Source organism: Dipteris shenzhenensis, chromosome 10, assembly GCF_047967505.1.
Source record: "Dipteris shenzhenensis isolate YYH24624 ecotype China chromosome 10, Dip_SZ_1.0, whole genome shotgun sequence".
Lineage (NCBI taxonomy): Eukaryota > Viridiplantae > Streptophyta > Polypodiopsida > Gleicheniales > Dipteridaceae > Dipteris > Dipteris shenzhenensis.
In genome coordinates this window covers 44,297,261-44,369,349 of record NC_141605.1, presented here as the reverse complement: position 1 = coordinate 44,369,349, position 72,089 = coordinate 44,297,261, and the positions used below count along the sequence as shown (strand labels likewise).

General features: G+C 41.9%; 1 protein-coding gene across 1 annotated transcript; it reads right to left on the bottom strand.

Annotated features, from left to right (window-relative positions):
• Nucleotides 1-25,731: 25,731 nt before the first annotated feature.
• Nucleotides 25,732-57,875, bottom strand: LOC147897878 (uncharacterized). Its single transcript, XM_087380139.1, has 3 exons — nucleotides 55,092-57,875; nucleotides 30,891-30,961; nucleotides 25,732-28,609 (listed from the first exon to the last, which is right to left on the bottom strand). The coding sequence occupies exons 1-3, from the start codon at nucleotides 57,789-57,791 to the stop codon at nucleotides 25,912-25,914; spliced, it is 5,469 nt and encodes a 1,822-aa protein (XP_087236265.1). The 5' UTR covers nucleotides 57,792-57,875; the 3' UTR covers nucleotides 25,732-25,911.
• Between the last annotated feature and the right edge of the window lie 14,214 nt (nucleotides 57,876-72,089).

Here is a 72,089-nt window from a genome sequence, read left to right as displayed (position 1 = left end):
ACTAAACAAAAACCCGGATGCGACTTTTGGAGTGGTCCCATCTAACTCCTGTGCCTTGTAAGCATAGGGGCAAAGGACTACTCCAAGCCAATATAATTTTTAAAAAAAATCATAAAGAAGGATGGAAATGAAAAATGAAAAGCGTTAAGAGAAAGTACATTATTACTATTACTCTATAGTCTAATTTATAATTAGAAAAATGCACTTTTGAAATTCAAAATTCAAAATTCAAAAGCTAACACAAAATCTAATAAAGTGCGAGAAACTTTACACTTTCAAATTTCAAAATTTAAAAGGTAGCAAGCTTAACATTGTTTCACATTCTTCTAAATATTATTTCCATTCTTCTAAACACTTAACATTGTTTCACATTGTTCTAACATTATTTCTATTCTTCTAAACACTCCCATCACTTTCCTCTTCTTCCCTCCCTCCCTTGTTATTCCATTTAGCTTACTCTCCTCTCCTTTTCTCCACTCCCTCAAAGTTTTCTTCGCTTCGTAAGTTTCCCTTCTCTCCATCCCTCTCTTTCCTTTTGTAAACTTTTTTCTCAATCCTCTTTGACTCTCTCTTTCTTCTGTTCTAATCTTTTGTCCTTTCTTTTGTTTTCTTTCCTTCCATTCTTTCTTGTTGTTGTTTCTTTCACTCCCTTATTTTGTAATATCCCCTTGCATTCTTTCCCTTTCTTCCTCTTTGAGTTTTTCTCTTCTCTCTTCATAAAAAAAATTAAAAAAAAGAAAAGGTGACTCCCCTCCTCCTCTCATTGTCTCCCCTCCCATCCCTCTCCATAAAAAAAGCAATTTAAAAAAAGAGGACGTAACTCCCTCTTCTCATTTCCTCCCCTCTCCACTCAAAAGCAGGAGTGGGTAGCCCCCCCTCAATCGTGTGGCCGTGACTGCCCAATGGATGGAGGGCTGCCCTCCTCTTGTGAGGAGGGCTCCCCCCCCTCCTCCATGGCATAGCTGCAGCCACGGCGGCTGCACCATGGAAGAAGAGGGGGAGTCCTTGTTTGAGGAGGGCTGCCCCGTTCCTCTTATGAGAAGGGCTCCCCTTGCCACGCCATGGAGGAGGGGAGTTCCCATTTTCTAAGGAGGGCTCTCCTCCCTCCTTCCTACATCTCTGCTTTCCCTTCCCTCGCCCTTTCTTGAATGCCTCCCTCCCTTCTTTCTCCTTCCCCCTTTTGCATGCATCCCCTCTTCTGTTTTACCCTTCCTTTCCTTTCCTTGAATCTCCCTCTTCACAATGAAAGTAAAAGAGAAGGTAAAAAATGGAAGAATTTGGAAATTTTCTTACCTGTAATTGTGGAAGCTATGACAAAATATGAAGAGGGGAGAGGAGAAGAGGAGATGAGGAGAGAGGGCACAACTAGAGAGCACACCACAAATGACTAACTGTACTGACTAACTGTACACTAGAATTAGTTGAAAAAATAGAATATATACAAACCCTTTTAGGGTTACGGTTAGGGGATCTAACCCTTTCCTTTATAGCACTCTATAAGGTTAGTGCTATGCACATATGATCACGTGATGGTGCTATGCACACATGATCACATGATGTTGAGCGTGAACTCTCAACACCTTCCCTCAAGATCAACATCATGAAGTAGGCCTTCCCTCAAGATGATGATTCTGGGGAATCGAAGAAGGACTGAGCATTACATTCCATCACACCCCTTTAATGGGAATGTCCTTCCTCTGCATCAAACCAAGAGCTAGTCGGTGTTTCTCGAATAGCTCTTTACCGAGTGGTTTGGTAAAGATGTCTGCAACATTTTCTTTGCTATCACAATGCTGCAGTGTGATGTCACCAAGTAACACTCTTTCTCTGATGAAGTGCTCTCTGACATCAATGTGCTTTGTTCTGGAGTGATATACTGGATTTTTGGCCAATGCTTGAGCCGATTGATTATCACAGTATATTGTTGTTGGCTTTGTCTCATCAAAGTAATCTGTTTCTGACAATAGTCTTATGAGCCATATAGCTTCACATGCACCTGTAGTGAGTGCCCTATATTCTGCTTCAGTCGAAGACAAAGAAACAGTTGGCTATTTGTTTGACAACCATGATATAGCACCTTGACCAAGGAAAAATGCATATCCCTGTGTCGATCTCCTGGTCTCATGATCTCCGGCATAGTCACTATCACAGTATCCATGCAACCGTGGATGACTTCCTCTGTATTCTATCCCAAATTGTCTTGTACCTCTGATGTATCTCAAGACTCTTTTGGCTGCATTCCAGTGAGACTGTTTTGGATTTGCCATAAATTGTGCTAGTGAGCTTACTGCATAACAAATATCTGGCCGTGTGATTGTCAGATATATAAGAGATCCAATGAGTTGCCTGTAGTATCTGTCATTGACTGTAGGCTTTTCTGAATCTTTAGTAAGTTTCAAACTCTGTTCCATGGGAGTGGCTGCAAGCTTGCAATCTGCCATATGAAACTTCTTCAGGAGACTGTCAACATACTTGAGCTGACTCATGAATGTGCTATCTGAATCTCTCCAGAACTCAATTCCAAGACAATAGTGCATAAGTCCAAGATCTTTCATGTCGAACTCTGCAGATAAGTCTTGTTTTAATTTTCTGATGAAGCTATCCTTGCTTCCTGTCACAATGAGATCATCTACGTACAAAAGTGAAATAGTAATATCTTCCCCTTGAACTTTGTAGTAGAGAGTATGATCTGCATTGGACTTCATGTATCCCAGATCAGCAAAATACTTGTCAATTCTGCTGTACCAACTTCTGGGTGCTTGCTTTAAGCCATAGAGACTTTTCTTGAGATGGCAAACCTTGTTCTCTTTTCCTGGTTCAACATAACCGGCTGGTTGTTGCATGTAGACTTCCTCGTCTAGATAACCATTGAGAAATGCATTCTTGACATCGAGCTGATACACATTCCATTTACTGAGTGTCGCTAGTGATATCAAGAAACGTATGGAATCCATCTTTGCTACTTGAGCATAAGTCTCATCATAATCTTGGCCATATTGTTGTGCAAATCCTTTTGCAACTAATCTGGCTTTGTATCTCTGAATACTGCCATCTGGATTGTACTTCACTTTGTATACCCATTTGTTGGCTATGGCCTTCTTTCCTGGTGGAAGGTCGCATAATTCCCAAGTGTTATTTTTATACAAAGCATCCATTTCTTCATTCATAGCAGTTTGCCATTCTGGCTTATCTACTGCGTCTTCGAAGTACACTGGCTCTTCTGTAGCCATGATGGTAGTCATAAGAGCATAGTTGGTGGTTTCCACCTGAATTGCTTTGCCTTTCTGAGCATATGTCAATCTGGCTGGTGGTCTGCTTTCCCTAGTAGACCGTCTGAGCTGCTGTGGCGCTGATTGGGGTGTTGCTGGCAATTCTTGCTCTTCTTCATCAACCTGTTCTGTAGGTGACTGTGAAGTTGATGCTTCTATCTCCTGTGTAGGTGAGGTTTTCCATTCTGATTCCTCATCGAAGATTACATCTCTGGAGATAATGACTTTGCGGTTGATGGGATCATACAATTTGTATGCTTTGCTTTCTTCACTGTAGCCAACCATGATGCATTTGCGTGACTTCGCATCCAATTTCCTGCGATGATCATCATGTATGTGGGCATATGCTATGCAACCAAATATGCGGAGATGCCCAATGCGTGGCTTGTGTCCAGTGAATGCTTCATAAGGAGTCATACCTTGTATTGGTTCGGTAGGAAGCCGATTAAGCAAGTAGTTAGCTATAGCTATTGCTTCTGCCCAATACTGATTCGAAAGATGCTTTTCACTAAGCATTGCTCTAGCACTGTCTGCTAAAGTCCCATTCTTCCTTTCAGCTCGTGCATTCTGCTGAAGAGTATCTGCACATGTGAATTGTCTTCGAATGCCGTGAGTTTTGCAAAAGTTCATGAATGCTGAAGACATGTATTCACCTCCTCTGTCTGATCTCATGACCTTGATCTTTCTGCCTGTTTGGTTTTCTACCATGGCTTTGAATTCTTGAAATCTGGCAAACACTTCAGATTTCTCTTTCAGAAAGTAGACCCAACAATATCTGCTGTAGTCGTCGATGAAGGTCAAGTAATAAAGTGAACCATTGATGCTGCGGGTCTGGGCATAACCCCATACATCTGTATGAATCAAATCAAGAATACCTCCTGCACGAGAGGTACTTCTGACAAAGTTGGTTCACTTTTGTTTGCTGAAGCAGCATGCTTCACAAACTTTTCCAAGAAATTGTAGCTTCGGAATCCCAATTGCCATATTTTGATTCCTTAGATCTAACAAGTACTTGAAGTTGACATGACCATATCTCTTGTGCCATTTTGCAGATAGTGGCATCTGTTGCATTTGAGCTGACATGGCATGCTTATCTGGTACTGTAGCTAGCATCCTGTATAAGCATCCTTCCTTGACACCTTTTGCTACTAGCTGACCTCTTTTGGATTTGTCTCTGATAGTGCATTCATCACCGTCGAAGATGACTTTGTAGTTGTGTTCCGTCATTTGACCTACTGACAAAAGGTTCTTGCTGAGCTTCGGAACATAGAGCACATCTTTGACTAATCCTTTTGTACCAGTGAAATTGTTCATAGGGATAACCCCTGTCCCTTGAACCGGATTCGGTGTATTGTTTGCTGTGTAGATGACATTCTTTTGACCTTCTAATGGCTTCATTTCTGTGAACCATTCCTGATGATTTGTCATATGAGATGATGCACCGCTGTCGATGTACCAAGGATCCTGTTCCACTTGGTCGACTTGATAACTGAAATCCTCTTTGGGATTGAAATCAGTGTCTAGGTGCATTGTATCAGTCTGATGTAATTCCTCACTTGCAAGAAACATATTTCCATGTTCATTTGCAAAATGACTGTGACTAGAATGTCCACCACGATGATTTCCTCTTCCTCGGGAATTCCCTCGATTACTGCTGGTGGATTGACCGCCTTGGTCATACTGCTTCTTGCGGCAATCTCTTTCATAGTGTCCAAACTTGTGACAGTAGTTGCATTGTATGTTTGACACATTGATGGATGCATTCCCTCATCCTTGAAATCTTCCTCGGTTGGAATGATTTCCTCTTTGCTAATTCTGATGTTGCTGAGGATGATGCTGATGCTGATGCTGATTCTGACTTTGATTTTGTTGATGATGACCACTTTTCTGATATGATTTACCTCTGTTTCTACCTTTGCCTCTGCTTCTATCTGAAGCTGTGAATGCTTGATCATTAGAATGACCTTTACGTGTTTGAATGGCCTGAGTCCTGAGTTCTTCACCAAGTAGAACTGACTAAAGTTCTTCCAGTGTTGGAATTTGCCGTTGGATGGCAATACTCTGGACTAGATTCTCATATCCTTCTCCTAGTCCATTCAGGGTTACTTGAACCATTTCTGCGGGATTCATAGTCTCTCCTGCTGCTGCAAGTTGATTGTTGTAGTCTTTGATGCGGAGTACATAAGCATGACCGGTTTCACTGCTGTTGCGGAAACTCTGGTTGATCTGGTTTCTCAGGGTGAGAATCTTGGATGTGTTTTTGGACTCGTAGAGAGCTGCGAACATATCCCATGCTTCTTTTGATGTCTTGACTGTGTTGAGCTGTCCTAGCATGACATCTTGCACATTCTGCTTGATCAGGTGATAGGCATACTTGTCTTTCTTATCCCATTCTGCTTGAGCTCGGGCAATGGCAGGATCTGCTACTGGTGCGGAAACTGTTTGTGTAGATGTAGATCCCGATGTAGATCCCGTTGCTGGTGCTGTGACAACAGATGGAGTAGAGCTACTGGTGGTTGGATCGGCCAATGGTCTAGGTGTAGACCCATCGACATACTCCCATTTGTCCTGAAGCACAAGAATGGTCTCCATTCAGTATTTCCATGTACCGTAATTGGAGTTGTCTAACTTAGCAGATGCCTCCAGATTGAGGTTGCTAGTCGACATGGTGCAAACAATGTACTCAAAAATGTCCTGAAAAAACTCTGTATGAATCAACTGCAAATCACTGAAGATGCCAAGTGAAATCTCTGTACCGTCGGTGAAGATAGAACTGCAGTATATAAGATCTGATCTGTGTTACAAGGCTTGTGGCAATGATGCCGGGAATAGCCAAGAGGCTTTACAAGGCTGAAAATGATGTGTACGATGCCGTGAGATAGCCAAATAGGCTTTACAATGGTGGCATGTGTGTGTGAAATCAAGTGCTATCTGCCCACTGAACCAATCTGCAATGCCTCTGTACTCTGAAGTCTGCTCACTGAACTGATGAAGGTAAGGTTTCAGGTAATGTAATGATGTGAAATCGGATGTGAGCGTATGGACTCGAGTAGGTACTAGTCGGGAATTTCGGGCATGGCTTAGATTGGCAACTTGGGGAATTCAAAGCGTTCCCTCTATGGCGATCTAGTCTACTCTGATCTAGATCTAAACCAACCGTCGATCGATGAAAGAGCAGCAAATAATTCCTTTTCTTTTTGTTCTTTTTAAGTGCTGGGTCAGATGCGTCGATGTAGAGGCAAATGTGCGTGAAGGAAGTGGTTTTGTCGGCGAGGCTCAAATGTGAGTGTAACTTGCACCGAAATGTGCGCGTGATGTAACGAGCACGTAGAGCACGAAAAATCGAGCGACTTTCCTTTTTGGAGCACCCTCAAATTCTTCCTGGATCAAGAGATATGACTTGATCTAGGTGGAGGGCAAAAGGAGTGCAAATGGTGCTCAATGATGATGTGTCACTGTGAGTCACATGCAGTGATGATGTGGCACTGTGCTTAGCAAGAGGTGTGCCAGTGAAGCTCTGTGCTGAGGTGGTAGGAGTGTGCACATGCAGTGTGTGCACAGTGTGCCTGGCAAGGGACTGTGCCTGCAGAGGTCAGTGCTGATTGGACTGCTGAGGTGGCAGTGCTGAGGTGGCACAGTGATGTCAGCAGGGTGACATGGCACTGATGACGTGGCCTGATGACATGGCAGGTGATGTGGCTGATGACATGGCACAGGTGACGTGGCAAGTGACATGGCAGTGCTGACGTGGCACTGTGGATAAGGGTGCCACGTGGCTGATCCTTGACCACACCTGTGTGTGTGGTGACCCTGGGTGGATAAGGTTGGTGATAAGGCCACGTGTCTCAAGGAGGGAGACCAGAATCTTTGAAAGATTCTGATGGAATCTTGGAGATTCCGTCTCCCTGCGGATTTTCGTCGATGGGCTGGAGGCGTTGAAGCAGTCGGTTGGCTTGTTGGAGGCGCGCTTGGATCGCAACAAGACTTTGCAGAAGAGAGCTGCTAGAGCCGGACGTTGCTTGGCGGCTGGCTTGTCCGTGGAGCAGTTGTCGATAGGAAGCTTGCTTGTCGCTTTGTCGCTATGGCTCTGGAGCGCGTTTCTTGCTTTGCTGCTGCTCAATGGAAGGCTGCCCGTGAGTTGGGAGGAGCTTTTTGGAGCGGGTCTACTACCAAGGTGCGGCTGGCGGGCTTGCAGGCCATTTGGAGCTATCGCAACCTCTTGGAGACTGTAGTTTTTTTTTTTTTTTGTTGCGCAGCCACAAAGCCGGGCTTGCACTGCTGTTCTACAGAGGAGGACCAGGAGGCCGTCATTGTACGTGGTTGTTGGAGTCGACTGGTGAGCCTTGAAGTCAAAGCGGGTTAAAGGTCACGACGGGCAGCAACAGCAGCCAAGCACTCGTGTTGGAGAAGGAGTTGGTTGAAGAGAGCCACTGTTGGGCTACAACCGCTTGAGCTAAGAGTTTGGAGACGAGGGCGCTGTAGTAGAAGATGGCATCACGGCCGTTGCAGGCTTTGTAGAAGGCTATGGCTTTAGCCTTAGTTGGAGCTATGGATGGCGGCCGTGGAGAGCTCTTGAGCTCGTTGAATAGGACGTTGGAGGCTAGGTCATTTTGGAAGAAGCCGTCGTGTGTTGCAGTAGTTTGCAAGAGAAGCTTTGCTTGTTGGAGAAGCTATGCCATAGAAGAATGTGAACTTCTCACAAAGAACCACATAACTCCGAGAACAAACTTACACAGACCTTACAAACTCTTGAAATGTCTCTCTTTCATACAACCTCACAACGGAAGAGATGTATCTCAGATCTCTCTTTCTCTCGATGAACTAAGAATTCCTTCAATAGAATGAACAGAAATCTCTCAATCTCTCATGAAGAAATCACACATAGAATGGACGGAAATATCTCATCAAATGGACGGAATTTTCTCTCAATGGAAGTGAAGGGAAGGATCTCACAATCACTCAAGAGAACTCTCAATCTCACAATCTCTCTCACACTCTCTCAAGAATCACAATGTCTCAGCGGAAGACAAGGGAGCTCTGATACCATGATAAAATATGAAGAGGGGAGAGGAGAAGAGTGGAGATGAGGAGAGAGGGCACAGCTAGAGAGCACACCACAAATGACTAACTGTACACTAGAATTAGTTGAAAAAATAGAATATATACAAACCCTTTTAGGGTTAGGGTTAGGGGATCTAACCCTTTCCTTTATAGCACTCTATAAGGTTAGTGCTATGCACATATGATCACGTGATGGTGCTATGCACACATGATCACATGATGTTGAGCGTGAACTCTCAACAAGCTATTGCACGATCTTCCTCTTCTTCTTGGATTTCACCTCCAAAAAAATCTCATTCCTCTTGGATCTTCTAATTAAGAAAGGTGCCTCCTAAATATATAGTCATAGTTTTAACTAACATAAACTATCATCGTCCTTAAACCCCTCTTTAAATATAAATACTCCTTTTACACTCTCTTCTTTCACTCAAACATGTAGATATGGTTACCACAAAGCAATGGGGTTGAGGGAAATGAGTATGCTCGGGGGCTCGAGGGGGTTGGGATTGACATGGGAGCTTGGGAGATGCCGACATTGATAGGGCCGAGAGCGACACAAGGGCGCATTGGATCCATTCATCTCTACTTCATAGTAGCCATGCCACCTTTCCTGCCCCATACCCCTCTATAAATATAAACATTCCTTTTACACTCTCATCTTTGGGTGTATGCATGTTTAGTTGGTACACTTTTTGTGCTTAAAAGTGTGTGCTAAATAATCACTCTCTTAGTACATTTTCAAGAGTGCTTGGAGGTAGGATTTACATAATGTTATGGATTGGACACCTTGCATGCTTCAAATGTCTAGTTGGACTGACACTTTCAAAACATGATGAAACCAGTCTTTCAGTTGTAACTGTCGACTCACTTTTCATTGGAACGTCACAACTCTTGTCTCTCACACCTCTAGGATCTCTTGTCTATCATACCTCTCATCTCTCACAACTCTAGCCTCTCTCACAGCTCTAGTTGGTCTTGTCCCTTAGAGCTCTAGCAAGCTCAAGGTCTTTTCTCTTACAGATTCATGCCACAGAAAAGGATAGGGATGGAGAGAAGAAGCTAAAGGTCTCACCTCTCACAGCTCTTGTAGGTTTCATCTCCCAAAGTCATGGAGTCATCTATGGGGGTTTTACCTAGGAGGTTTTGTCATACTCCTCAAGACTTTCATGAGGTTTATGGCCTCAACATTACTGGTAAAAACCCATGAAGGCTAACAGATGTGGACCTTCCTGAATGAGAGTGGGTCACTATGTTCAATGAGCCAAGAAAGGCTTCTAGAATAAAGTCCAAAACTATTCATGACCTCGACCTTCTATAAGAAGCTAATGATTTGTATTTTGGGTATACCTACAGGTTCTCCCCAATAATGAATTTGAGTTTTTCCCTTGAGCATTGCAGGGCTGCAAGGAATGCCCCCAAGAAGGATGCTTACATTGTCAATTGGGCTAGATTTGCAGAAAGTGTGGTCTACACTATTGAGCAGCAAGGCAAGCTTTAGCGTAAAATCAATCGATTTCAAAAAAAATACGAGTCTTTCTAATGACCCCTCCGAAGCCACAACAGTGGTTGAATATATGCGGCGTACTCCCAAGATCGGGAAGTTTCCATCATCGACCCAGTTCTCAAGTGCCCGTGGCACACCATCTGTAATGTACACAATGGCCGAGGTGGAAAACTCTTGTAATATGTTGCATGTTGTAAAGTTGAGACTCAACAAGGAAAGTCTGGATGTTGACATGGCCATCAATGTACTAGACAAGGCTAAGAAGGACAAGTTGTTCTAGGAAAACATGCGAGCAGCAGTTGTTGAGACATTGCAGAGAAACCTGCAAGTATCCCAGACCAAATTGTCCCTTGTGGATTCGGTAGCTGACTCGGAGCTCTATAGAAAGCTACATGCAGATATTGTGACATTCACCTCTACCCTTGAAATCTTAAATTCAGTCCCGAAGCTCCAAGTTTTGACGACAACATACCTAAACTAGAGGTGAGCATGGTTGGATCAAAATACAGGCCTTAAGGTTGCAAACATTAGAAACCTTAAAATAGTATTTTTTTAATTTTAAAAAAAAGTTTGATATGCTATTTTCACTTCCTCTTGATCCTTCAAGTTATATCTGTTAACCTTTTGCACTGTTATCACTTGCAGGCAGAGCTACGTCAAAAGTCTACTATATTCATGAGGATGCAACAACAATATGCTTTTCTGAATAGGATGCTAGAAAGAGTCCAGTCCAATCAGCTGTTGTGCATTTTCCTAGACCCACCTAAACTTTTGACTACAGATGACGAAGAATCCACTAGTCTAATTATTGTGCAAGGTTGTACTGCCTGTGGCCTTGGTATTGACATGGAAGAATTCGTTGCTGTGTGTATGCTTGCAAGCGTGTCGACATCCATACCACCAGTTCTATTTTGCAAACTTGTGTTTAGAAGAATCACACTGCAAATCAGCTGGTTGCTTGGAAAAAATCCTCGCTGTAGTAAAATATATGGTATTGGGGTCATCAATTGGTATGTATGCCTCACTCCTTGTTTTACTCTGTTGTTAAGAATTATGCAACAAGATTTCATCACAGCTAACTTTGCATGTCTTCTTTGGGATTGCATTTGTCACTGCATGACCACTATATGATCAATGGCTGCTTTGACTCCACATGAGTCTACTATAGCATTGCTTTCTACCTACTTTGTGACATGCCATTGCATTGTGCCTGCTTTGTAGGTGCACCATGACTCCCTAGTGTGTGGAATGTGGATACTTTGTCAATGCTTTAGCACCGCTTTTATTTGTGACTGCTTTGTTTGTACATTGCATGTGCTTTGGCACTACTTTATCAATGCTTTGTCAATGCAATCATGGATGCTTTGACTCTGCATGACATTGCTATAGCATTGCTTTCTACCTGCTTTGTGAGATGCCACTACATTGTGCTTGCTTTGTATGTGCTGTGTGATTCCCTAGTGTGTGGAATGTGACTGCTTTGTCAATGCTTTGTTTGTGCTTTGGCACTGCTTTTTCAATGCTTTGATACTGATTTTCTGTTTATGATTGCTTTGTTTGTTCTTTGCATGTGCTTTGGCACTTTTTGTGAATGCTTTGGCACTGCTTTCCTTTTGTGACTGCTTTGCTTGTGCTTTGCATGTGCTTTGGCACTGTTTTGTTAAATCTTTGTCAACACTTTGGCACTACTTTGCCAATGCTTTGGTACTACATTCACAATGCTTTGGCACTACTTTGTCAATGCTTTGGCACTACATGCACAATGCTGCATTCACATTGCTTTTGACACTATTTGTGTTTGCTTTATTTGTGCTTTGCATGTGCTTTAAAAGTCCTGTAGATGTGCTTTCTAACTGCTTTGGGAGTGTTTTGCATGTGTTTTGGCAATGCTTTGTTACTACATTGTTACTGCATGGCTCTACATTTGACTGCTTTATCACTTCTTTCTAATTGCTTTGTGGCATGCCACTGCATTGGGATTTCTTTGTCTGCTTTGTATGTGCTTTGTGACTCATTTGCATGTGCTTTGTGTTTGGTCTCTCATACTTTGTGTTTTGGCACTGCTTTATTTGTTTTTTGTAGATTCTTAAATCTCCATTTGAAAATTTACATGTCTCTTTGGATGTAGTCTTTGTCGATAATTCGCAGGCTGGGTCATCTGACAAGCTTGGAAGACGCGAACCTGTGCACACGTTTATTGTTGAACCTTCACCTCCACCTAGCACTAAACATCCACTAAACACAAGAAGAATGATGAACTAAGCCCATGGTGTGGGCTTCTTGGATCAGATGAAATCTTCCACGATAATTTGCAGGCGGGAGCTTGGAAGATATGCACTTGCACATACGTTTACTGATGAACCTACAACTGTGTTGGATAGCACACAACAAGGTAAGACCATCAAGCTAAGCCCAAGTCTTACGCTCCAACCTACAAAATTCACGTGGAAGATGAAGGAGAGATGGTTGAGGCATGGGTAGTGGTTAGTGACCCATATTTTGAAGCTGTTATAGATGTTCGGACTCACTCTTGTAGTAGATGCTACAACCACCAAGGAGAATAGTCTAGAGGGGTAGACTGTTGGACATGGGTTAAAGGAACGGTCAAAGAACTATCATACACAAAACGTCGAAGAGGAGGCGAGTCCATCAAGTGCACATCTGCCTAACACTAGGGGGAAACGGCTTAGAATCCCGAGTGATGTTGAAAAGGTTGTGATCCCTATAACAAAGCAAAAATCAAGTACAACATCTACCCACAGGCCACGAGCCTGCAAAAGATTATAACATGTACATTAGAAGTGTGGCTTGTACCCTTATGTAATGAGTCAAATATTAATAAAGTTTGGGTTATACCCTCATGTAAGAAGTTGTGACAGCTAACCCATTGTATTTTGGAATCTCTAATTGTAGTCAAAGGTTTTGTTCCATGTATGTTCTCCATGTTTTGTCTGAACTTATTGAGAGAGTACCTTGTACTGGCATACATTTCAAAATATTTGATAGTCATAGGCTTGTATCTTTGAAAATTTTATGTTGTATCTTTTAAAAAGATAGGTTGCTATCTTTTTAAAAACATTGATTTTCATAGGCTTGTGTCTTTTTAAAATATTGTATCATCAAAGGAACTTTTGGGTGAAACACAAGCTTGTATCTTTGAATGTTTTATGGGAGAGCAAGAGACAGAGTGGTCGCTTTATGAACAAGAACATAATCATGTCATGGTTTGTTTAGGTGACAACAAATTTGCACTAATCACATATGTAAAAGGTCCTTTTAAACTCTGGTGCAAGATGAGTGCCGCACAAGCCTTTTGTTCTTCTCTAGAGCAACAAAGGAGAGCGCACAAGGTCTATGAAGCCAAGCTCCAGCAGATTCATCATAGTGGCGATATTGCCATATCACTCTTGAATTGTGAGAGTAGTTATGCACTGCCTCCCCCTCCACTTGACTACTACTACATCCCTAAGAGCAAGAATGTGGAATACTGCAGTATTATTCTTGACATGAACGGTGTGTTGGTTGATCCACACAACCATAAAAAAGAGCTGTACTGGTTGTGATGGCATGTTTACACGAGGTAGGTACGAGACTTCACCATAAGAACTGGTCTCGATGGCACATTTCTTGTTCTAGAGGATACAGAGCAACTCAATGGTTTGATGTGTATATATGGAGCTCACAGCATATGCACAACCTAAGAAGGTGTTTCAAACTATGCTTTCTAGGCTTGGAGTCTCTTATCTCAGGGTGGATGGATCAGGCATATTGTGAATCGATGCATTTCACCCTTTTGGATGGGAAGCTTGTGTTTTTCAAGAACCTATGGTATTTCTGGGAGAAATACCCTTTTTACAATGAGTTGTGCACCATGCTTATTGATGATAGATTTTACAAGTGTACAGGAAATCTCTCTGGGACATTCAACATACTTCCAAATATCACAATAGTCCATGCACACATGCACTGTAGTTTTCTGATTAGAAACTTGGCACCATAGTTATGGCAGTGTCATAGGATCGACTGCAGTTTTCTTCTGTAGACCATTTTGGGGCTTGGTCAGACCAAGAAATCCTGCAAGTCACAGAAATTTTTGATGTACATCTAGGATGGGTGCCAACTGAGAGGCCCCAGAAATATGTCAGACCCTGAAACCCTAGTAGGGTGTAGTACCTTGGCACTAAATGTATTTTCATGTATGAATTGTAACTAAATGATGTTATCTATGTACTTATTGAATCGATCTAGGTTCATTTCAGTTTTTGGAAGGCCTACAAAATGTATTGTAACCACATTAAGTAATATTATCATCGACCTTAGACCTTTATGCATTAATGATTGTCCTTTGATTAAAGATTTGAATGCCATGTTCACGTTTCCATGAATTCACTAGAGCATAATGTTTGTAAGACAATAGCATGATATAGCCTAAAAATTCTAAAATGTGAATGTCGAAAGAAGAATAATAGCTGAATTTTATAGTGGGGTTGTTCAACCTTCATAGATTCCAATTTTGTTTACATAGATTGACCATAGATTCCACCCCTTGATTCCAAATTTGTTCATTTATGAAATTAGTAGTGTGCATGGGATGTTCTTGAAAAGAGTACTATCAAGATCTCATAATCAAGCACTACTCATATCTCATAATCAAAGTGTTAATAGCCCTAACAAAGATCATGTTCAACACAATAGAATAGGACATCTTGCTATCCATTATGACTATGTTAGACATGAAGTCCAATTAGTCACAAAGCACCTCCAAGAAGTCTCCTAATAGTTAGAAAGCACAACCAAGCATAGTCATAATAGTCACAAAGCACTAATCAAGCACTCAGAGTAGTCACAAAGCATTCGCATAGCTTTCACTGTTATGAGACTGCTTGGTATTCACAAAGTGCCTCAGAGTAGTCACAAAGCACTAATGAAGCACTCAGAGTAGTCACAAACCACCTCCAAGAAGTTTCCTAATAGTTAGAAAGCACAACCAAGCATGGTCATAATAGTCACAAAGCACTAATCAAGCACTCAGAGTAGTCACAAAGCACTCACATAGCTTTCACTATTATGAGACTGCTTGGTATTCACAAAGCACTACTCACATAATTGTCACAAAGCTCTAGCAAACAGTTATATAATAGGCACATAACACTCGCAAAACTATCACAAAGCACTTCCAAGAAGCCTCATAAAGCTCACAAAGCACTACCAAGTAGTGGCATAATAAAGCACTACCAAGCAGTGGCATAACAATCACAAAGCACTGATCAATCACTCATAGAGCAGTCACAAGGCATGCACATAGCTTTCACTATTATGAGACTACTTGGTTTTCATAAAGCACTACCAAGCAGCAGTCACAAAGCACTCACATAACTGTCAAAAATCTATTATACCAAGCAGTCATATAACAGTCACAAAGCACTCACATAACAGTCACAAAGCACTTCGAGGAAGTCTCATAACACTCACAGTGCACTACCAAGTAGTTTCATAACACTCACAAAGCACTGATCAGGCACTTCCAAGCAGTCATCACAAAGCACTCACATAGATTTCTTTTTTTGATATAAGCAATTTCTCGTTCACTGTTATGACACTACATATCCACATACCAACGCATAGACTAGCCAACACCCTTGTCCAAGATATGGCGACAAAGAAACATTGCTAGAAATGAAAGTAAGGTAGGGAAATAAATATATTAAAGATCATAAGGCATACTATTGTAGACTGCCTCATACACTTCAAGTGGAAGCAAGTACAAGTTCTCTCCCTCAATGGCTTATAGTGGAAACTTGATTGACCTTACAAGATGGGGGTATAAGAAGACTTCGAGTTGATAATCAAGAGGCTTATAGCGGTGGTGACCTTGATGACCATAGAATAAACCCTTCACAACATAGGATTTTTCTACTATTACGTTGCCCCAACCATCTTGCATAGCCTTTTCGCTCCACTCTTTAGCTTTGGTACAGTTCAAAATCTAGAAGTCGGCACCTTCTTCATTGTCTACCTCTGTGCTCACTGTAAAATTGTCCAATCGCATCATGATGCTGTGTATACTAACCGCTCGTTAATGAAGATGCAACACGTGTCGTCACATGGTCAATACTCCAAGCTCTTCCCGAACGTCTTCCAAGCTTCTCCCCAAACCTCCCGAAAAGCTCCCTCTTGCTCTTCTCGAACCTCCAAAATTTCTCCACGTGGAGACCTCTCCTTAAAGAATCAAGTAGAAGTGGTGGATGGACCATTCAATATAAGCCGGGAGGTGTGTCTGTGTGGTGGATGAATCATTAAATAGAAGTGGGGAGGCATGGTTGTGAGTGTCTGTGTGGTGGATTTACCATTAAATATAAGTAGGGACATGGCCATTTTGGCAAGAGACCCTCATTTACATACTGTCACATGCTTTTAATAAAGATGGTTTCATACAAGAGCGCCCATTTCTAGACCCAACAAAAGATAGAATCATTTAGGACCTCCACAAGAGGACAAAAACTTGACCCTAACAGCGCGTTAAGAGCACATTAAAAAGACTTAAACAACCACTAAACCAAAACTTAAACTAGTCAAATTGACCAAATGAACTGAAAGAAGTGGCATGGACCTAATTAGCACAAATTAAGCAAGTTCATCCCTTAGAACCTTGCAGGGCCAAAAAGAAGTCTCATTTTGAAACTAGGCATTGGGTGGACCATGCCCACTCGACATGTGGCTTTTTCAATCTCGACACTGGGCGCACTTCGAGTGCCTAGGTTTCAAAATGAGGCTTCTTTTTCTATGGACACTAAGTCTTTGTCATGTCTTAGATTTTCATTTTACTAAAAAATACATATTAGATAACTACTTTACATGAAAAAATGGATAAGTTTCTCCATTTTTCCTATTCAATTTACAATAAGACTTTCCAAGCATTGGTTATTGACAAAGAGACATCCAAATAGTAATGAAATCGATGTCAAGTTTATGCACCACATCCACGAGAAAGGAGTAGCTAGCATGGATGTTCACATTGTCTCGTTGGTTGCAAGTTCAAAAGGAGCCTTCTTTTTCTTTCAACACTTTGACCTATTTTAGATTTTCATTTACCCCAAAAAATACATGTACTTATTGTATATGAAAAAATGAAAACATTTATCCATTTCTCCTTTTTTCAATTGACATCAAGACTTTCCAAGCATTGATTATTGACAAAGAGCAGCTAGCATGGATGTTGAAACTGTCTCTTTGGTTGCAAGTTCCCATTCTTGACCACCACCAAGGAATCATGATTTGCTTGAATACAAAGTCCCACTATGAAATCCCTAAATTTCAAAATGAGCCTTATTTTTCTATCAACACTTTATCATATCTTAGATTTTCATTTACTAAAAAATACATGTTAAATACCTACTTTATATGAAAAAACGAAACAATTTCTCCATTTCTCCTTTTCCAGTTGACATCAACACTTTCTGAGCATTGCTATTGACAAAGTCACACCCCAACAATAATGAAATCAATGTCAAATTTAGGTACTATGTCCACAAGAAAGGAGTAGCTAGCATGGACGTTGACATTGTGTCTTTGAATGCAAGTTCCCACATAGACTTTCTTGACCACCGCCAACGACTAATGATTTGCTTGAATAGAATGTCCCGAGAATGTCCCACCATGCAGTGCCTAAATTTCCAAACTTTTTCTATTGACACTTTATGTTATCTTAGATTTTCATTTACCAAAAAGTATGTGTTATATACCTACTTTATATGAAAAATGGAAAACTTTCTCCATTGAATTAACATCGATACTATTGGTTATTAACAAAGAAAGGGTCACTGTTTGCTTGGGTGTAGCCATTTTTGGTGAGGTTTAGGGAATTTTTTGTACATAGGTATCTTGCACGACCCATAACTTATGCATTGCTCAACGGAATTTGACAATCTTTGCCCTCAAGTTATAGTACATATTCCAAACTTGAACATGGACCACAAAATTATGAAATAACGATTTGGAACAAGATCATTTTAAAAGCATTACAAGTGCTATGTTGCATTAGAAGCATGCATCTTGAAGAGTATAAGAAATAGCAAGATATTCAAAAATATCAAAATTTGGTTATGTATATTCATGAAGGGGGATAGTTCCTCCCTTCAGGGGCCTGGCCCCTCCCTTCATGTCACTTCCTCTTTCCTTGCTTTGAGCTCCCTAGTTGCAGGCTCAGCCCTTCTTGCTTCTTTCTTGAAGGGGGCTGGTTCCTCCCTTCAAGCTCCTTTTGTCAGTGGCTTTCTTTAATTCAAGCTCCTTGTCTTTTGCAATTTTTGCCCAAATGGCAAATTGAGTTGTAGCATCTACTTTCTCGTTGTAGACAGTTGTAAAAGGCAGGCACATTTGATATGTCCATGACTTAGGCAATGGCACATTACATACTCTACATAGTGATTTGCATGCACAAACACCCCAAAGCAAAAAACATGCACAGGGTGGTAGCATACAGGCCATTGGATCATGCAATCATTATGATGGGGGTATGGCAGACCATGCATTTTGAACCCTGTTGCATAACATGATAGGCATCCGATTTAACTATTGCGGCCGTTAATACCAATGTCTAACTCTGTACATGAAGAAGTTGCTTCTTGATTCCTTCCTATCTCATCCTAAGGCTGCAGATGTTCTCCTTCATCTCCTCCGCTCTTTGCTCACTCTGTGCAATAGCTTCATCTGATTCTCTTGGCATCTCTTGAAGCTGCTTAAATTTCTCAATAGCATCAACATGGGCCATTTCCAAGACTTCCACTCTAGTTTGGAAATTTCTCATGACGATGGACTGCTTTTCAAAACTTTCAAAAGCCACTGCAAGCTTGTGCACAACCTTATCATAATCTTGTTGCAGGGTCTTCTGCTTAACTTTCCAAAATTGCAAAAGTGGCTCTACATAATAAGCTCCAGTGTGGCTGCTGCAACTTGCTCCACCATGGATGCTCTCTGCATTGTTCTTGGCCTAGAGAGCTGCTCATTGTCTTCTTCACCATGGCTGCTCTCTGCCCCATCCTTCCTGGCCTTAAAGCTCTCTCGTAGCTCTTACATCACCGCTCTGATTTCTGCATTCTCCCTTTTCAGTTCCTCCATCATCTAAATGTTGACCATTATGACTATGTTAGACATGAAGTCCAATTAGTCACAAAGCACCTCCAAGAAGTCTCCTAATATTTAGAAAGCACAACCAAGCATGGTCATAATAGTCACAAAGCACTAATCAAGCAGTCAGAGTAGTCACAAAGCATTCGCATAGCTTTCACTATTATGAGACTGCTTGGTATTCACAAAGCGCCTCAGAGTAGTCACAAAGCACTAATGAAGCACTCAGAGTAGTCACAACGCACTCACATAGCTTTCATTGTTATGAGACTGCTTGGTATTCACAAAGCACTACCAAGCAGTCACAAAGACTCACATAATTGTCACAAAGCTCTAGCAAACAGTTATATAATAGGCACATAACACTCGCAAAACTATCACAAAGTACTTCCAAGAAGTCTCATAAAGCTCACAAAGCACTACCAAGCAGTGGCATAATAAAGCACTGCCAAGCAGTGGCATAACAGTCACAAAGCACTGATCAATCACTCATAGAGCAGTCACAAGGCATGCACATAGCTTCCACTATTATGAGACTACTTGGTTTTCATAAAGCACTACCAAGCAGCAGTCACAAAGCACTCACATAACTGTCAAAAATCTATTATACCAAGCAGTCATATAACAGTCACAAAGCACTCACATAACAGTCACAAAGCACTTCCAAGCAGTCACAAAGCACTTCGAAGAAGTCTCATAACACTCACAGTGCACTACCAAGTAGTTTCATGACACTCACAAAGCACTGATCAGGCACTTCCAAGCAGTCATCACAAAGCACTCACATAGATTTCTTTTTTAGATATAAGCAATTTCTCATTCACTGTTATGATACTGCATATCCACATACCAACACACAGACTAGCCAACACCCTTGTCCAAGATATGGCGACAAAGAAACATTGCTAGAAATGAAAGTAAGGTAGGGAAATAAATATATTAAAGATCATAAGGCATACTATTGTAGACTGCCTCGTACACTTCAAGTGGAAGCAAGTATAAGTTCTCTCCCTCAATGGCTTATAGTGGAAACTTAATTGACCTTACAAGATGGGGGTATAAGAAGACTTCGAGTTGATAATCAAGAGGCTTATAGCGGTGGTGACCTTGACGACCATAGAATAAACCCTTCACAACATAGGATTTTTCTACTATTATGTTGCCCCAACCATCTTGCATAGCCTTTTCGCTCCACTCTTTAGCTTTGGTACAGTTCAAAATGTAGAAGTCGGTACCTTCTTCATTGTCTACCTCTGCGTTCACTGCAAAATTGTCCCCCATGCCGCAGAGCATCACTAATCGCATCATGATGCTGTGTATACATAGGTTCATCAAGGAGCTCATCATCACTACCCAAATCATCGGCATCATTAGGAACAATGATGTGATATTCCCAATTGGACACATGATTTTTATTGGTGCACTTTCTCCAAGACTCTTGCGCAGAAGCATGACAACCTTTTCATTGCTATTTCCTTACTAGCCCCTTGTGTAGCTTCCCTAAGTCCTGAAGTAGTCCATGGATTGTGCCTTAGAAATAGCTTGACAGTCCTACTATATAGATCTATCAACATCTCCTTCCTGAATCTCCAAAAACACTCATGCTGCATTTCTTTCCTTAGATGCATATCTGGCTTGAGCCCCATGAGACAAGTTGGTCCTTAAGAAACCCATTTTCCTTAAGTTGTTCATATGTCAATGCTCTCTTCACAACAGTCCTAGCTCCATCATGTTCTCCCTTGCCATGCCCAGATCCAAACTTAATTCCATGTCAATTGCAAACCTATATGCTATTCAAATTTAGATATGAAATAGAAAGGCCTTCTAGCCTTGAATTGGGAAGCTATGCCATCTAACCAAACCCAATGCCTAGTAAGCGCCAACGCTTGATTTGTCAACCACCTATGATGCAACATAAAACAATGTTGGACGAAGATGTCATGCACCTTGTCATTTGAAATAAAGAATAAGTCCTTGGAGAGTGAATCTATGCTCTTAGTAAGCAAATGTCTGATTGTTGGGTGAGTTCTGCTCTAATAGCTAGGCCACGGGTGGTAACCCATTCTAGATGGCCCTTTTTGTAAGGTTGTTTTTTTTGTTGGTCTGACCAACGACAGTCTGGTTACAAGTCGGCTCTTTTTTAAATTAAAAATAATAATAATCAAGGACAACATGGTTGCATTGTTGGAGACATACGTCTCCTATAATGTATACAAGTTACACATGGGCTTTGACGGAGACTCAAAACATGCCATGCGAGCTCCTGAACAGATTTAAGAATGATACTAGAGGATCATAGAAATGCAAATAACATCGAGGATGATCCTCTCCAAGACAAATCTCATTCCAACCATGTGATCAAATAAGATAAAAGTCAACCTTCTCTAAATAAATAACAATTGTAGCGCAGCTGAGAAGGGCATTGACATAGATGCCCATGGAAAGATGGTTTTTACTATCTTTTATGTGCAAATCGACACTATATAGAGGACTATTTCAACCTTGAAGAATTTGCTATGAAAGTTTGAGTGCATGATCCCTTGTCATCGAGGGTCATATGCCCTGCCCAAAGGGAAAGAAAAGATCATTCCTAAAAAACCCCATTGCAATGAGGACAAAAACCTCCAAATATCATTGATAATCATATATCTCCATAGCATTGCCCAGCAAGAGTTCCTTTTAACAAAAAAGATCAGAACAAGACATGAAATTAATAATACAAGGTAGCAAACTCAACCTGCGTGGGGAGAAACAAAGAAGCCAACGTTCAACTAAAGGCTAAAGCAAATAGCTTCTCATCTCAGGGGAGAGCAGAAAGTACATAGATGAAGTCCATACACAGTTTCTTTTCTCCCTATACAAGTAGACAATGCCATACTAGGGTTAATATCCTTGAGAGCCCAAAGTAACTAGTATAGCAGTGAAGATTACCAATGATAAAGAAGCGAGATCCAACCATTACCATCAACGGTATGCTTGGCCCGGACCACTATCAACAAGGGAATGGCTAGCTTCTATTGCATATTTTTTTGTGCTCACAGCTTCAAGCTCTCCGATTGTATTCAATGAAACTAGTTCTTGGAACCTGCAAAAGTAGATTCATACGCAAGCTTGACATTTGCACCCAATTGTTGATAAACTCCTGAATTATTAACATGTCTCACGGATAGTGGTCATATACCAATGTCTTTACTATCAGTAGGGTCGTTCAGTCCTAGCCAATCTTCTATGTCCATATTATTGTTGGGAGTTCTTCCTCTAACATTCCAGGTGCCAACAAAGATCCTGGTGGGAAGCAGGGTTCTGGAGGTGTTAACAAATGATGACAGAAGCAGGGAAAAAGACAAATTAGCACAAATTGCTCGTTCTAAAGGTCTTGGATAAAATGACCGAATTAACATTTTGGCATCCTGCTCACCAGAACTCATGTTTGTCAGTGAACTAATGTTTGAAGATCCTAGCATCTTTTCATGTCAGCGTTGCTGATGGATACCTAGGCTGCCTAGGCTGCTGACCTATGAATAGTTCATGGTAAGGTTCGATTGTTACCCCTGTGACGCAAATCGACTGCCGTGTACCTATAGAGGCTGAATGACAAAGTTTTTTTTAAAATAAAATAAAATAAAAAATAAACATGCTGATTATTATTGATAAAGGGGGGGGGGTCAGTCCCAAAGAGACTAGATACAAAACTGAGGCCAAACATGTGGGCGAGGCCCTAGGCCTACGCTTGGACAGCAGTGTCTCTCATACAATACTCACGAACAGTGCCCTCCCTATATCCGTGAGGCACTAACTGACTAGAGGGTGGGAGGCCTCTAAAATCCTCACAATATTTAGCAGGGCAGATCTTGCAGTCTTCATAACCATCACCTCTCTGAAGCCCATGGGGTAGAGGGAAGATCGTAGGCATCTCCTAGTAGCACCAATTTCCAGTTATTGGCAAAGCGGAAAGTAGCCATCAAGCCAGACTGTCTAATAGCAGCCTCAAACTGTGTCCAAACACACCTCGAGACAGGACAATGCCAAAATAGATTATTAATATGCTCCATAGCTCTCCCACAAAGCGCACACCGTGGGTTAATATAGAGCCTCTTAGCTAACTTAGCTCTAACATGAACCCACTGATTAGTAATTTTCCAGAGAATAAAACTGAATCTACCTGCATTCCCCTTACACCAGATTTCCTTAAATCTTGCTCGCCACCAGCTCGGGGCTCGCCTTTTTGGTCAGATTAGGTGATCTCTGGCCAACTAACTGTATTGAGGCAATCGGGAGGAGATCACATCACTGCTTTATGGGTAAAACTTAACTGAAGAAGATCTCTGCTAGGGTGGTATAAAGGAGGCTGATAGAAGGCAGGTCTAAGGGAATGAATGACAAAGATTAAAATTATCTTTTTCCGAGCAGCTGGACTGTCTCTCAAAGCTTTGCTCCAATGAATCTGCAATGAAGCTGTCAAGGGAAAATAACGTTCAAGAAACTGGTTAGTCCTATTGTTGATGAGAAGCATAAGTTTTTTTATAAAACCTAGAGAATGCAAACCAGAAATGTAGATGAAGTTCTTGGTTTTTCTGAATACCTTGCCTCTCCTTCTCTTTAAGCCTCAATCTTTAAATGAACTCATCCTATAGCAGATCAACGACGTACGATGTTATTATCCAAATATCTTTAAATATGATGTGATCATCCAAATATCTTTAAATGCATTTAGGTGCTTCATGTGAAGTTTCCAAAGCAAAGGAGTAGCATTTGAAGTTTCCAAAGCAAAGGAGTTGCCTTTTCCTTAGGCATGGACATTTGGAGTGGCACTCATAGCATCCATACCAGAGTGGATTTGAATCGGCCCCATGCCTATCTCACCTTCTATAGCCCTATTCTCTAGATTTGCTCCTAATAATAGGCTTTCATTCTTGACCCATGCTGCATATGGAAACAGGTGAATCTTTTTGCGGTTTACCTAATCCGGAGAAAAAGATTGTCAGCTTCTATGTTGTACACTCAGAAATCTTGATTCTGCTTCAGATAACTTTTTACAAACCAGCTACCAATACTTGAACCGTAACTCCTTGCCCCAAGGTCAACATAGATGAACGTGGACGGTGATAATTGATACTAGTGAAGCTTGGACAATGCTTGATCTTCTTTGGTGTTTTCTTTTAATATGATCCAAGGCTTTAGTGGCTCTCACTCTTTCTCTAAAACCACGCGCTCAAAGCTTTCTATGAAAACCAATACACTCTTCCATCAATACTTGGTACTTGTAGAAAAACACACATACATTGTTTACAAGATTACCTTTTTCTTTTAGATAACGTTGGCAATCTTCCCTTATCAACTGCAAAATGTCCTCTGTTAGCTCTTCTAGAGACTTATCTAAAGTCCTTACGACATTGGAGGGGTTTAGTGGGAAATTGTATTTCCCATATGCTGAAAGGGTTTTTTTTGGGAATTTGGTGGGAAATTCATCCTATGTGGCAGGTTATGATTTCCCACCTTTCCCCCATGCATTTGACCTCGTGTATTTGTGGGAAAAGAGTGAGGGCCTCCTCCTTATGACATGCAAAGATGCCCACATGATTGGAAAGTCTAGAAATGGTGGGAAATATTACTTTTTCCCATGTTCCGAATTTCGCACCATATCATTACCCTTAAGGCTACTCCTGTATAGAAGCCGAAGGATTAGAAGAGCCTTGCTTGACTCTCGTCTCCGCACCGCACTACCTGATGAGACCGTAGCATCCTTTGACTTCAGGCACACATTTAGCCTACTGCTGTGTTGATGCTCTTCTGAGATTCTGCTCACTTGTTCGAGGTAATTCTCCTGGTGTCCCAGCTCCGATTGCATGGGCAAGCCAGATACCTATAGCAGCTTGGACGTTGGAACATGGGCATCATTGACGTAGATGGCTCCAAAACTTGGCTCCCATGAGGTTCAAGCAAGTCCATGGCAACAATGGGTGCTCACCATTTTACGAACCCCTTTCACCTCCCCATGAAGATCGCTCTTCGTAGTACACTCAGCCCGACGCAGCTAAGGTGGCAAGATACAGAAGTAGAAAAGAACATTTGATGAAAAGCTCGCTCGCCCAAAGAAGATCTTTCGAAAGTGCAATCTCTACAAACCATTATGGGTTTCTCTGCCGACGAAGATCTACCTGGAAAAGAGTTGAAGAAGACAGAGAAAAAACAAGCAGCCGTGCAAACTCACACTAAACTCAATGAAAGCTGCAATCCATACATTTACAAAAAACCAAAAAATACATGAATATTCATACAACTCGTGAATAACTTGGCTCCCATGAGGCCCGAGGAAGTCCATGGCAATAATGGTGTCACCATTTTATGAAGCCCTTTCACCTCCCCAAGAAGATTCCTCTTCGCCAGGTACACTCAGCCTAGCACATCCAAGGCGGGAGGATACAGAGGTAGCCTGACGAAAAGCTCACCCAAAGAAGATCTGTTTCAAAAGTCCAATCTCTATAAAGCGTTATAGGTTTCTCTGCCGATGAAAGATCCGCTTGGGGAAGAGCCGGAGAAGACAAAAAGTAAAACTACGCAGCCATGCAAAATCACACTAACCTCGACACAATTTGTGAGTAAGTTTGGCTATAGATCAGTTCCTAAACCCTAATAATTATGGATGGATCTCAACTATCATTGATTTTTTGGGCGCCTTAATTTGGCATGTTTATCCTATACCACATTTTTGCATAAATTTGGTACAAAAACCAGCATTTCTGGTTTTAATTTATTCTATTGATACAAATAGGCTTTGATTCAATGTAACAATGCTCTTGAAAATGTATAAAACGAGGTTTACAGCCAGATTTTAAATAAAAGCAAAATCCCACAGACGGTGTACCTGGTTGAAAATTCTACTATTTTCCTTAGGAGCCTCTAATGTCCCTCTTAAGATGTGAGGTTGTATGCCGGGTCGTCTTGGGCAGTGAGTCACCTTGCAGAAATATGAAATGACATTACTCCCCCTTGCGAGGTGCCTCTATGATAAATGGGAGTAAGAGTTTTCTCAATCTTGGTTCTAGCCAAGTCAGGAGACTGCATTCTGAGAGCAAACTGAAGGCCTTGAAAGTAATCGGAGAGCTGAAGATGTTCCAATTCAGGAGCACGGCCTTCTAAAATGTGAACCACACTTTCCATTGATGGCCTCTGATCAGGATTCTCCAAAACACACAAGAAAGCGGTGTTCATCATGAATCTCGCTTGCCTTATCTCTTCTGGAGTGTCCACCCTTGCTATACGGGTTAATTCAGCGTCTCTTCCTTCTTGTGCCACCTGATGGTAGAGCCAAGATGGGAAGTAATGCTTCTCTGTGTCTGCCAATGAAGGATCAAGGTTTCTCCTTCCACCAAGTATCTCCATTAGTAGCTTTCCAAAACTGAAAACATCACATTTTTCAGATAATGTAAATTCCTCACTAAGCCACTCCGGGGCCAAATAGCCAGGTGTGCCTCTCATGGCCGTTATCTTATGCGTTTCGTCCCTGCCCATGAGGGTCGAAAGTCCAAAATCTGAAATCTTGGCTACAAAATCCTCATCCAAGAGAATGTTTTGAGGCTTGATATCCAAGTGAATAATTGTACGATTGCATTCTCCGTGTAGGTATGCAAGGCCCCGTGCTGCTCCTAGGGCTATCTTGAATCTGTACTTCCAATGCAATGGGGGGCTTTCTGCCGTGAAGAGCCAGGGATCAAGGGAACCTTTGGCCATGTATTCGTAGACCAAAAGCCTGTGAGTCTCTTGAGCACAAAACCCAATGAGACCAACCAGATTGTAGTGATGGATTCCTCCCAAGATCTCTACTTCTGCTCTGAACTCCTTTGTCCCTTGCCTTCTGCTTTCTGAGCGTTTCACCGCTACTCTTGTTCCATCTCTTAGAATGCCAGCATAAACTGCACCGAACCCACCTTTTCCTATCTGCTCGCTAAACCCATTAGTGATGGAATGAAGATCTTTGTAAGAGTACCTGGTTGGCAACCCTGTTACCGAGTCCCAGAGTGCTTCTTCTTCCTCCGGTTCTAGATCTGCCCTCAGTTTTCTGTAGAGGAAAGCTGACAAAATACAAAACGTAAGCAAAATTGCAATTGCACCAGAAACCAGTCCGGCAATGAGTCTCGGAGCTGAGCCTGATTTGGATTGAGGAAGAGCTGAGCTGTCCACCTTGAGAAAAGCCAGATAGCTGTTGTTCAGGGAACCCTGCAAGCTGCTCATGTGATTTACATGGAAGCAAGAACTAGAATGCACATGCCAAAAGGCAGCAAGACAGGAGCAGTTTTGCAGACAGACATGCGTACAAGTCTCCTGCGTTGAGAAATTCAGTGGAGAGGAGTACTTGTTGGAGAAGTAGTCCACCCCCGTCAATGCCAGAAACTGTTGCTGGTGGCTTTGGGAAGAGTCGAGAGTACCCGTCTGATTGTGTAGGCAAGTCAAGCTGTGCGTTGGTGGACAGCCCTGCGAGCTAATGGAAGGAAATGCCGTTGGAAACAAGCCATTGCCAGGGCACTCACAGTTCCCAGGTGCTGTGCAGATTCCATAAGGTCCACAATAGTTGGGAAGAAGGCACCTATTATCACTAAACAGATCAAGCACTCGAATCACCGACGCACCTAATGTGTTGACAAACAGATTTCCATCATACTGCAACAACAAGAAGGTGATCATACCGCCTCCGGATACAGAGTCGGAAAAGGTCACCTCATGACTCTGACTGTCATTGTCGCTGTGAGCAGAGCACAGATCCGGCCATTTCAAACTAAATGCGGCGATCTTATCGTCCTTCTCAAGAAGGAGGCCACCTACGGGATTCATGTAAGCTATAGAGAGATTGCTGCAAGTGTGAGTCACGCCGAAACTGTCGTTGCGGCCATAGTAGCTCCATATCCAGTACGGTTGGCGAGAGTTTACGGCATTGTAGTAGAGCGCAAGGCCGCCTGCTTCCATCACTAGGCTGTACAGGCCTTCGGAGGGATCTGAGACGGAGGCCCAACTGATCAAGCTCATGCCTGCTTGTAAATACTGAGCACTCGTGAGAGTGTGAGTGGGATGATCCGAGCTCTGCCATAACAAGTTGTTATTGGCATCGAAAAGCAGCAGAGTTCCTACGGGCAGGAGATTATTAGCTGTTACGTAGAAGTTGCTCGTTTCTGTGACGAGCTCCATGGAAACGACACCTTTGGGCTTGGTGGTGCTGTTTGAGGACCATGCGAAAGATCCATTCCCGTCCAGCAACACAAGGTTACCAGAGGGTTGATGAAGGGAGAGAGAGAAATTGCCAGAGACAGGATTATTGCGATTGGCCATCCATACAACAGCCCGCTGGGAGATGGGCACAGCAGCCGAAGCACTAAAATTTACGTACACGAGGACGGAGAGGATATAAGAGGAGGCGTTGGACGAAGTTGGGATGAAGAGTAGCCATGCATCTGCCTGATCGGAGAGAGTGCTGGATGTCGAGTATGCAACATAAGCTTTCATTCCTCCATACTCTTGCAGAATCACTGGATTTGCAGAAAGAGAGTCGAACGACACACTGAAATTCTGAGTTGCCGCTTCACTTGGCAGACCCAGCATATACATTAGAAACGAGCAGCAAATGAATAACACTTGGAAAGCAGTAGTCATATTGAAATTTCTAAGACAAGATCAAGACACAACATAGGGGGTTGAAGAGCTTCTTGAGTTTCTCAGCTCTAAAGGCAGAACTGAAGGTCGACTGTCCCAGCCACATGCTTCTTTGTCAATAACCCATGCTTGGAAAGCTTCCGTTTCAATTGAAACAAGAGAAATGGAGAAACTTTTTCATTTTTTCACATAAAGTTGCAAATCTACCTCCCGACAAATTATAAGTGAAAGTGTAAAGTAGCTCATAAATATTTCGAATAACTTGTAAAAGGGTAATGATAGGTGTAAATTGGAAGGAAAGGGAAAGAGGAAAGGGAAGTCGAGGGTGAAGGAATATGGAGAAAGGTAGCTGAGTGAAAGCTCTAGAGGAGATAAAAGAGGTGAAAGATGCGTATGTACGTGTGGTAGATGGACCATTAAATATAGGAGAAGCATCACCGAGTTAGAGACCCACCCCAGTGGGTCTCAAAGGTGGGATCTTAGATTGACTTTAGAGATCATACATACATACATATACATATATACATTTACGTGTGTATATATATATATACACACACACACACAATATATATAATATAATATAATATATACATAGTGTTTATACATATTATTATAGATATAAATATTTACTATATATACGTTATTTATTATTATACACACACACACTCACACCAATTACGGTGGGACCGTGGGCATTAATGAATCAACTGCTACAGCCTAGACGAGGCCTAGACCAACTGTCTAGTTTAGAGTGTGCCACCCAATCCTGTCTAATGCTCGCATGTCCCACGTGTTTCATCCGTCCCCTGCACAATGCATCCGCTCTGTCCTACGTAGTGCAGCCCAATCCTCTCCATGCAACACATGTCACCGCACCGTCAATTCTCGAAGCTCTTCTCAAACGTCCTCCAAATTTCTTTCCGAACCTCCCGCAGAGCTCCCTCAGTGCTCTTCCCAAACCTAACTGCTCGTTAATGAAGATGCAACATGTGTCGTCACATGGTCAATACTCCAAGCTCTTCTCGAACGTCTTCCAAGCTTCTCCCCAAACCTCCCGAAAAGCTCCCTCTTGCTCTTCTCGAACCTCCAGAATTTCTCCACATGGAGACCTCTCCTTAAAGAATCAAGTAGAAGTGGTGGATGGACCATTCAATATAAGCCGGGAGGTGTGTTTGTGTGGTGGATGAATCATTAAATAGAAGTGGGGAGGCGTGGTTGTGAGTGTCTGTGTGGTGGATGGACCATTAAATATAAGTAGGGACATGGCCATTTTGGCAAGAGACCCTCATTTACATATTGTCACATGCTTTTAATAAAGATGGTTTCATACATGAGCGCCCATTTCTAGACCCAACAAAAGATAGAATCATTTAGGACCTCCACAAGAGGACAAAAACTTGACCCTAACAGCGCGTTAAGAGCACATTAAAAAGACTTAAACAACCACTAAACCAAAACTTAAACTAGTCAAATTGACCAAATGAACTGAAAGAAGTGGCATGGACCTAATTAGCACAAATTAAGCAAGTTCATCCCTTAGAACCTTGCAGGGCCAAAAAGAAGTCTCATTTTGAAACTAGGCATTGGGTGGACCATGCCCACTCGACATGTGGCTTTTTCAATCTCGACACTGGGCGCACTTCAAGTGCCTAGGTTTCAAAATGAGGCTTCTTTTTCTATGGACACTAAGTCTTTGTCATGTCTTAGATTTTCATTTTACTAAAAAATACATATTAGATAACTACTTTACATGAAAAAATGGATAAGTTTCTCCATTTTTCCTATTCAATTTACAATAAGACTTTCCAAGCATTGGTTATTGACAAAGAGACATCCAAATAGTAATGAAATCGATGTCAAGTTTATGCACCACATCCACGAGAAAGGAGTAGCTAGCATGGATGTTTACATTGTCTCGTTGGTTGCAAGTTCAAAAGGAGCCTTCTTTTTCTTTCAACACTTTGAACTATTTTAGATTTTCATTTACCCCAAAAAATACATGTACTTATTGTATATGAAAAAATGAAAACATTTATCCATTTCTCCTTTTTTCAATTGACATCAAGACTTTCCAAGCATTGATTATTGACAAAGAGCAGCTAGCATGGATGTTGACACTGTCTCTTTGGTTGCAAGTTCCCATTCTTGACCACCACCAAGGAATCGTGATTTGCTTGAATACAAAGTCCCACTATGAAATCCCTAAATTTCAAAATGAGCCTTATTTTTCTATCAACACTTTATCATATCTTAGATTTTCATTTACTAAAAAATACATGTTAAATACCTACTTTATATGAAAAAACGAAACAATTTCTCCATTTCTCCTTTTCCAGTCGACATCAACACTTTCTGAGCATTGCTATTGACAAAGTCACACCCCAACAATAATGAAATCAATGTCAAATTTAGGTACTATGTCCACAAGAAAGGAGTAGCTAGCATGGACGTTGACATTGTGTCTTTGAATGCAAGTTCCCACATAGACTTTCTTGACCACCGCCAACGACTAATGATTTGCTTGAATAGAATGTCCCGAGAATGTCCCACCATGCAGTGCCTAAATTTCCAAACTTTTTCTATTGACACTTTATGTTATCTTAGATTTTCATTTACCAAAAAGTATGTGTTATATACCTATTTATATGAAAAATGGAAAACTTTCTCCATTGAATTAACATCGAGACTATTGGTTATTAACAAAGAAAGGGTCATTGTTTGCTTGGGTGTAGCCATTTTTGGTGAGGTTTAGGGAATTTTTTGTACATAGGTATCTTGCACGACCCATAACTTATGCATTGCTCAACGGAATTCGACAATCTTTGCCCTCAAGTTGTAGTGTGCATGCAAGAGCTCCATATAAAGAAAGAAAGTGCATCTTCCATACCCGAGTTATGTTGCATTTGAAGCATGCATCTTGAAGAGTATAAGAAATAGCAAGATATTCAAAAATATCAAAATTTGGTTATGTATATTCATGAAGGGGGATAGTTCCTCCCTTCAGGGGCCCGGCCCCTCCCTTCATGTCACTTCCTCTTTCCTTGCTTTGAGCTCCCTAGTTGCAGGCTCGGCCCTTCTTGCTTCTTTCCTAAAGGGGGCTGGTTCCTTCCTTCAAGCTCCTTTTCTTTGTAGTCAGTGGCTTTCTTTAATTCAAGCTCCTTGTCTTTTGCAATTTTTGCCCAAATGGCAAATTGAGTTGTAGCATCTACTTTCTCGTTGTAGACACCTGTAAAAGGCAGGCACATTTGATATGTCCATGACTTAGGCAATGGCACATTACATACTCTACATAGTGATTTGCATGCACAAACACCCCAAAGCAAAAAACATGCACAGGGTGGTAGCATACAGGCCATTGGATCATGCAATCATTATGATGGGGTTATGGCAGACCATGCATTTTGAACCCTGTTGCATAACATGATAGGCATCCGATTTAACTATTGCGGCTGTTAATACCAATGTCTAACTCTGTACATGAAGAAGTTGTTTCTTGATTCCTTCCTATCTCATCCTAAGGCTGCAGATGTTCTCCTTCATCTCCTCCACTCTTTGCTCACTCTGTGCAATAGCTTCATCTGATTCTCTTGGCATCTCTTGAAGCTGCTTAAATTTCTCAATAGCATCAACATGGGCCGTTTCCAAGACTTCCACTCTAGTTTGGAAATTTCTCATGATGATGGATTGCTTTTCAAAACTTTCAAAAGCCACTGCAAGCTTGTGCACAACCTTATCATAATCTTGTTGCAGGGTCTTCTGCTTAACTTTCCAAAATTGCAAAAGTGGCTCTACATAATAAGCTCCAGTGTGGCTGCTGCAACTTGCTCCACCATGGATGCTCTCTGCATTGTTCTTGGCCTAGAGAGCTGCTCATTGTCTTCTTCACCATGGCTGCTCTCTGCCCCATCCTTCCTGGCCTTAAAGCTCTCTCGTAGCTCTTACATCACCGCTCTGGTTTTTGCATTCTCCCTTTTCAGTTCCTCCATCATCTGGTCTTTTTCAATGTTCAATGCATTCTAAGTGTTGCAGAGCCATTGGTAAAGAGCCTCCTTTTTGGCTCTCTATTCTTCAATATGCTTTTGCATCGTTGCGAGCTCCTTCTCAGCAATGTCCCCATCTGTTTTGACATTTTCAAGCATATCCTGTAGCTCCATGATGCACTTCTCTACTTCTCTTCTATGCCCTTCCATGTCGACCATTTTTGCAGTGACCTCAGCTGGCTCTCGTGCCTGCAAGGCCCTCGCTTCTACCTCCTCTACCTTGGCTTCTACACCTCCTTGATAATTTTCTCATGTTGCATTGCTTTTGGTGCATTGATGGCTTTCTCTTGGAGAAAAGTCACCCTCTAAGACATCTTCTTATCGTATTGCTCAAAAATCCATTTGAGGGTAGATGTGATCATGTGCATTGCAACTCTAGTGGACTGAGTTGACAATTTGGATTTGCCATCCATGCAATTCTTCAAGTTGGTTATCATACTCTTGGAGATTGCCCTTGAGAAAGAGACATCATGTCCTTTCAGTTGCTCTACTGATGTTTGAGCCTGCTAAAACTTCACAGTTCCTCTCGGATCAGGAAAGAAGTGAATTGTCTTCTTCAGCACATCTTGGAGGTTTGTTGACAAGCTAGATCTTTACTAATCTGAGTGTTGGGGTATACATCTAGAATATCTTGTCTCTTCCTCTGCTTCTCCAAGTATTGTGCTTGCAAATCGCCTCCAAGAATGCCTCTCGCATTTTCAGTCATGCTTTCAGTGATGCTTATCGCATTTTTAATCATGCCTATCACATTTACAATCATGCTTTCAGTGAGGGTAATCTTCTGACTTGACAAACTATTTGTCCCTGCTTCATGTTCACCTCTTGTACCAACCTGGTAAAGTTACTGAGAGCATCCAAATTGGGCTTTTGAAGAGCGAGTGAGGAGCTCCCATATGCCACGACTTCAAGATCACAGGAGGAGAGGCTCTCGCAGTGTGCTGCAGAGGGGAAGAAAAGATTGTGTGAGGGGATCTCCCGGATTGTGCAGAGGGGGATGAAACATTATGTGAGGAGCTTTCAAACTGTGCATACATGTTTTAGAGCTTGGTGTGTCTAGGGGATCCATTATGAGAGGGGATGGAAGTTGCAGAAAGAAATAGTCGAGAGGGATAGAAGACGAAACAATGAAGGAAATGGAATAGTGGAGGCTTAAGTTTCCAGTTTGAGTCCAAGGGAGAAAGGAATGGTTGAGAGGGATAAAAGATGAAACAGTGAAGGGAATGGAATAGTGGAGGCTTAAGTTTGTAGCTTGACTACAAGGGGGAAAGAAATGGTTGAGATGGATATCAGACAATAGTGAAGGGAATGGAATTGTCAAGGTGAGATCCACCGCGGTGGTTGATTAATTCAAGGCAATAGTACTACCTTGCATGATAATGAGTGATTAGAGGTGATTAGGCTTCAAGATTTACATATGTGGTATTGCCATCTTTCACTGGTGGTAGCATCTAAGATTATTAGCCACGTATGTGGTGGCAGCTAAGATTCCACCGGGCTGGCAGTAGTTAATTACCAGCCACTACGATAGCCCGCAATCACTCACCTGCTAGTTACCACCAGTGGGCCAATTACCACCATTGAGCTTGCATGCATGGCCATTAGAGTGCAACTAGTCATCACTGGGCTTGCATGCTCAGTAGAGTGCATGGTAATGAGTGATTAGACTTCATGATTTACGTTTGTGGTAATTACTGCCACCTTCTACTAGCGGTGGTAACCGGTGGTGGACCGTGGTGGCTCTCATTAGCCACGTCTGTGGTGGCTAAGATTCCACCACGATGGCAGTTAATTACTAGCCACCACAGTGGCCTACAATTACTCACCTTCCACTTACCACCACCGGGCTTGCATGATCAGTAGAGTGCAGTAACTAGTTATTTACTAGTCTCATTGGGCTGAGTAGAGTGTAGTTAATTACCATAGGTAATTACCAGCTAATTACCATAGGTAATTACCAGTTAATTACTAACTTTAATTACCAAGATGGTGGCGTCTACTTCGTGATTACCAGCCACATCGTAAATTCATTTCCATTATCGTCGGTGGCGTGGTGGCGTCTAGGGTGGTGCCTAAGATTCCACCATGTTAACAATTAATTAGCAGCCATCGCGGTGGCCTGCCATTAATATGACTCATGATTAAATTTGGACGGCACCCTCCTCGGATTTTGATTAATTAAGGCGGTGGTTTGAAATGGCTCATGATTATTTGGATGGCACACCATGCCTCTAGGCAAAAAGGGAGAAGAATAAGATGATCCCTAGTGGCTCGAACTTTGATTAATATAAGGTCTGTGGCATTTGGCATTTCACTACTTTGCTTAAAAATGGCTCATGATTATTTGGATGGCACCCTCCTCGGATTTTTATTAATTAAGGTGGTAGTAATGATTATTTGGATGGCACACCGGGCCTCTAGTCACCATGGTGGCTTGAACTTTGTAATATGAGTCTATAGACTACTATAGAGCAATTAAATGAGTCTCGAAAGCAGTTAAATGAGTCTATAGACTACTATAGACCATTACATATACTACCAAAATAAATTATTTAGACTACTAAAATGCATCCTTTAGACTCTAAAAAACACTATTTAACACTTAAAAGTACTGTATACTAGTAAAAAGATCTTTGTAGAGCATTGAAAAGCAATTAGAGCATTGTGTAGTAGTTAAGAAGTAATCAAAGTAATGTTCAGATTGCTAAGAAGAGTGAAAGCAGTTTACAAACAACTAGAAAGTAGTTTATAAAATACTAGAAAGTAGTTTATAGACAACTAGAAAGTAGTTTACAAACTACTAGACAGTAGACAAAGAAGTTTTTAGACTACTAGAAAGTAGTCAAAGTATTTCTATACTACTAAAAACTAGCAATGAAGTTGGTATCCTTACTAAAAAGTAGTCATTATAATTCTAAAAGAAATATTTAGACTGCTAACAAGTAGTCAAAGTGGTTGTACAACAATTTGCTAGCACAACTAAAACGAGGCAATGAAGTCTATAGACTACTAAAATGCAGTCTAAGTAGACTATAGACCTCGAACAAGCTATCGAAGTAGATTGTGGACCTTTAAAAGCAAACTAAGTAGATTGTATACTTCTAACAAAAACCTATAGATTGCTAAAACGTAGTAAAAAATAAAAGCATCCCATCAAGTGCTAAATAACACACTTAAAAGCAATGTGAACACAAGAAAGTATGATCTAGAGGGCATTGGCTTAGAGCTACAGAAGGCACTAAGAACCTACTAAAGTATTGTGGGGCTACTGAAAACAACTTTCTAACACTTGAAAGCGGTGTGAATATTTAAAAGTGTAAACCATAGGGCATCAAGATGCTATGAAAAAAGCACTCTAGACTACTTTGTATGTGTGAACCTGACATCATTAACAAATTACTAAAATTTAAAGCACTATGCAATTAAAGTTTCATCATGGACACAAGAAAGTGTGAACCAAAGAGCATTGGATTTCTCCTAAATAGCATTGGAGAGCCTATTTCAAACATTGTGGGCTATATGTATCCCTACAAAGAAATGTGAAATCTTCATAGTGAAAGCTACACATAGGTTGCTAAAAACAGGTTGTAGCTTCTAAAAGGTGCCATGCCAAAGCACTTGAAATAACTAAGTGTGTATCAATGAGAGCTTGTACATAAAGAATTGCAAAAGCGGAGTTGCTTTATTTCAGTAAAGAGATATACTAAACTTGAGGTTCATCAAGAATATGAATATGATAATTTAAAAAGGAGTGTCTGCCTAACTTCTTTGACAAACATCTTTCTTATTGTAGGACACCAACTATCCAAAATGCAAACACAATATCTTGCGTAAGCATGTAAGTGCATTGTTTTCTTCAACTTCTCGACAATGGCATTCATCCATCCATGTAGATAATTGCATTAATCCATCCTCTTCAATCAATAGGAAAGATTTGGCTAAATAAGAAGTCATTATGTGGATCCTCAAAACATTTGAGACTTTTGCAATGTTGACTTCCTACGATTCACAACCATCAACATTCACTAGAATCACCGTGAAACTTTTTATAAGAAGAGCAAAACAGATGATCTTGGCTGCTTTACTTTTTAGATGTGAATGTTGGAAAAAATTATTTCTTGAAATTCATATTCTATCATGAGGCTTGCACATCTAGGAAGGAGGGATGAAGGAGCACCAAGGAGAAGATGCCCTTTCTTGTGGTGGCTGACTCCAGGGCCCATTATCTGTTGGTCAACATATCGTGCCACTTCATTGTAAATCTTGTGTTGTCTCTAGAAGTATAATGGAAAGCATGCCTCATCTTTACTTGATGGTGGTACTGATGCCATCATAATCACCATGCACTGTTGAGAGAATCACCAAAAAGGCAGTTTGATGATACAAGACTTGTGATGAAATATTGACTATGGTAACACTATTAAATCTTGTGTTGTCTCTAGAAGTATAATGGAAAGCATGCCTCATCTTTACTTGATGGTGGTACTAATAATCACCATGCACTGCTGAGAGAATCACTGAAAAGCTAGTTTGATGATACAAGACTTGTGGTGAAATATTGACTATGGTAACACTATTAAGTCTGAAAGACCTTAAGATCTAGATATTTGGTTTAACTCTTTAAGGTGATGGAATTTCAACACTATTCCTTCTCTAAGGTCATTTCTAGAAATTAACACTATGAATTTACGATTTCTAGATAGAGATCAGGTTTAGGGATTGAAGAGACATTGATGAGAGAGAGAGAGAGAGAGAGAGAGAGAGAGAGAAGTATAGGACTAGGAAAAAGTTATTAAATTTCAAATTATAAAGGTGCTATTTAACTACCCAAATACCAATGTCCTAGACATTGCTTTTGATTCCACCTTATCTCACATATACCCATGCATAATAAGTCTAATATATAGAAACCCATGAGCTATTTGTTTGCGTTTCACCCCGAAGAAGATATCACTCTTATTACTGAATGTTTAAAGCCTCTATAAGATCAAACACATATAAAGCAAAGACACTAGTCTCATTGTCCAAAAATGTTCCCCGCCATGTCCACTCATAGGTGATATATAAGAATAACTTGAAAATTTCAATACAAACCACCATAGCAATATGACATTTACACAAGGAGGGCTTATTAGATTGCTCTACAAGCTCAAATAAATACATAAATAAAAGCACTATTATATTTTTGAATTTGAAATAAATAAAAGTTAGAGAAATACAGAATTAGGAAAAGGTTAAAATTAAAGGAATCAGAAAAAATTCGGTTTGTTATGTATAATACACCCCCTACTCCAATAAGCTTGATATAAGATGCCTAATACCATAGCCAACGCATATCAAATTTTGAACACATTATAAATAAGGAAAATTCTTATGAAAATTTGGGATTTTGAAGATTAAGAAAATTGGGAGCAATAAGACAAATTAAAAGAGATGGGAAAATAAAGTCTTTGAAAATTAGGAAAGAAAGTAACTAATCAAGGCATTTCAAAATATACATATGTTGAATCATGGAAAAGCATTAGAAATATACTATGGGGTTTGAAGTCCAAAATGTTTTGAGTCTCCCTTCATCGACAAAGCAAAAGATAGATGTGTGTGTCCATGGCTTTGAACTAACCCTTGCAAATGCTTGGTCCAAGCATTTGCTTGTTCACTGAGGGTGCATTGCAAATGCTTGCAAATGCTTGGTCCAAGCCTGTTCACTGAGGGTGCATTGCATTAAAAACATGTTATGTGAATGAAGGACAACTCCATTCTCCACCCTTATAATGCCGAGTTTCGCATATATTTGGCACCAAAAAGTCAGTATTTTAGAGCATCATTGCCCTTGTTCTTCCAAAAGTACTTCAATGTGAAATCAAGTTTTGGGACCTCCTAGGTCCCCTAATGTCCCTCTTGCATTCATATGTAGGTCAAGAGTGAACTGTAGAAAAACCTTGAGGGTAAATCTTATTACTTCATATTAGATGAAGCCATGGCTATACATAGTGTTTGTATGAATCAGTGTGTCTTCTAGATCACAACTATTCATTTTCTTTTACAATGTTTGGTTTAAATAATTGTTTAAGTATTATTTCCTATACACCCCCTTAATGCTAAAACTAGAATTATTTAATTCTTTTTAGTCCTAAATTAAGGCCGCATGATTCATGTTTTGATGTAGGTAATGACTTTGTGAAAAGTCTTCTCGCATAAGTTCTATTGGAATGTGTTCCAAGTGTAGCTTATGTTTCTCAACCATTTCTCTTATGAAATGATATTTGAGGTCTATCTGCTTTGTATTTTTTGAATATTTTGGTTGCTTGCTAGATATATGCAAGATAGATTATCGTAATATATATTTGGAATCATCTTCAATTTTTCAAGTAACATTTGTATCCAAAGTCCTTCTTTTGTAGCTAATGCTACAGCAATGAACTCAGCTTCAGTAGATGATAAATTAACGAAAACTTGTTTCTTTAACTACCACGTTATTGTTGCACCTGCAAGTACAAAAGTGAACCCAGTAGTAGATCTCCGAGTATCTATTTCACCCAACAAGGGAATTGAGTTGACCCTGATTTGAGTTACGAGTGTATGTAATTCCCATATTGCGTGTACATTTTAAATAACGAACGACACGCAATAGAGCTTTCCAATGTTGATAACCAGGATTGTGCATGAAACGTGAGAAGTAATTGACACTGACAAATATCTAGTCAAGTGCCTGTGACAAGGTAATGAAGTTTCCCAATAAGTTGTTTATAGGGAAACTGTATCATAAATTGTTTAGGGTGATAGTAAGGTAAGGTGTCCAAAATAGTTGTGTCCCAGACATGATTTATGAAAGTACAAAAAGTACAAAAGCAAATGATATTTTTTAAAGAGGTTTTGTTACGTGCAACCAAAACGTGGGCATCTATTGTAACTACAAATCGTGTCAATGGGACCCACCCACTCTTTTCTCTATTCTCCCATCGTGTTTCTATTTGTCACACAATTTGAATCTGCTGCAATCTTATGTCATGTCTGTTGTCTCTCTGAACCTCGATGTCAATCTTCTACGCTCTTCTTGTCTACACATCCTCCTCTCTACCCAAGCATAGTATGGAGCCACCTGTCAATCTTCCCTAGAACTATGGCATCGTTGACAAGGTATGCATAGTTTTTAATTTGTAATGTGGAAGATTTTATGGTATCTTCCCCTCTGTTTTAGTCTTTTACATCTATTCTTGCCTATGCATCTGTAACTCACATTGTTTATGGAACCTAGGAATGTTCTAATGTATACTGTTCATTCGAATCAGAGCCTTGTCAAAGATATTTTGCTAGAATTATACATTATATGAAATATGAAGCTAACAGAAGACTGGAGAGAAGAAAAAGAAAACTAGCAGCACAAACGAATGACCTTTCAATGGAAATTGAAGCAAGGATGAAAGAGACTACAGGCAAAATAGTCAATAGTATTTTGCAGTTGTCAGTCGCTTTTGGTAGAAGAGACAAGTCAAAAATCATTCAATCAGTGATGAATGATGAATGCATTTTGAAATGCCTTGGCGACCAACATGTTGATAATTTCAAAGTTCTATTAGCATTAAAGAGGTCCTTACAAGAACTGAAGAATCCCAAATTAGACATAGAACTCTTTGAGAAAAGCATACAAACCATGTGGCATCATTAAATGAGGATAAAATTTCTATTCCAAGAGCTTTGAGAGTGCTGAATATGCACCCTAGGAATTTATACTCACCACTTAATAGGTTTTCAAATGATGAGGATGGAAGAAAGTTGTCGTTCAATCTTTGCAAACGAAGCTCCCGTAATGATGTGTTGAGCTCTAAAGTAAGGAAACTCATTGTCAAATTTTGGATAGAACATACAAGGGTGAAGAGACATGGAGCTAACTAGGAATGGAATGGAAATATGGAAAGCATAATGGAAAGGAAAAAGGGAAAGCAAATGAAAGAACAAGTGCTAGGCAATCATAGCCAAAATACTCACATGATATAAAGCTTAATGTTGGCTGATATGATAGACAATAGAGAAGTACAACACTATATAGTGTGACACTAGACTCTAGAAAGCCATAGTGTATATGGGATAACTCCCAATATGACACGTGGCATGTCTAGGACTCACTAGACTATAAAACACAGCTAGATCACCTAGAACACTCATTTTAGACGAGTTTTAGACTCACTTTGGCTTCATATTCCAACACCCCAGCAAGGTGAGAGACTACCGGAATGGAACCAAGAATAGAACATGACAATGACGGTCTAAGGTGAGGGACTATTAGAATGGAACCAAGAACAGAACATGACAATGACGGTCATCAAACTATGCACCCTATGTAACTCAGAGGCTAAAGTCTAAGTGTGTTCAGAGGTTGATCCAAGCACTCTCATGGCTTGAGACTCAACATGCTCAGAGGCTCATGTTGTAGCATGGCTACATGACTAGCTCATAGGTCTAGGAATGCACCATCATCCTAGTACTCGGCCAAGCCTGATAATGAGACCTATCAGAGCCAAACCTATCAAAGCCAATACATGGCTCCCACAGTACATCCTCCCTTGGGTTCATAACAGGACATGTTAGGAAGCCACACACCAAAATAGGAAAACCAATACATCTTTTTAGGAGGACTATCCAAGGCAGAGGACCTTTAGACTCAATGAAAACCAAACACTCAATACATATCATTTTAGGGGGGCTACCCAGGGCAGAGAACCCCAAAATACACTATGCACTATATAGTTGATTTTGTGCTTGGAATAGCACAAATAGTGAGCTACATAGAATGCATAGATCCACATTTTTGTATGTGTGCTACATAGCATATTCCATTACCCACTATCCTAAAGTCTTTGTCTCCTCTTCACTATGTTGGGCATCTTCATCTTGGTCTCCTCATTTTCCCTGTTGTCTGGAGTCCCAAGCCTCATGGCACATGAAAAGAAACCCCCAATCTAGCCACAATGTCATATGCATGTGTTGTGTACTAGCCTTTAATGAAATTATAGATCTTCCCAGTACACTTCAACAGTGAGTGGAACAAGATCAAGAGGAAGAGAGGATTACAAAGAATATTAATATCTCCTAAGTGTACGGGAGATTTATAATTTCATGGAAGCATGTGTTGTGTGCTAGCCTTTGATGACATTATAGATCTTTCCAAGTACACTTTGGCAGCCAATGGAATAAGATCAAGAGGAGAGAGAATTATAAAGAATATTACTATCTCCTAAGTGTACGGGAGATCTATAATTTCATGGAAGTTTGTGTTGTGTGCTAGCCTTTGATGAAATTATAGATCTTTCCAAGTGCACTTTGACTGCTAGTGGAACAAGATCAAGAGGAAGAGAGGATTATAAAGAATATTACTATCTCCTAATTGTACGGGAGATCTATAATTTCATGGAAGCCTGTGTTTTGTGCTAGACTTTGATGAAATTATAGATCTTTCCAGCCTCTTTCCAAGTACACTTCGGCAACAAGTGAAACAAGATCAAGAGGAAGAGAGGATTACAAAGAATATTACTATCTCCTAAGTGTATGGGAGATATGTATAATTTCATGGAAGTCTATATAGTGGATTTCTTTTCATATGCTGAAGATGTGGATTATCATATGCTAGTTAATGCTAGTTAAGACATGAAGTATGATGCTAGGGACTTGCTTTTGAAGTCCTTGAAAACAATCTTCATATCAAAATCTATTTGCCCATGTCCTACCCTCTCCAACTGAATTATCTATACATAATTCAAAGTCACAACTAGAAAAGTCTTTTCTATTAGCTTGACTAAGCAATTGACAGTGGGAACAATGAAAGATGAAGCCTTGTGAGGTAGGACTTGCGGGCTAAACAAATAGTGTGCTATATGGCATACATGGTGTGTCTTGTCTATGTATATTAAAATTGCCTGTTATATAGGTATGAGTAGCACAAATAGTGAGATATATAGTGTACATAGCTCCACATCTATGTGTGCACTCAAACTATGTGCTATGTAGCAGATTTTGTGGGGTGTATAGCCTTGTATAGCACAATGTATAATGTTGTATAGTGCATACATATTGTGCCCCATCTCTGTGTATTGAAATTGTTTGCTATGTTGCTGTAGTGTGACACATAACATATGCAGTTTTCTCTTTTCTTGTCCATGTAGATAGACTTCTTCAGGGCATTCAAAGTTGCATATCCAAGTATTTGTATAGGGCTGACATCCTTTGAGAAGATGAAAACTTACTTTGTACGCAAGCTTAAGGATAGAAACACATGTTGATGTGTATATCACATACAAATGATATACTTAAAGGAAGCTCTTAACTGTATTTGCACAACTGCATTTGGTTTACATGAAGTGTTATGCTCGTCTTTGCAGTGTATGCCTTTCATTAGCAGGAATAGGCAAATGTGGTGCAAAGGAGCATGCCTTTAGTGGGCTCACACAATTGTGGGAATCTTGTGTCTGTGCTAAGGGAAAAGACTCAACATTCCATGATTATGAGTGCCTCATGGGAGAATGCGATAGGTGTGGTGTACAAAAACTTGGAATCTGCCCAAATGAAGTAGCACGAGCAAAAAAGTGTGATGGTTCAGGTGTTTGAGGACGTCAATGCTGGGCTGAACAAGAAAGGGGGGGAAGAAAAGCACAAAGTTTAATTGGTCAAGGAGATGCCAGTTAATGGCATGTTATCCATGTTAAAGAAACACACAATCACTTTCATCAGACACATCTTCATATACACAGACAGACCAGCTTAGGGAGTGTTTGAAGAATTCCCCTTTAGATGTCATTGTCTTTGTTATAGATTTTGTAGAGAGGGTCAATATTTGCTTGGGTGTAGCCAATTGCTGAACTATTTTTGGGGCCATTTTGAGGCCGCGATGCGACGCACTCTTGGGTAAAATTTTGAATTTTGCACGGACTGTGCTCTCGTTGGGCATTTTTCTGATGTCATGGCGTAATAATGAGATGCAATCTATTTAATCAGAACATTGCAGATCTCGACACACGGTAGCTCTGTACTACATCGTGCATTTCTGCATTGCTTCACGCAGCACAGTTGACCACCTATTTTCGTAGTCTTTTGCCTCAGCTGTGCCCCCTATCACTAGGCAGTGCGCCCATAGAAATCATTAAAATTCAAGGTTGTCTTGGAGAGACTACTGCACTGGTTCTTGGTATAATAATGAGACACAATCTATCATTCTAAACACCATCGCAATGTAGTCTCTATCCTGACCACCTATCATTGCACAGCCTTTTGCCATAGCTTCTCCACCTGCCACTGGGCAGCGTGCCTAGTGCAGATCGTAGGTTGTCTTGGAGAGACCACCGCGCTAGTTTTTGGCATGATAATTAGATGCAATCTATCATTCTGGAAATCGTCTCAGCGCACTGTCTGGCCTGATGATTTGTGATCACCCAGAATTCAAGGTTGTCTTGGAGCGACCCACCGCACTAGTTCTTGGAGTTAGAGCTCCATTACCTATTTTTACGTATTACAGGAGGAGGTCTATGACGACCACCATGCTAGCAAATAGAAGGAGATCTATGATAGCCACCACATTGGTTCTTGGAGTTATATATTTGTATACCAAGAAAAATGTATTTCCTTGTGCAACCAAGCAAAATGCAATTGACGATATGGCCCTTGAGGGGTCCCCTCTAGTGGCAAGGGCCATATAGACATGCCATATCTATCTAGTGGCATCCTAGATATTGTATAATGCATGTCGATATGGCCCTTGCCCCTAGGGGGGACCCCTCAAGGGCCATATCATCAATTGGATTTTTTGAAAGTTTAATTGTATTTTTCTAGATGTATCTCCATGCAACCACAACGGTGGGTCATTGGAGCTATTTTAGTGCTATTTTGGTCCTAAACCAAGGAAATTGTAGTCCCACTTTACTGGTATTTTAGTCCAAGGAATTGTAGTCCCACTTTACTGGTATTTTAGTCCTTATTGCAGTAAATATAAATGAGGGCAAAAGTGTTCCGAGCCAATGGGGTGACTGGAAACCTGGTGGTGCCATCCAGATAATCAACTACAATTTGTCGAGTGAAAATTGAGCAAAAGAGATTACAATGTACATCTACATCCAATAACAGGTTATATAAAAATTAACAACTTATACTGAGCAAAAATTAGACAGAGGATCTTACATTTAAAAAAACTCAGTAATTGTTGAGAGCCTTAAAGGCCAAAAGAATACATCTAGCAACCATAACCATTCAAATATAAAAGTTACCAACAGTGCATACTTAAGAGTCTCAAATTGAACAAAAAGAGATTACATAAATGTAATAAAAACTCAGCAATTACTGAGAGCCTTAAAGACCAAAAACTTATATCTAGTGAGCCAAAATATTGCTGAGAGCCTTTGAGGCCAAAAGATTACATCCAACCATTGCTGAGTGGTTATGAGCCTCATTGAGCAAGAGGAAATTTGTACAACTCAGTATGGTTGCCAGCCCACCTTGTTACATTAAATTTTTTTAGGGAGCCATTAGAGGAAAGTGTGAAGTGCCTATAGAGTCTAGAAGTCTCCTTGCAACCCTGCTCTGACCCTAGAATAGTTCGGGATGGTCCCTGAACTGCTTTTTGTAAAACTTCCAATCAGCTTTGTCTGCCCAGCTGGGTTTAGCCTTGCCCTTTGCGATGGAAGTACACAAGGTCAACCTACGATGCTTCAAGAGGACCCCCATGCACTCTTTCATGTAATCCGAATTGAACTCCCAATTTGGAGGGTTAGGATATTGTCTTTTCAATTCATCGATGACTGCCTGCTTCTTTCCCTCATCTTGGTACTGCCAATCAGTAGCTATGCTGCTCTTAAAGTGGTGGCTCATCAACTGCCTCATGGTAGCCATCACTACTGAGCCCTTTTTATTTTCTATTCTCTCTCCAGCAACCGTGATTTCATAGGATAGGTCCTCGACTAGGTATGGAGGACTCATGGTAGTGATAGAGTCAAAGCGAGTAGTGTTACTGCGAGCGCTTATGGAGTGAGGAGTAGTAGTGGGAGTAGGAGAGGGTAGGGGACCTGACTCGTATTGGGTCTCGGGACCAAGTGGAGACCTGTAGGGATGTGAGTGTGCTGACTCATCTACATCTCCCGAGTCAGCACAACATAAGCGACCCTTCCTAATCTTCCTTCCCAGGTGATGACCCCTCAATCGAAGGGGCTAGAGGGACGGCTGGATAGTAGGTCCAGCCGTTGGTGTAGGAGAGGGATTTGCTAAGGTCCATTGGGATAGCAGAGAGAAGAATCTTGTTGCCTCCGCATTGGTCATCTATGCAACAAACTCATCGGGACTCCCTACAAAGCCATGGGCTGCTAGCAAAGGAGTTTCTCGAGGAATAATCACAGTGCTACGTCCGAGAGGAGTCGGGCTAGGGGTAGTCGTAGGGGTGGGCACCTGAGGTGTCACCTGAGTGGAATCAAAGTCCTTTGGAGAGTAGAGATCATGATGTCTCCTCCTATGAGAGTTTCTGTACTCGTCAGACATGCGACATGATCCCATGTCTAATTTGGGGAGATTGGACAAACATAGACACAAACACAAAAACAAAAAACAAAAAACAAGGGCAGGTAAGAATTGGACAGACAATTAATTACTTCAGACAATTATGACTAAGGAGAAGGAAATAATCATATGCATAAGACGGAAAACATATGAGGGAAAGCATATGCATAAGAGAAGGAGAAGCATAAGGGAAGCTCATAAGAGAAGGAAAAGAGAAGGAGAAGCATAAGAGAAAGAGAGGGGAAAAGAAGAGAAAGAAGAGGGAAAAAAGAACCAAATATGCATAAGAGAAAAAAGAGAGAAAGCATATACATAAGAGAAAAAGAGAGAAAGCATATGCTTATGCTTATGCTTATGCATAAGCATATGAGCATATGCTCATTCATAAGCATAAGCATAAGCATAAGCATAGGCATAGGCACATGATTACGAAAAGAAGAGAAAAAGAGAGGGGAAAAGAAGAGAAGGAAGGAGAAGGAGAAGGAGACATATGCTCATGCATAAGCATAAGCATAAGAGAAGAAAAAACATATGCATAAGAGAGGAAAAGAGATTGAAAGAGGGAAAAAAGAAGAGGGGAAAAGAGCATAAGCATAAGAGAAGGAAGAGGGGAAAAGAGAAGCATAAGAGGGGAAAAGGAAGAGAAGGAAGAGGGAAAAAGAGATCGAAAAAAGGGAAAAAGAAGAGAGGAAAAGAGCATAAGGATAAGAGAAAAAGAAATAAAGCATATGCTTATGCTTATGCATGAGGATATGAGCATAAGAGAAAAAGAGAGAAAGCATATGCTTGTGCTTATACATAAGCATATGAGCATATGCTCATGCATAAGCATAAGCATAAGCATAGGCATATGCTTATGAAAAGAAGAGAAAAAGAGAGGGAAAAAGAGAGAAAGCATATGCTTGTGCTTATGCATAAGCATATGAGTATATGCTCATGCACAAGCATAAGCATAAGCATAAGCATAGGCATAGGCATATGCTTATGAAAAGAAGAGAACAAGGGAGGGAAAAAGAAGAGAAGGAAAGGAGAAGGAGAAGGAGAAGGAGAAGGAGAAGGAGAAGGAGACATATACTCATGCATAAGCATAAGCATAAGAGAAGAAAAAACATATGCATAAGAGATTGAAAGAGGGAAAAAAGAAGATGGGAAAAGAGCGTAGGAGAAAAAGAAAGAAAGCATAAGTTTATGCTTATGCATGAGAATATGAGCATATGCTCATGCATAAGCATAAGCATAGGCAAATACATATGCTTATGAAAAGAGGAGAAAAAGACAGGAAAAAACAGAGTAGAAAATAAGAGAAGGAAGAGGGAAAAAGAGATTGAAAGAGAGAAAAAGAAGAGGGAAAAAGAGCATAAGCATAAGAGAAGGAAAGGCATATGCATAAGAGAAAAAGAGAGAAAGAATATGCTTATGCTTATGCATGAGCATATGAGGGAAAGAGGGGGGGAAAGAGGGAGGAAAAGAGGGGAAGAAGAGGGAATAAGAGAAGAGAGGAAAGAGAGGGTTCCTAGGCCCATCATTGTAGCTAGTGCTTAAGGCATTAGCTACAAGCCCATGCAAATAACGGAAATAACAAAAGGGAAAAAGAGAAAGCACTTTCTTACTTGGAAAAGTCCCAAACCGTGTTTCGTGGATTGGCCCTACAAAAAAGAGGAAACATACCATTTTTTCAGAGAACTAGTTAGAGGAAGGAGGAGTTTAAAGAAGCAACTTTTCAAAGGGATTGGATGAGTTTGGAGAAGCCTACAAACGAGGAGAAAGGGAGGAAGAGAAATACTAAAAAGAGAAGAGATGAGTCTTCTTTCTTTCACCAAATCTCGTTTTTTGTCCTTAACCTCTGAAAATCAAGCATGAAAATTAGCACATAGGCTTAGCAATACAAGGAGAGACATGCTTCAACACTCACAAAATAAAATCTCACAAAAAATGAACCTACATTACTTAAAGAGACAAGCCTTCTTTAAAAACTTCTTTTCACACAAGCAGAGAGGAGGAAAGCGAGGTCATCGAATATAAGGTGGGAGGAGAGATTTTTGCTTTTCTCGCAATAGAGATATGAAAGATGGCATCATGCGGGGTTTTGGGTTTTAGCCCCTAGCGTCGCTATATAGCGACATTTATATCCTAAAAGCGTCACTATATAGCGATGGAACATGGCAAAGCATCGCTATATAGCGACGGTTTAGGGCACTTTCTGTTAGAAGAGAGAAAAGGAGCTCATGGGTTGCTATTTTTTTGGATCTTAATAGATTTCATTGCAGCTCATGTTGTGATTTTGGAAGTGTGCAGATGGAAGGGATGAGTGGAAGCTCGTCAGATGGTGCGCCAATGCCTGGGAGCACAGAGTGGCTTACGAAGAGATTGTATTGTCATTGCACTCATTGCAAGCGAGAAGTACGACATCAACGTCATATTGTCATGCACTACTTGCGGATGTATGGGAAGGAGCCCGAACCAGTACCCACCGTTGGTGTTGCACGTGGTGATGGATCATCGGTAATTCAATGCTATTTGAGTTTGTGATTAATATTGGATACCATTTGTAAGAAAACAATACATCGTCTGTGCTCAACAGATAACAGGATCTCGTATGCAAGAGAGAAAAGCAGATAGTATGGAGAATAAAAAATTTGATTACTGTAAAACTGATACAATAGATGGCACTGCCTCCCAGCCGTGCGCTCCTGTGTGAGAAGCTTCGATGGCATGCTGGAAATAGTACAGGACAGAGGCTGGGATGCTAAGGAATCAGGGTTGCTGTAGTCAGTGATGATGATGGGCTTCACGAGCTTGCTCTTATATAGCCACCAGTCGTAGTCGGTTAGACCCAATTGGGAGACCGACCCAGTTGGCCCAAAACGGTCGACTAGAGGTCAAGCCCGAAATAGGCCACCGACCACACGTTAAAACCGTGGCACAGAATAGAGCAACTTACCTACGGTTTTCATTCGGCCTAGAGCCATTGAGGATCATCTGGGGCTCCAAACGGGCCCCACAGCCTGGGAAATGCTTGGTGCACTACATCACATGTAGACGTGATGTTAGAGTCTAAGGTCAATATGCGAGAGTTGCAATCAACACAATTGTACCAGGGTGCTAGGATGTCTAAACTGCGGGCTTTCCTCTCAATCTTGAATCTACAAGCAAAGTATGGGTGGTCGGATACAAGTGTCTCGGCCTTAACGAGGTTAGCTCCCGCATTAGTTTAACTCATTATTTGGATATTGTTTGTTTTGAGAATCATCATGTATGTTTGAGAATCATCATTATTCGAAGCCTATGTATGTTTGAATTGATGACACATTGAGGATTCCCATAGATTGTGCATCTTGGAAGCACATAGACAATCAGTGGTCGGACTTTGCAAGGGAGCCACGCAGCTTACATCTTGGGCTCACCATGGATGGCTTGAATCCTTTCGGGTTATGCTCGACATCTTGGTTGACATGGCCCATAGTGATTGAGTGTAATTCTGCATGATTGAGTGTAATACTTTGAGATGTGATTGAGTGTAATTCTGCATGCATGATACATGTTTTCTCAACATCGATCACACATACATTTGATTTTTTGCTCCAACCACATTTTGCGATGGTGGATATGGAGGGATTCATCCTTACTGGAGCCACTTGTTAATTAAGATGAAGACATCCTACAGATAAACAACCCAAAACATGTGTTCTTGCATGAGTTGTAAATGTCAAAACTCTTTGTAGTGTCTAAAAGCGCATCTAACACCGCGTCTGTACTATGGAAGGCGTCTATAGGCACGTCTAAAACATAGTATAGCCACACTGATAGATGCATGTTTAGATGAGCTTTTAGATGCGTGTTTAGACGTGCAGACTATGAGCTTTTAGACGTGTAGACTATGAGCGGATTGCATTTGTGAGGAAATAAGGGATTGCATTCTCTTTTTCTCTCTTTTCTCCTCACTTTCCTTCTTTTTTCTCCTCTCTTTTTCTCTCTTGACTCCTCTCTTTTTTCTCCTCTCTTTTCCTCTCTTTTCCTCTCTTTTCTCATCTCTTTCCTTCTCTCTTTTTCTCTCTTTTATCCTCACCTTTTCTCTCTTTTTCCTTCTCTCTTTTATCCTCTCTTTCCTTCTCTCTTTTCGTCTCTTTTCCTCTCTTTTATCCTCTCTTTCTCTCTCTTATCTCCTCTCTTTTTCTGTCTTTTTTCTCCTCTCTTTTCTCCTTTTTCTCTCTTTTTTCTCCTCTCTTTTCCTCTCTTTTCTCCTGTCTTTCCTTCTCTCTTTTTTCCCAAGCATAAGCATAAGCATAGGCATAGGCATAGGCATAGGCATATGCTTATGAAAAGAAGAGAGAAACTCATTTGCTCATGCATAAGCATAAGCATATGTCTCTCCTCTTATTTTCATATGCTTATGCATGAGCATATGCATTTGCCTTCTCTTATGCTTATGCTTATGCTTATGCATGAGCATATGCTTATGCATTTGCCTATGCTCATATGCTCATGCATAAGCATATGCATATGCTTTCTCTCTTTTTCTCTTATGCATATACTTTTCCTTCTCTTATGCTTCTCCTTCTCTTTTCCTTCTGTTATGCTTCTCTTTCTCTTATGCATATGCTTTCCCTCATATGCATTTGTCTATGCTTATGCTTATGCATGAGCATATGCTCATATGCTCATGCATAAGCATAAGCATATGCTTTCTCTCAACTTTCCCTTAAATGCTTTCCCTCATATGCATTTGCCTATGCTTATGCTTATTTCCTTTTCCTTAGTCGTATTCGGTTCTTTTTTCACATGCTCCTTAGCCGTATTTGGTTCTTTTTTTTTCAAATAGATTCTAAATGAAATAACCACGCCCTCACCCATGGGTGTCCTCCCTAAACTCCAACCCAGTTCCCCACGTCGCAGGGATTATAGACATAGCTTCTCTGCTAGCTCATGTAAAAGAGAAGATTGTGCAAGAGAGCGATTGGGTGAAGTACAATGTGGGGGCAGTGTGTGCTTGGGCGGGGTCCAAGCCGAAGGGTAGTGGAGTAGAGGCAACTGAGGAACGCACGCCACAATCTACGAGATCTCTGTAGATTGTGGAGAGACAGCCACGACCGATGGACCCTCAAATATGATTGTGTAAAGGATATAATGGATTGTGTGGAGGCATTCGTGGATTGTGAGTACATAATCGCTGACGAGCATGACCGCATATTAGAAGAAGTGGAGGATGAGGTCCCTAATGACCCACCTAGCATCGTGGAGGAGGTAAGTACCTCAGATAGTGACGCATAGTAGTAGACCTAGCCTCCTCCACCATTTTGGCATTTTTGGAGAATGTCTCATTTGGAGAGAAATTTTTCTTAAGCATACTTTTGAAGACATATATTTTTTATATCATACTTATGGAGACATACTTTTGGTCTCTATTTTTTATATATGAAAATCTTCTTGGATTCCACTTGTCTTTCATAGATATTTGTCATTTCAAAACTGGCTTTTCATAATTATCTTAAGTAAATAATTGTCCTTTCATATTTATCCTTTATATGTTGATGTCATTTCATAATTTTCACAAGTGATTAATTGCCTTTTCATAATTTCTTGAGTTTGAATTTCATAATTTTCTATCCGCTTCTTACTCGCTCTTGTTTTTTGCTTTTTGTTTTCGTGTTTGTGTCTATGTTTGTCCAATCCCCCCAAATTAGACATGGGATCATGTCGCATGTATGACGCATACGAAAACCCTCGTAGGAGGAGACATCATGATCTCTACTCTCTAGATGACTTTGATTTGACTCAGGTGACACATTAGGGGCCTACCCCTGCGACTACCCCTTGCTCGACTCCTCTCGACCTAGCACTGTGACTACCCCTCGGGAAACTCCTTTGCTAGCAGCCCATGGCTTTGTCGGGAGTCCCGACGAGTTTGTCGCATAGTGATCGATGCAGAGCCAGCAAGGTTCTTCTCTTTGCTATCCCAGAGGACCTCAGCAAATCCCTCTCCCTCAACGACGGCTGGACCCATTGTCCAGCCATCCTCTCTAGCCCCTTTGACTAAGGGGTCATCACTTGGGCGTGCCCATCATAAGGGAAGGAAGAGTAGGAAGGGTCGCTTATGTTGTGCTGACTTGGGAGATGTAGATGAGTTAGCACACTCACATCCCTAGAGGTCTCCACTTGGTCTCGAAACCCAGTACCAGTTAGGTCCCTTGCCCTCTCCTACTCCCATTGCTAGTCCTTGCTCCATAAGCACTTGCAGTAATACCACTCGCTCTAACTCTGCCACTACCATGAGGCGTCCTTACCCGATCGAGGACCTGTCCTATGAAATCACGGTTGCTGGAAAGATAATAGAAAATAAAAAGGGCTCAGCAGTGATGGCCATCATGAGGCGATTGATGAGCCACCACTTCAAGAGCGGCATAACTGATTGGCGGTACCAAGATGACCAAAAGAAGTAAGTAGTCATCGATGAATTGAAAAGACAATACCCTAACCCCCCAAATTGGGAGTTCAATTCGGATTACATGAAAGAGCGCATGGGTGTCCTATTGAAGCATCGTAGGTCAACCTTGCATACTTCCATTGCAAAGGGGAAGGCTAAACCTAGTTGGGTAGACAAAGTTGACTGGGAGTTTTTCAAGAAGCAATACAGGGACCATCCCAAACTATTCGAGGGTCAGAGGAGGGTTGCGAGGAGACGGCTAGACTCCGTAGGTACTTCGCACTTTGGTGCAGGTGGATGGTTGGTATTCGAGGCAACCGTGGTAAGTCTACTTCTTCTCATTTAATGTATTGTTCTATTTATTTTACTACATATTGCATGCACTTTATCTAACTCTCATAAATTAGGCCCACAGCAAGCTACAATGGGTCACGTTTCCACAGACACAGAGATGAGATGCGCTGCATAGGAACAAAGCTGTGGTTTATTGAGTAGGAGGCGTTGGGAGTGACGGTCGATTGGGCTGAGGTGGTTGCTCACATGGTATAAGTCTACCTCTACTTGTAATCTCACTTTTTAAACTGTTTTATTCTTTAAGTTCCAATCTTATTTCCAATTAATATGGTTTCACTCTGAGAATCAAAGCTCGAACATCCCATCAGCAGAGGTGAGCAGTGATGACGAGAGATTAGGCTTACACGGCTTCGATGAGAGCCAGGGATTAGGCGCAGCTCACGAGGACTAGGGATCAGGCCAGTGCGACGAGGACGTGGACGAGGACGATGATTCGGATGAGTAGTAGTAGTAGTAGTAGTATTAGCAGTAGTTTGCATATACTTCGGCATGTATATGCTTCTGTATGTCGGCGGCTCGTTTGAGCAATTTGGTATCACCCTTTTCGAAAGGGTAATTTTGTAACAAACAGTGTTGTTTATCTTCGGAATGTATATGCTTCTGTTGCTTGGGTCGTTTGAGCGATTTTGTATCATCCCTTTCACAAGGAAAATTTTGTAACAAACAACATTCTTTTGTAATTACTTAAAAAAAAACACTAGTGGGGCAAAATAGGGCTTGATGTGGCCCTATTTAGTAGCCCCACTAATGTTTTTTTAAAGCTTCTGTTAATCGTTGCTATATAGCGACGTTTACCAGTGTCGCTATATAGCGACATTTACCAGTGTCGCTATATAGCGACATTTACCAGTGTCACTATATAGTGACGCTTATATAACGACCGTTCTTTTTCGACGCTAATAGCAACGTAAATAAAGACCTCTGCGCCCGTTTAAAAAAAACTTTTTAGTGTAAAAAAGGTCGATATTTCCATCGAAAAAGGACCTGTGCCTTGTAGTGTATATAGCGAGGAAAGGAGAGAGCTGCAGGACATGAATTTTTGACACATTATATTTGCAGCGGAGCGCGGGTTGGATACTAGTCTCCATGAATCAACTCTTAAGGGTCACGTTGTCTTCTATGTAGTTTTGGGGAATTTTGAGTTAGGTAGCTTCCCAAATATGCAACCTTCACACAATGAGAGCCGACTATTGTTTTGTAATCTAAAGTTTTGGGCGAGATTGTGTTTGGAAATAAGCTTCATGGTTTCATGATTTAAGTGGATGAGTCTATAATGCCATAACAGAGTTTGATATGGTACTTCAGAAGTGATTGTGGCATGATTTATTTCCCGAATTGGGGCAGGAGTGCAACCAAGGTAGTAGAGACTACCAATCTTAGGGCAAGTGACCGAGTATTGATAGCAAGTAGGCAAAATGTGAAAGATATCATAGTGTGTGTGATGAAACGTGACTGAGGTATCCGGGCCTGTGATTTTGCTAATAACTGAGATCAAATTGCGTGCAATTTGTGGAACATAGTAGATCTGTTTGATAACTACAATGTTTCCGTCAGATAGTTCTATCCTGGCATTGCCAAGACTGATGTCAGATTGAGTGCCATTGTCACCAAATCTTATGTCGATAGGCTTTGGGAGAGTTTGATAACCATCAAGCTAGTCGAGTCTGGAGGTAAGGTGGCACGTCGCACCCGTATTCAAAATCCAGGTGCTGTGAACACAAAGTAAGCATGTCTAATGCTTTCGGCGTCGGAAGTGATGGATTGTGTATCGTCTGCATCCGGTGTACAGTTGGGATTATTAGAATCCGATGCATAATTCATTTGTATTCATCTCTCATACCATCTATAGAATCATATAGAATCCATGTGTACATATAGAATCATATATAGAATCCATGTGTACATATAGAGTCATATAGAATCATATATAGAATCATATAGAATCAAAGATGGTATCAGAGATGGTTCCGCGTCTGAGCGTGATACCATGTAGAAAAACCCCGAGGGTAAATCTTATTACTTCCTATTAGATGAAACCACGGTTACATAATGTTTGTACGAATAGTGTGTCTTTTAGATCACAACGTACGTTCGTTTTCTTTTACAATGTTTGAACTAAATAACTGTTTAAGTATTATTTCCTATATGAATCACCTCGTAGAAATATGGAAAGACATCACTCCCCCTTGCGAGAAAGAAGGTTGATGAATGGCGGTAACAGTTTTCTCGAACTTGGTTTCAGCCAAGCTAGGAGAATGCATCCTGAGAGCAAACTGAAGGCCTTGAAAGAGGTTGGACAACTGAAGATGTTCCAATTCAGGAGCACGGCCTTCTAACATGTGAACCACTCTCTCCATGGAGGGTCTCTGATCAGGATTCTCCAAAACACACAGGAAAGCTGTGTTCATCATGAACCTCGCTTGCCTTATCTCTTCTGGGGTGTCCACCCTTGCTATATGGGTTAATTCAGCCTCTCTTCCTTCTTCTGCCACCTGATTGTAGAGCCAAGATGGGAAGTAAAGCTTCTTTATGTCTGGCAACGAGGGATCAAGGTTCCTCCTTCCACCAAGTATCTCCATCAGTAGCTTTCCAAAGCTGAAAACATCACATTTTTCAGATAATGCAGACTCCTCAGTGAGCCACTCAGGGGCCAAATAACCAGGCGTGCCTCTCATAGTCGTTATCTTATGGGTTTCATCTCTGCCCACGAGGGTAGACAGCCCAAAATCTGAGATCTTGGCTACAAAATTCTCATCCAAAAGAATGTTTTGAGGCTTGATATCTAAATGGATAATTGTCCTTTTGCATTCTCCATGTAGGTATGCAAGGCCTCGTGCTACTCCTAGGGCTATATTGAATCTGTGCTTCCAATACAACGGAGGGGTTTCTGTTGTGAAGAGCCAGTGATCAAGGGAGCCTTTGGCCATGTATTCGTAGACCAAAAGCCTGTGAGAGCCTTGAGCACAAAACCCAATCAGACCAACGAGATTGTAGTGATGGATTCCTCCCAAGATCACTACTTCTGCTCTGAACTCCTTTTTCCCTTGCCGTAAGCTTTCTAAGCGTTTGACCGCCGCTCTGGTGCCATCTGGTAGAACGCCAGCATACACTGCACCGAATCCACCTTTTCCCATCTGCTCAGTAAACCCATTGGTGATGGAGTGAAGATCTTCGTAAGTATACCTGGTTGGCAACCCTGCTACGAAATCCCAGAATGGTTCTTCTTCCTCGGTTTCTAGATCTGCCCTGAGTTTTCTGTAGATGAAAGCTGCCAAAATACAAAAGGTAAGCAAAATTGCAACAGAACCAGAAACCAGTCCGACCAAGAGTCTCGGAGCTGAGCTTGATTTGGATTGAGTAAGAGCTGAGCTGTCCACCTTGAGAAAAGCCAGATAGCTGCTGTTCAAGGAACCCTGCAGGCTGCTTATGTGATCGACATGGAAGCAAGAACTAGAATGCACATGCCAAAAGGCAGCAAGACAGGAGCAGTTTTGCAGACATTCATGGGTGCAAGTCTCCTGCGTTGAGAAATTCAGTGGAGAGGAGTATGTGTTGGAGAAGTAGTCCACTCCCCTCAATGCCAGAAACTGCTGCTGCTGGCTTTGGGAAGAGTCGAAAGGACCCGTCTGATTGTGCTGGCAAGTCAAGCTGTGCGTTGGTGGGCAGCCCTGCGATCTTTTGGAAGGAAATGTCGATGGAAACGAGCCATTGCCAGGGCACCCACAATTCCCAGGTGCTGTGCAGATTCCATAAGGTCCACAATAGTTGGGAAGAAGGCAGCTATTATCACTAAACAAATTAAGATCTGGAATCAAGGATGAACCTAACGTGTAGACAAACAGATTCCCATCTTCCTTCAACCACAATAAGGTGAGCGCAAGGTCTCCGGGTCCAGAGCTGGGAAAGATCACCTCATGACTTTCACGGTCATTGTGGCTGTGAAGGGAGCAGAGATCCGGCCATTTCAAATCAAGTGCGGCGATCTCATCGTCCTTCTCAAGACGGAGGCCCCCTCCGGGATCCATGTATGCTCTAGTCAGATTGCTGCAGGTGTGAGTGACTGTGAAACTGTCGTTGCCGCCATAGTAGCTCCATATCCAGTAGGGCTGGCGAGAGTTGAAGGCATTGTAGTAGAGCGCAAGACCGCCTGCTTCCATCACTAGGCTGTACAGGCCTTCTGAGGGATCAGAGGCCGAGGCCCAACTGATCAGGCTCATGCCAGGTTGAAAAAACTGACCGCTCATGAGAGTGTGAGTGGGATGATCCGAGCTTTGCCATAACGTTTTGTTATTGGCATCATAAAGCAGCAGAGTTCCATTGGGCTGGGGATGGTCATAGACATCTGCGATGAGATCCATGGACACGACGCCCTTGGGCGTCGCGGTGCTGTTTGAGGACCAGGCCAAAGATCCATTGCCGTCTAGCAACACGAGATTGCCAGAGCTTTGATCAAGGAAGAGAGAAAAATTGCCAGATACAGGTTTATTGCGATTAGCCATCCATACAATTATCCGATCAGAAGGCTGCACAGCAGCCGGGTCACCAAACTCCGAATAGACAAGGACGGCTAGGATATATGAGGAGGCCTTTGGAGCAGCTGGGATGAAGATTAGCCATGCATGTGGATCGAAGTCGATGCCGTTGGACTCGTATACAACATAAGCTTTCATTCCTCCATACTCTGGGAGAGTCACCCACACATCTCCATTGGGATATTGATCGTAATCCTTCGAATTAGCAGAAAGCGAATCAAAAGACACACTGAAATTCTGAGTTGCCGCTTCACTTGGCAGACCCAGCATACAGATGAGAAAAGAGCAGCAAATATGCAACGTTTGTAAAGGCGCAGTCATTGCAGCCGAGATGAAGATACAATATTGGACGATGAAGAGCAGCGACGAGGAGGAGGAGGAGGAACACAATATCAGGAAAGAACCAGCTACGTATCTAGTTTTTTTCACAATAACTACGTACTAGTGGAAAACCCATCAAAAGCCATGAGAGTCACAAAAGTCAGGAAAACCCATCAAAAGCCATGAGAGTCACAAAAGTCACTACATTATTCAGAAGTAGGACCTAAAAGTGAGTCTCTCTTTTTTTTTACCATGGCTTGCCAGGGACAAAAGCCATGAGAGCTGCATCAGAGTCACAAAAGTGAGTACATTATTGAAAAGTAGGACGTAAAAGTGAGTCTCTCTAGTATCTAGTTTTTTTCACAATAACTACTTAGTAGTGCAAAACCCCCGGCTTGCGAGGGACAAAAGCCATGAGAGTCCCAAAAGTCAATACATTATTCAAAAGTCACTACATTATTGAAAAGTATGACATAAAAGTGATTCTCTCTACTATGTAGTTTTTTCACAATAACTACGTACTAGTGCAAAACCCGTGGCTTATCGGGGACAAAAGCCATGAGAGTTACAAAAGTCAATACATTATTGAAAAGTAGGACATAAAAGTGAGTCTCTCTACCATCTAGTTTTTTTCATAATAACTATGTACTAGTGCAAAACCCGTGGCTTGCGAGCGACAAAAGCCATGAGAGTCACAAAAGTTAGTACATTATTGAAAAGTCTCTACTATGTAGTTTTTTCACAATAACTACGTACTAGTGCAAAACTCGTAGCTTGCCCAGGGAAAAAAGCCATGAGAGTCACAAAAGTCAGTATATTATTGAAAAGTAGGACGTAAAAGTGAGTCTCTTTACTATCTAGTTTTTTTCACAATAACTACCACAACAAGACAAGGCACCCATCTCGGGGGGGTCACTCGTCATATGTAACCCTATCACGTGAGTTCAACAGATGGGTTTTTATTAATTCAATTACTTACAGATTTATATATACATAAGGAAGTAATTTAATACTCAAAAGTTAATATACAGAAGGGCGTTTTTTATTAAAAATTATCCAGTAGTTTGCAACATGTGACATGGATATTTGCATAGAGTGGATTAATCTGCCATTGCCACCAGTAGGACCTCTTTTGGATTATGAGTTTTGCTTTGAACTTGTCCGAGATGAAGACTTTCAGGGTTGAGGGAGTCTACGGTGTCTGGTGTTTGGGGTAGGGGTGAGTATATGGAAGAGATTGTAGTAGTTATAAAGGTAGTATAGTGCTCTATCTTTTTTGCAAAATCAACAGTAGACGTATCCTAAAAGCCTTGCCTTGTGAGTATATTGAAACTTTTTTTGTATGATGTACACCATTGAGTGATGAGGGAGTGTTGATGTTTGGCCTTCCATGTGTGTGAACCCTACTTTGATGTTGGTGATCGTGCCAAGTATCACTTTGCAATCCTAGCCAACATCGTGGAAGCAAATGATTGGTGACTTGTTGCATGTTCTTATCAGCTCGCAGCTCACGCTCGCCACCTGTACTTGCCTTGCACCAGTGTTCACAAAAAACCTACAAAGCCTTACAATGAAACTACAAAATTTTACGTTTCACCTGATAATTTTCTATTTGCAGGTTTATGGAAATTGTTCTTGTAAGTGTTTCATAGGGATTTGACTTGGAAGATCAAATATGCAATTTTTATGGGTTTTCATTCATAAAACATGAGTGTTTTTTAGTGCACTAGAATCTAAAATCAAGGTTTTTAAACCTTGCATGCTTAGCATATATAAAAAGGTTAATTTTATATAGCTTTATATAAATGGCTTTTTAAAGAGAGAGCCTAGTTGATGGAGGATCACGATAACCTGGTTTATGGAGGAGGTTCAAGATAACCTTATCTCCCTGTAGCCTATAAGGCTTTGCCATGCTAAGCCTCCTCTAACATAATTTGAAAGAGGATTTTCCCTCTTTCACTAATCAACCACTTCCACCTACTCCCTCTCCAACTTCTCCGTTCGTTGGCTTCTCGCTCCTCTGCACACCTACTGGCTGTCTCTCCCAAAATGATGAGACTACGACTTCAAGCTCAATACAATACCGAAAAGTCGAGTTCTTGATCTCTACAAGTGATTTTCAACCATCTATTGCAGATGCTTTAGTTCCTACGTCCCATGCTTTGCCTTGCAGGTTCTTCACATAATGACACTTCGGGCTTGTGCACTGTAATGCAGGTCCTAGCTCTTGAGTCCTCAAGCTGTTAGGTCTTCGATCTTGAGTCCTCAAGCTAACAACGATCCTTGAAGGTGCTCCTACCTCCGTTCTACAGGCAATTTGCAAATCAAAAGGTTGCAGTATAGAACGAAAGAATACTTCACGGGAGATCATGCTGCAGACTTTGTTGACGAGAACGCAGCAAAACTATTATCATAAGAAAGAAAGCGGCAAGAACAAGGTGGCTCCTCTTCGCAGTGTTCATGTTTTCACTACTAGGAGGGATGCTAAGAGTTCAATCCTCGCTGCATCTCTTCTACTAATTCGTGTTGTGTTCAATCTTGTTGCGTCTCTTCTACATCGTGTGGTGTTAGCCTTGGCCCCTCTTTGTTTTGCTTTTGCGGTCCTTCATATGCTAATATGTTATTGTGTTTAACTCTTCTGGCTTTGCTTGATGACCAGAGAGCAGATCTTCTAGTCCAGCTCTCTACCCTTCTCATATTCTTGACTACATGAGAAATAGATTGGGCATAGCGTTGATCTACCATAGGCATTCTAGGTAATTGAATTTGAGGGATTGGATTTTTGTTTATCAAATCAAAAAATCTGGGGGGTAATAAGTTGGAAAACAGAGGTCAAGACTACTTGCTACAGCCAACACTCCCTGGAGCGGAAGATTGTAAAGCGTATGCCCAGAAAACACACAGTCAAATCCCACTTCTTTCCTTAATGTGTATAGCATAGAGAGATACATACAGACTTAGATCTTTGAACAGTGCAACACTAGAGTAGAACAGTTGATCATATATTTGTAGATTGCTAAAAACAATATGGACAAAACCTGAAACAATAGAATGTGTTCAGTGTGCTACCCTCTAGCAGACAGGGTGTTGCCTAGATAGGGATCTCTGACCACCCACAACTGTCATCTACCTACTTCTAGCACCTTCGATCTCTATCAGCCTGCATGCTCTCCTAGAGCTTCAGTGGGTTGCGTAGTGATGCCCTGCAAACAGACAACCTTGCTACTCCAGTGGACAGCCAATGGTAAGGCACTATTTGCGAGTAACACATTGCCCAAAATTTCTGGTTTTCAATGTAGACATCCATAGTCACAACTCAGATTTCTGAGTGGATTGAGATGGATGATTGCGTGAGCTCTTGCAAGATGGAGAGAATGTCCGTGGGCTGCTCTTCATATTTCTCTCTGTCGGTTGTCAAGCCAATTGTCTCAACGTTGTTGACTCTACACAAGTTGGCAGCAGCAGGAGAACTAGGTGAGTTGCGAAGTATGAACAATCTCATTTGTTGTGCGTTGCTCTCTCTCTCTCTCTGTGTTGAGCGCCAGTGATGGCTTTCAAATATCACACAAGTCTAACATGTATGGGATTGCAACACAAAAGCCAGGGCTATGGGATTGCAAAGCAAAAACAGGGGAAGATCATGGAGGAAACTTGCCATAGAGCCCATTTAATAGTATAACGTTTTTAATTAGGACAAGGCGGAAGGCAATGAGCCGAGAGCTAGAAACGACCTTGAAAAGCCTCAAGGGGAGTGGCAAGATGTTGCTGGATAATGGAGGCATAGCCAACTCTTTGGATTTTTGAGTTGCATAGCCTACTCTTTGGGTAGAGGGATTCGAGGTTCCCCTGTGCCTCAGAGCGGCGATCTCATCTTTGGTGCCAAACGGTCCTCGGATTGTGCTACCTACACAATAGAAGAAGTAGAAGAGGAATGAAGAGGGCGGAATCTCTTCTCAGTTAGAGATGCCCAGTTTGAGTGCCCCTCCTTTGACCAACAGCCATGGTGTCCCCAATGCCCCCTTTGCCACCACCTCGTTCAATGCAGTAGACCTCAAAGGCAGTCAGCACTCTGCTAGTAAGCACCACAAGAGTGACACAAATTGTGGCCTTGGTCATGGCCAGGACTGCGGAGTTGCCACGGACGGAAGGGACTATGACTTTGGTTGCAGTGACTAGTGTGGTGAGTGCATCTACTGTTACCTCGAGTAGTGAATCCATTTTGGGAGAGGCAGCAAGTTTTGGTGACTCTCTCCAACAGTGGGGCGAGGGATAATTTTGGAAGAGGCACCAGGTTTTGGTGACTCTCTCCAACTACGGTTACGATGACTAGTGCGGTGAGTGCATCTGCAGCTTGCTGTTACCTCTAGTAGTGAATCCATTTTGGGAGGGGCAACAGGATTTGGTAATGTCTCCGACAATGGCGAGAGAGAATTTTGCAATCCGCCAGCACTTCAAGACGAGTGTGGTGACCACGACAACAACAGGCACTTCATCGGTCTCCACGCAGTTTGGGTTGCTCATCCATAGCTTAGGATTCCTTATTTACCTTATTCCTTCCCCTTTACCTTACATAAGCTCTCTAATAAGTTTGTTCATAAGGCACTGCATCTCGAAAAGGCAGTTTTGGGAACGACTTAACTGGAGTTTATAGCTTGCCTTCTACTGAGAGGATTTCTATTAATTGTCCCTTGGATTTGTGCAGGTCACCAAGGAGACTCTCTGTTCGCTTTGTGCCTGGTTAGCAATCCAAAATCAAAACTATAATTGAAATAAAGGTATGATAGCTTTTCTTTCTCTGCTCAATAACCCATCCGTTGGCAAATTTTTGATAAGTTGATAAGCTTTTTTTGGGAGGGGTTTCTTCTTCACGTATGTTCGATGTAGTGTCGTCTTTTCATATAGTATGTCAATGCCATAACCTTTTTATTCTTGATATTACATGACTATTACATATTGACGTAGTGTCGTATTTGGCCTTTCGACATAATACGTCGATCATCTGATTTGTAATGTAATATTTGAGTCAATTACTTGGGCCATGCATTTGCATGGTGCTTATCTTTTCGCATTGGATCGTATTACTCGATTATATGTGCGGTTAAGTAAGTAAGTCTGCATTTCGACATTTGGTTGTAATATTCAACCTTTGATGTCGTTACAAGGACTCCTTCTCATTGTTTTGAAACTAGCTCGACACTTGGTCGTATCATTTGACTGTATGTGTCGTCTCTCAACCTTAGAAGAGTAATAGGATTCAACACTTTGTCGTTTATTAGACTTTTGGTGTTGTTTTTAGATATATAATTTATAAAATAAGTAGGCTTCGACACTAGGTCGTTTATTCGGCTTTCAGTGTTGTCGTAGCTTATTTCATAAAACAAATGTTTAAACTTCGACACATGGTCATTTATTTGGCTTTCAGTGTCGTTGTAGGTTATCAGTGTTGTATGATAGTTTCGGCTTCAACACTTGGTTGTTTATTCGACTTTTGATGTTGTTGTACTTAACATTATTAAATGTAACTGTCCAAGCTTTGACACTTAGTCATTTGATTTGATGTTCGTGTCATTGTAGCTTGCATAGTCCTCTTTGGAAATATTTTGTGTAGAATGTAGGGCTCATCAATAGACAATGAACCAGCCAGATATAGAAGCTACCAAAACAATATATTTCCATCCAAAACTATGGGCACAACAAAAGAGAGAGGGATCCAAAGTCCCACCAGAGCGTGGTACTTTGATCTTACCACAAGGTACTTCTACTATGTGCCAGATATCTCTAGACTCGAGCCCGCGTGATCCATCTCGAGCGGATGTAGACTTTATGTCTATATCCTTCTACCATACTTCCTGTGTACAGCCTAGGTAGGCAGCCCTCTGTGAGCTAAGTCTGCAGGTCCTCAGCCAAGTTCACCTTCTAGTCATAGGCCAAAAGATGATGTATGAGGGCTTGGAGTCCCACCACAGCGTGGTACTTTGATCTTACCACAAGGTACTTCTACTATCTTACGGATATCTCTAGACTCGAGCCCGCGTGCTCCACCTCAAGCGGATGTAGACTTTATGTCTAGATCCTTCTACCTTACTTCCTGTGTACAGCCTAGGTAGGCAGCCCTCTGTGAGCTAGGTCTGCAGCTCCTCAGCCAAGTTCACCTTCTGGTCATAGGCCCAACTGGTGCTGCTCTGCTGCTCCTTCCTGCTCCCTGTAGTGCTGCTCCACTCTGCTTGAGCTGGATGGTGATTTGATGCTTCTAAAATGTTTTTCTTGTCTATCTGCAAGATTGGTGGTCGAATCTTAAGTTCTACATTCTCTGCCCATTCTTTTGGCTGTGTTTTGGCAACATTCAGTGGTTTCAGGAGTTCTACACATCTATTGGCTATTCCAGACAGTTTTGCATTAATTGTACTTGGTGATTTTACAGAGAACTACCTCCTAATTGTTAAAGGGGAGATAGAACAGTTAGTTTGTCTTCTAGGGCCCATTTTGGTTGCATCAAGGATTCTGGAATACTGTTTTCAAATACCAGCATTACTCGAACCTCCAACACAATGGATCTTTCCAAACACACAGAGATGCACAAAGAATTCTGAACCCACAAACTATAAAGAACACAGAGAGAGATCAACACAGCTTCAAGGAGCTGCAAACATCCAGCAAACTGCTGCACGAAAGGACAGCCACGGAAGACTGCGCAAATCTGAGGTATACACAAGAAAGGTGGCCAGGTTTTGCTCCTGCATGCCTCTTGTGAAGGGCTTCGATGGGATAGAACTCCGGCCACCTATGGCTTCTCTTCTAGGTAGCCAACACCCTTACCAGGCCAACCTGGTGAGTAAACTGAACCGAACAGATCTAGGCTGACCCTGGTCTGTAAAAATCACCTCCTCTGCAGGTCTGCTGACCTGCTTGTACCCAACCTGTTCCATCCCAGGCCTGTCACTGCTGCAAAACCGGCTGCAGGTCTTACACTAACCTTGCAATGTTCCAGACCAGCACACAGTTCCACGGAGTGCTCCAACCTGTATTGCACCCCCCAAAGCAGCCTGTACAGTGTTACGCTCTAGCCGAGGTAGCATGACCTCGGAAGAATCAGTCGACATTTCCCTTATAGGATCTATCTTTGTAATATATGTGTTTGCGCTTTATGTAAATGATCGGGAGGGATTAATGTCAAGGTCCTAGGTGAGGGCTGATAGCACCGGACTAGATAGATCTGAGACCAAGGGCCTAGTGCAAAGATTGTGCCTAGGGGCAAGGAATTAAATGCATCCCAAGAGAGGGGTGAAATGTTGCATTAGGAAGGCCCTATATGGATGACATGTGGCATCTAGATCTATCTAGGGATTTGGGGTGTCAAGGCTAGAGAGAGAAGGGAAGAATGGGAATTACGTGATTTTGAGACAGCTCTCTCTCCCAAGCTGGGAAGCCTTGATAGAATTGGCTGGGTGGATAATTATGGTGCTACTCCCGTGATCAGTGAAATAGAAGCGAGAATAGAGAAGTCAGTTGACATTTTGGTATCAGAGCAAAGTTAGAGATCGAGGGATATGAGATTAGTAACGACGAACAACAGGGACGGACTGCTGAGCGTGACGTCCAACAGAGACTCAGACAGTGAGATTGTGGTCTTCACGTGACAGAACGTGACGGGGTGTTAGGACTGGTCGTGATAAGGGAGCGCAGACACGCGATGCGTGATTGAGCGACACGCACAATCTAAGACGAATTTGGTGAAGACCGTCACGTACTGACCTGTTTGTTCCGCTTTGGAATATGGCTGGTTATCAGTAAGTAGATATGGGTCGTGGAAGAGCGAGCGACACGCATAACTGATGCATCGAAGTAAAAGGTCACCGTGGTCTATTTGGAGCTACGTCGACGGACGGTAGGTGGTGGCTTGGTTACGGGTAGAACCGGAATCGTGAATCGAGAAGGGGCAAAATTGATCGCGATTTTAAGCGACTGGGAGAACTAAGTCGTGACTATAGTTTAGTTCGAGACTTCGTGCAGCTGATAGCAGCGATTCAACGGCAGTAGAGAAGCTACGAAGGACCAGAACATAGAAGTGGTGCAAAACCAGACGCTGTGGCTGTGGGGAATTAAAGGTCGCTTGCGAAGCGTGGTCCAAAGCATAGTGGTGAGCCTGCAAGATTGTCTATCGTGGGATTTGCATCAAAGAGCCAAGTCGACCGTACCTGCGAATAGCTGGAACAGCCGGGATCATCGAAAGATCAGGGGCGCCTTTCTTTCCGTGCAGTTTTTTTTTCTGTTTTCCTATGGTCCTGTGAATTCTGCACTGTATAAAAAAAAAAAAAAAAAAAAAAAAACCCTCCCTTTCAACAAATGGAAGCAGAAGGACAGACTTCAAGAATAAATCCTAGCGAGTCTAGAGTTCAGTCAACACAACAGATGTCACATCAGGCAGCACCTACATTGGTTGGTAGGATTTCAATATTAGAGGATGCTTTACAGCAGATTATGAACCAGCAGCTTCAGGTGAATGCTGGTCAAAATGAGATTAGGGAGATGGTGCAAGCCTTGTCGGCTAGACCGTCTAGGATTGACAAGGGCAAAGCTCCAGCAGAGCCAGAGCCCAGTGTACATTCCTTAGAGCGCGCAAGGGTCAAAGTGCCCAATATTGCTAATTATAGACCGGAGAAGTACGCTGGTCGGATGACCGAGCGCAGCTCTGATGTGATCGAAGTTTGGTTGCACAAGTGGGAAGAAGCCTTCGCCATTTGTGAGATTAAATCCGATCTAAAGAAAATCCGCGAGGCCACACACCTGTTTATTGAGGCAGCGGACAGATGGTGGATAAAGCAACAGAAGGATCAAGTTGCTCCAACCACCTGGGAAGGGTTCAAAGCTGAATTCAAGAAACACTTTCTCCCACCTGATGAAGAATCCCGAGCTTGGGATGCTTATAGAAATCTTCGTCAGAGGAGCTTGTCAGTGGCAGAGTACACTGACAAATTTAGGGAATGTGTTATGAAAATAACAGACCCTCTCCCTATGTCGGTTCAGTTAAAAGATTATATCTATGGACTGAACGACAAAATCAAAATGGAAGTTCGGGCTAAATATGTAACTACACTAGATGAATCTATAGCAGTAGCCCTGAACTATGAGGATGCCAGAGGCAGGTCTGGTGGATTTGTGCAGGCAGGGACTCAGTATGAGCACCCGAGGAAAGGGGGATTTCAGAGGAAATGGGTTTCAAAGACAAGTGTCTCACAGCCAAGTGGCCAAACCAAGCAGGTGAAGCCGGTTGAGGGACCAACAAAAACAAGTACCACCGTTGGGGTGAAAAGGAAAATAACTCCAATGGCAGCCCGGGCTTGGTCAAAGTCCTCGTTGACCCCTGAACAAAAAGAGAAAGCTAGGAAAGAAGGATTGTGCTTCGGCTGCCTTCAGCGACATCAGTGGAAGGATTGTCCACTGAACAAAGATCGTCGCACGGCTAGTATGATAATATCTGAATGCGACGTGGAAATGCAGGAGAGTCCCAGTGCGGAACATATGCAGATGCAACTGGCGGGACCTTCTCAGAGGTTAGTACCTTGTTTGTTATGTGTATCTGTTGCTAAGTTAGTGACGAGTGCACCTGATAACATCCTATCTAAGCCCGCAGCAACGGGGTATACAGCCTTCAATGATACGGAGCTAATCAAGATGAAAGGGCAAGTGGCCAGTCATGATGTCATTGTGTTGTTTGACTCGGCGTCAACTCACAATGTGATTAACTCCAAGCTCGTGAAGAGGCTGAAATTAAAGACAAGTCCATCTGACTATGCGTATACAGTCAGAATGGCAGATGGAAGTTCAACTGAAGTATGGGACCAAAGGGTTACCCAGTTGGAGCTTCGGATTTAGGACTATGCTGAGAAGCTTGATTTTGAAATGACCAAGCTTGCTCATGCAGATATAGCCCTGGGAATGGCGTGGCATTCTAGGAAGAATCCAGCCATTGATTGGAAAAAGCACGTATATCAATTCAAGATGAATGATGTGCTTTATGTCTTGCGAGGTGAAAAAGATATACCTCAGGGACCGTTGGTTTCCGTGATGGAAATCAGAAAGGCTCAAGTAGAGTTTTTGTACCTTTGCACCGCATCGGTAGAGTCGATGGATGATTCTTCGGCTAGCACTGATGTTACGCAAAGTGGTGAGATGGCCAAGCTGGCTAATCTTATAACAGAGGAGTTCTCTGAATGTTTTAGGGATGAACTACCGTATGGGTTACCTCCAGAGCGGAAAGTTCAGCATAAGATTGAACTGATCCCGGGGGCAGAACCTGTAAATAGACCTCCCTATAGAATGAGCTTTACTGAAGAAGCAGAGGTGCGTAGGCAACTGGAAGAATACCTCAAGTTGGGGCAGATTCAACCAAGTTTCTCACCTTTTGCTTCACCAGTGATATTAAAGAGGAAAAAGGATGATACGTTTCGCCTCTGTATAGATTACAGAGCATTGAATAATATCACTGTTAAGCACAGGTATCCGATGGCTCGGATTGATGATTTGCTAGATGCATTACATGGAGCCGTGATTTTCAGCAAGATAGATCTTAAGTGCGGCTATCATCAGATCCGGATTAGAGCCGAGGATGTGCATAAAACCGCTTTTAGAAGCAGGTTTGGTCATTATGAGTTTTTGGTAATGCCCTTCGGACTTACCAATGCTCCAGCGACCTTCGTCATGCTTATGAACGATTTACTACGTCCATATATCGGAAAGTTCGTAGTACATTTCATTGACGATATCTTGATATTCAGTAAAAGTGTTACTGAGCATTGTGAACACTTAAGGATAGTGTTCAGTACTTTGAGGAAAGCCAGTCTTTACGTGAATAAAAAGAAAACTATACTGTGTATGGTTAGGCTTGAGTACTTAGGGTTCATAATTACTCCACAGGGGGTAGAAATGGATCCGAAGAAGGTGGCTGCGATACTAACTTGGCCAATCCCTCAGAGTCTAACCGCGTTGCGATCATTCTTGGGATTTGTCCAGTTTTATAGAAGGCATATCAAAGGATATTCCGGAATAGTATCGCCATTGACTGATCTGACCTCAGATAAAGTACCTTTTATTTGGGGACAGAATCAACAAGAAAGTTTTAACACCATAAAACAAGCTGTGGTCTCAGGACCGGTGTTAAAGATAGTTGATCCCCAGAAACCGTTGTTCCTAGAAACCGATGCAAGTGGCATTGCGGTAGGAGCAGTCCTCCTTCAAGAGGGAAGGCCAGTAGCCTTCGAAAGCAAGAAGCTTTCTCCCTCTCAAAGGAATTGGCCAACTCATGAATTAGAGTTGTATGCTGTTATCCATGCTTTGAAAACATGGAGGCATTATCTGTATGGTTCAGAGTTTTATGTGGATGTAGATCATGATACTCTGAAACATTTCTGTAAACAGCCTGACTTGAGGGGCCGCCAAGCTAGGTGGGCAGAGCTCATGCAGGAGTTTAATTTAACGATTCGGTACCGAAGAGGAAAAGACAATAAGGTAGCTGATGCGTTGTCTCGCATTATGCACAACCTGAGTTTCACGGTATTAGAGAGTGCTCTAATGACCGAGATAAAAGAAACTCAGAAGGTGGACGAGTTTGTCCAGAGCTTATGGCCTAAGGCTCATGTGTTAAAACCCGGGGAAAATGAAAAGGATGACCTGGCATCCAGAAAAGGCCAAACTTATGCAAGATATACCATAAGGGATGGTATGCTAGTTAGAAATGGCAAGGTTGTAGTACCTGGTCAGAATGATCTCAGGCAGAGAGTCATTCGACAATGCCATGATAGCCCGTGTGCGGGACATCCAGGTGTCGAGAAGACATATGATCTCGTGAAGCGAGACTTCTTTTGGCCAAAGATGAAAAAGCATATTCATGAATATGTGACACGGTGTTTCTCGTGTCAGGTAAGTAAGGCCGAGCGGGTGAAGCCACCCGGACTTTTACAGCCCTTGGAAATACCACTAAGCAAGTGGGAGAGCATTTCCATGGACTTCATTGTAGGGTTACCTGCAACACAAGGAGGGTATAATTCTATCCTTGTGGTGGTTGATCGTCTAACCAAGATGGCTCACTTCATTCCGACTAGAGAGTCTATTAGTGCCCCGCAAGTAGCGGATTTGTTTATTAGACATATATTTCGTCTGCATGGATTGCCTAGATCCATAGTGTCAGACAGAGATGTCAGGTTTACCGGCCACTTTTGGATAGCGGTATTTGAGACACTAAGGACTGAGTTGGGAATGAGTAGTGGGGATCATCCTGAGACGGATGGTCAGACGGAGAGAGTCAACCAGACTTTAGAGGATATGCTGAGAGCATATGTGTCATTGAGGCAACATACATGGGACAAGTGGTTGCCATTGTTGGAGTTTGCCTACAATGATAGGAAACATTCATCTACTGGGTTCAGTCCGTTTGAACTGAACTATGGTTATAGGCCAGCCAATCCGACTATAGTTGGAGTACCTCAGAAAGTGCCTAGTGCCGCGAACTTTGTAGTTCAGATGCGGGAGATGCTAGCACTTGCGAGAACTAATATCCGTCAGGCTATGGATAGAGCCAAGGTGTATGCGGATGAAAATCGGTCTATAAGAGTATTTGAAGAAGGAGAAAAAGTTTTTCTCAGAATTCCTTCGCACTCGAAGTCGTTGACTTCAGGAGAGTGTGCTAAGTTATCACCTCGATACTGTGGGCCGTGGTTAATTCTAAAGAGAATAGGCAGTGTAGCCTATAAATTAGAATTGCCACAGGGGTGTAAGGTGCACCCGGTTTTTCATGTTTCACGTTTAAAGAAATTTTTACATACTGGTGACTCACTAATCGAAGGTGTGGTTTTGTTTCAGGAGATAGAGGATATTGCAAGGCGCAAACCAACAAGAATCCTGGACCGAGGAACAATGCAAATACGAAATCGGAAGATACCCACGGTGTTGGTTGCATGGCATGGTCAGCCTCTATCCGAAGCTACCTGGGAATCCATATATCAGTTGCGGAGAGTGTTCCCAGACTTTATCATCGAGGACGCTGATGTCTGAAGAGGGAAGGAATGTTACGCTCTAGCCGAGGTAGCATGACCTCGGAAGAATCAGTCGACATTTCCCTTATAGGATCTATCTTTGTAATATATGTGTTTGCGCTTTATGTAAATGATCGGGAGGGATTAATGTCAAGGTCCTAGGTGAGGGCTGATAGCACCGGACTAGATAGATCTGAGACCAAGGGCCTAGTGCAAAGATTGTGCCTAGGGGCAAGGAATTAAATGCATCCCAAGAGAGGGGTGAAATGTTGCATTAGGAAGGCCCTATATGGATGACATGTGGCATCTAGATCTATCTAGGGATTTGGGGTGTCAAGGCTAGAGAGAGAAGGGAAGAATGGGAATTACGTGATTTTGAGACAGCTCTCTCTCCCAAGCTGGGAAGCCTTGATAGAATTGGCTGGGTGGATAATTATGGTGCTACTCCCGTGATCAGTGAAATAGAAGCGAGAATAGAGAAGTCAGTTGACATACAGTAGGCGCATGCCCCACGCTCTATCCTGCTGCTGCATTGCTCTCGACAAGGTCTTCAGTGGCTTAAGGAGGAGCCCCAAAATGCCTCTGCTGCTGCATTGCTCTCAACAAGGTTTCAGGGGTTTAGGGAGGATCCCCAAAATGCCTTACTTCAGCACTCTATCTGCTGCAGGTGTTAAGCATAGATGATATATGAGGGCCCCTCCTTTTATAGGCCCCCTTGGGAGCTGGCTGTCAAAAATCGACCAGTCAGTCCTAATGGCCGACTGGCTTGCTGGCCGACTTGGTTGGCTGGTCCTGTTGCCCCCTGCAGGCGCCCTTTTGGCCTGCCATGTGCCAGCTATGTTCCACCTCCTGTGCGCCTCTGTCAGGGGCCTGTTCCAGCTTATACATTCATGCCATGATGGGCCTCTGTCAGCCCGCTGGCTCTGTCTTGACAGCTATCCACATGGCAGCCTGTGTGCTGCCCATGTGCCAGCCCCCTCTCCACCATGAGTCCCCTGCCCTCATGACAGCCAAGATGCTATCCATGTGGCAGGCCATTCCACCTATGGTCCACCCCCCCCGATGCACTCCTCATTTGGGGGCTCACAGATGGGGAAGTGACCATTCCAACACATTAACGGGGGCTTTTAAGTTTTCTAACACATTTGGAGCAGACTCCTAAAAAATGCAATATTTACTTCAAACTCCTTGCACATAAACAGCTTGTATGGCATCCAAATGTCTGTGACCGAAAGGGGTACCCAATCCTCTGTGAGTGGGACCTAGCAAT

Coding starts and splice junctions, on each gene's coding strand:
- LOC147897878 (XM_087380139.1), bottom strand. CDS start 57,791: ATGACTGCGCCTTTACAAACGTTGCATATTTGCTGCTCTTTTCTCATC. Junction 30,962..55,091: donor CTTTCCATATTTCTACGAGG/TGATTCATATAG, acceptor CTTTGTCAATAG/CAATGCTCAGAAAGTGTTGA. Junction 28,610..30,890: donor GTTTCGTTTTTTCATATAAA/GTAGGTATTTAA, acceptor ATCTTGTCTTAG/AAATTTCAATATGACTACTG.